Genomic DNA, 72,089 nt, shown 5'->3' with positions numbered 1-72,089 from the left:
TGCAGTTCTAGGTTGAGAGTCTGGTCATGTGCCACAGACTCACCTATTTGGAGCATGAAGTCCAGCAGCTACGTGCTCCAAGTGGCCCATCGGCCGCTTCACAGGTGCAGGTGAAGTACATGAGCACCGAAGTGGCTCAATTAAGGGTCGATCTGAACAAGAGCTCCGAGTTGCTGGAGGCGAAGAGGGGCAAAAGCGCCAAGCAGGCTACACTATTGGCTCGGCTTAATAAACAGGTCACCACCTTCGAGTCCAAGATCCACTCGGCCAACACCAGGAAGCTCCGGGCCATCGAAGACCTGGAAATCAAGAACAAAGAGTTTCGGGTGTTGGCTCAGAACCTGAAGGAGAAGAAGGCCTCGTTGAACGCCGAGCGAGAGGGTAGGTCGACCGATTAGTTTGCAACAAAGGCCCGGCTCGACGCCAAAGATGCAGAGCTAGCCACTTTGAAGGCGGATTTAGAGGCATCTCGGTCAGGACTGGAAGTTTACCAAAGTGCGGAGTCCAACCAGTTCGAGGTACAGAAAAAGGCTTACCTCCGCTCGGACGCCTTTAATGACCAGGTCACCGATCGGTCGCTCTGTCTTTTCAACCTGGCCATCGACGAGACGCTCGACCAACTCAAGGTCAGCGGCTATATCCCGACCAGCCTGACGAGCCAGGTCATCAGCTGAGACAAGATGACTGAGTCACTGCCCGACGATGTACTCGACTACCTCGAGTGAGCCTACTCCTGCGTATCTTGTCTCCTTTTTGTACTGCCCCTTTTGGCCTTGTAAAAACTACTAGTATTAATGAATAGTCACTCATTCGGCGCACCTTTTTATTTGATATCACTCGTTCATGCTGCGTTGTTCGGCACTTTTTTGTTTTATTTTCTGACTTGTTTATCCCTGCGTTGTCGCTCAGGATCGAGTAGGACTATGAACCGCTTACAATTTTGCGAAAGAGAAAAGTGTGGCTCCATGGCCCATCGGTCGGCGTCGTACTACTCGCTTGGATAAGCCATTTTCGTTGGTCTGGGGTTTGTAGCTGCCGTTGGGCAATCAAAGACGCAAACTCAGATTTAAGGTCATTGTCGTTAACAAAGGACAAGGTTTAAGGTTGTCGCTCAACTGTTGATGAAGACCAGGGTTTAAGGTCGTCGCTCGACCGTTTATGAAGATAAGGGTTTAAGGTCGTCGCTCAACCGTTGACGAAGAATAGGGTTTAAGGTCGCCGCTCGACCGTTGATGACGACTTGGGTTTAAGGTCGCCGCTCGACCGCCGACGTAGCCAAGGTTTAAGGTCGCCGCTAGACCACTGACGTAGACCAGGGTTTAAGGTCGCCGCTCGATTGCTGACGTAAACAAGGATTTAAGGTCGTCGCTCAACTATTGGTGAAGACAAGAGTTTAAGGTCGCCGCTCAACCGTTGGTGAAGACAAGAGTTTAAGATCATCGCTCGACCGTTGGTGAAGACAAGGATTTAAGGTCGTCGCTCAACCACTGACATAGACTAGGGTTTAAGGTCATCATTCGACCACTAACGTAGACAAGGGTTTAAGGTCGTCACTCGACCGTTGGTGAAAACAAGGGTTTAAGGTCGCCGCTCGACCGTTAGTGAAGACAAGGGTTTAACGTCATCGCTCGACGGTTGTAATGCGTAGACAAGGGTTTATAGTCGCCGCTTGACTTTTAACTTGGCTGATAGGCTCAACAGTCTGGAAAACTTGTGTTTTTATTCATGTTTGTCTGCATCCAGAAGGCACACATACACATATATAGGTACATCTATATTTACTCATGCACCTCTCACCCAGCCCTGTAGGGTTGGAGATGCTTTGCGCTCCATGGCCACTCGAGTCGTCTTCCATCTTTATCCTCCAAGTAGTACGCTCCCGAGCGGAGTTTCTACACGACCTTATAAGGTCCCACCCATGGCACCTTGAGCTTGGTGACGTCACCGACTAGCTTTATTCTCTTCCACACTAGATTACCGACCTAGAAAGACCTCGAGATCACCCTTCGATTGTAGTTCTGCTTCATTCACTGTCGGTATGCTATCAGCCGAACGATAGCTTTATCCCATGCTTCGTCTACCAAGTCAAGCTCCATTAGCCTCCGCTCAGCGTTCCCCTCGTCGTAGAGTTGTACCCGGTCGGATTCTATTCTAACCTCGACGGGGACCAATGCTTCACCGTCGTACACCAGATGAAATGGTGTTATGCCGGTCGCTTCCTTTGGAGTCATGCGGAGAGCCTATAGAACACTGGGAGCTCGTCGACCCAGCTACCTCCTGCGTGGTCGAGCCGAGCTCGTAGGCCTCTGAGGATCTCCCGATTGGTGACTTCCACTTGGTCGTTGCTTTGGGAGTAGGCCACAGAGGTGAAGGCCTGCTGGATGTCATAGCCTTCGCACCACTCCCTGAGCCTCCGACCAGCGAACTACCTCCCGTTGTCCAAGATGAGCCGGCGGGGATGCCAAACTTGTTGGTTAGTCCTAAGAAAATCGTACCGGTTCCACTGTACAAAAATTTTTGTACAAGTGTCGAACTTTTCTTTAAATAACCTATTGTGTTCTTTAGAAGTTAAATCAGGAATCGCAGACGGAACTTAACATCATTGATTCCAAATTTAACTTATCTGTTCTTAATGGTTTAGATTTGAATCGCAAGCGGAACTTAACACTATTGATTCAAATCTACCTAAGTTATTAATTCCATAAATATTAATTTCCAAAATTAGCTTCCAGGACTGCATGGCGAGGCACATGGCCTTCTTGGATATGAGAGCAACCACCACCGCCTAGGCAAAGCCTTTTAAGAAAAGCTAATATTTATTTTCTTAAATAACTCTAGGTTAACCAAAAGAACAATCGAATCACAAATTCGAAAAAGAAGAAAACACAAACTCAAAAAAAAACTATTTCGAAAACTCTAGAATCATATGCCTCTTGTGTTTGGTATTTCCATAAATAACTATACAAAGAAAACTAGTATGATGCGGAAAACAATTACTAGTTATACCTTTCTTTGTAAGCAAAATAACATCTTGATCTTCTACCGTATTCCTCTTCTAACCTCGGACGTTGTGTGGGCAACGATCTTCCGAGACGAGAACCACCAAGCTCCTTCTTCTCCAAGCTAGATTCGGCCACCAAGAATTCTCCATGAGAAGTAGAGGTCCGGCCACCACCAGCAAGCTCCAAGGGATGCAAGAAACAAAACCTCTTTTCTCTGCTTCTTCTCCTAGCTTAAACACGCCACCATCAAGAGCTCCAAGAGGGGATAAAACCGGCCACCAGAGAAGAAGAGAAGAGGAGAGGGAGAACCTCTAAGGGTCGGCCACACCATTAGGGATGGCAATTTCACCCGAATCCGATGGAGGATCCGACATCCGACCCGAATGGAGGAGGGTATGTAGGGACTATCAATACCCGATACCCGACCCGAATACCCGATTAAATAATATATATACATATATTAAAGAAAATTTCCTTTTTCTAAAATCAACTTACTATTTTTTGTTGATATTAGTAGGCATATATAGATGTTTAATCTATTTTTTTAATTATATATATATTTTTTAATAGGATGTTAATTTTAATATATTTTTGTTGAATGATAATAGCTCGATAGAAAGAAGAAAAATTACACATATAGAATATATCCGGTCCTTTAATGGGTATGGGTATACCCATTGGATATCCTATACCCGATGGGTATGGGTACGGAGGATATAGAATCCGACCCGAACCCGACCCATTGCCATCCCTACACACCAAGGAGAAAAGAGAGGAAGAAAAGAATAGAGTTATTAGCCATGAAGGCACCTCTACCCCCTCATTTATATTCCTTGATTTTGGCAAATAAGGAAATTTTAATAAAAACTTCCTTAATTCCTTTGCCATGAAAAAGAAATTTTAATTGATTTAAAATCAATTCCTTTTTTCAATTTCAATGGCCGGCCACACTAAAAACCTCCAAGCAAATAAAAATTTTAAATACAAATTAAATCTTCCTTATTTGCTTCCGGAAATTTATAAAAATTTCTCCAATAATTTTTCCCTTCATGGTGGATTATAAAAAGGAAATTTTATAAATTAAAATCTTTTTTTTAAAACATGTGGATAATTTCCAAAAAGGAAAGTTATCTTTAAAAAATTAAAATCTTCTTTCAATCTACAAATAAGGAAAGATATCAAATCTTTTCTTAATCTCTTGTATAAACTTATAAAAGAGATATTTAATTTTTAAACTTTCTTTTAAATCATGAACATGGTTAAAAAGGAAAGTTTTCTCAAAAATTAAAATCTCCTTTTAATCTACAAATAAGGAAAGATTTCAAATCTTTTCTTAATCTTTTGTAGAAAGTTATAAAAGGAAAATTTTAAATTTTAAACTCTCTTTTAAAACCATGATATCCACATAAGAAATAATTTTAATAAAAATTCCTTTTAATTTTCTAGTGACCGGCCACCTAAGCTTGGGACCCAAGCTTTGGCCGGCCACCAACTTGACTCATCCACTTGGTCTTGGCCGGCCCTAGCTTGGGTTCCAAGCTAGCTTGGCCAGCCCCATTAGGATGGGTAAGAAGGTGGGTATGTGGTGGGTATAAATCTCTATATATAAGAGGCTACGATAAGGACCAAGAGGAGGAATTGGTTTTGGTCTCCCGATGAAATTAAGCATCCCGTGTTCGCCCCGAGCACATAACTTAATTTCATCAATAATAATTCATTCCAATAAAGAACTATTATTGAACTACCGCACCAATCCCAAATTACATTTTTGGGCTCCTTCTTATTATGAGTGTGTTAGTCTCCCTGTGTTTAAGATGTCGAATGTCCACTAATTAAGTGAGTTACTGACAACTCATTTAATTAATATCTTAGTCCAAGAGTAGTACCACTCAACCTTATCGTCATGTCAGACTAAATCCACCTGCAGGGTTTAACATGACAATCCTTATGAGCTCCTCTTGGGGACATTATCAACCTAGATCACTAGGACAGTTTCTTCTATAATCAACAACACACACTATAAGTGATATCATTTCTCAACTTATCGGACTTATTGATTTATCGAACTAAATATCACCCATTGATAAATTAAAGAAATAAATATCAAATATATGTGATTGTTATTATATTAGGATTAAGAGCGCACACTTCCATAATAACTGAGGTCTTTGTTCCTTTATAAAGTCAGTATAAAAGAAACGACCTCTAATGGTCCTACTTAATACACTCCAAGTGTACTAGTGTAATTATATAGTTAAGATAAACTAACACCTAATTACACTATGATCTTCCAATGGTTTGTTCCTTTCCATCTTGGTCGTGAGCTACTGTTTATAATTTATAAGGTACTGATAACATGATCCTCTGTGTGTGACACCACACACCATGTTATCTACAATATAAATTAATTGAACATCTACATTTGGTATATATAAATGTAGACACTTGACTAATGTGATTCTTATAAATGTATATACAAAAGCTAGGCTTTTAGTATACACTCCCAAAACATAAATTTATCCCGTGCTTCGTCTACCAAGTCAAGCTCCATTAGCCTCCGCTCGGCGTTCCCCTCGTCGTAGAGTTGTACCCGGTTGAATTCTATTCTAACCTCGACGGGGACCAATGCTGCACCGTCGTACACCAGATGAAATGGTGTTATGCCGGTCGCTTCCTTTGGAGTCATGCGGAGAGCCTATAGAACACTGGGAGCTCGTCGACCCAGCTACCTCCTGCGTGGTCGAGCCGAGCTCGTAGGCCTCTGAGGATCTCCCGATTGGTGACTTCCACTTGGTCGTTACTTTGGGGGTAGGCCACAGAGGTGAAGGCCTGCTGGATGTCATAACCTTCGCACCACTCCCTGAGCCTCCGACCAGCGAACTACCTCCCGTTGTCCAAGATGAGCCGGCGGGGATGCCAAACTAACATAGGATGTTCTGTCAGATGAATTTGATAACCATCTGTTAAGTTATTTTAGCAGTGGCTCGGCCTCCACCCACTTTGAGAAGTAATCCACCGCGACGAGTAGGAACCTTCATTGAGCAATCACCATGGGGAACGGCCCAACGATGTTCATGCCCCATTGGTCGAACGGGCAAGACACCGCGAACACCTTCATCTCCTCAGTCGGCCGGTGCGGGATGTTGTGATACTTTTGGCAGGACAGGCAAGTGGCTACTGTCGCGAGGCATCCTCTCTCCCATGGAGAGTGGGGCAACAATATCCGGTCAGGAGAATCTTTCGAGTCAACGAACAGCCGCCCGGATGGCCTCCACAGGAGCATTGGTGCACTTCCTGAAGAATGTATTTTGCGTCCTTTGGTCCAACGCACTTGAGCAGAGGCCTGGAGAAGGCTCTCTTATACAGCTGATCTCCGACCAACGTGAACCATCCAACCCTCTTTTTCAGTATTCGGGCTTCTTCTTGATCAGCAAGTGTAACACCAGATCGAAGGAACTCTATCAGTGTCATCCTCTAGCCGGTCAGAAAAGTTATCTCTTACATTCTATGGATATGCACCACCAATGAGACTTGCTCGATCGGCTGCTTTATTACAATCAACGACAATGAACTGGCTGACTTCGCCAACTCATCCGCAGCCTGATTCTCTGCCCGGGGAATCTTCTGTACAAGGACTTCTTGGAAATTCACTTTCAACTTCTCAAAGACTTGTGTACAACTTGAGTTAGGAGCTGGTTATCTCGAACTTCTCAAATTTTTCTCGAGCAACATGGATAAGCTATTATCACACGGTCGAACGGCTGAGGCGCAGTTTGCTTTGAAAGGCTTGGGCCGAGCGACAGTTATATACCCAGTAGAGTAATGCGAAGCTGAAAGGCAAGGGCATGGGAGCCCTCGAAGATTACTGGTCCAGTCAGTCGGACTTGCAGCCTCCTTCGATTAGACTTGAGGGGGAGACTTGTGATGTGGCGATGGAGGGAGACCTACCTGGTACGAGGTCAATTGCCAGGGTGGAGGTCAAAGTCAAGATGGTCAACGCTCGGGTGCTAAAGGGTCGAGCGGAGGTCAATGGCAATGGCCGATCGGGTAGTCAGGCCCCGATCGGTGGGAGACAAGTCCAAGCAGACCTCCAGTCTAGCTCGGAATGATAAGTAAGATAGCTGACGCTCAATACGGAGCAGTAGGACGTCGAGGGAGACTGGATAACTTGTCCGAACGGAGGAAGGTGGGTGCTACAAAGTCATCGCATAGAGGGTCACCGAGGTCGGCAGAGCAGAGGGGTCCCGGCCGAACGGCTACCCCGCTCGGCCAAGCAGCAGGACCTAGCCATGGACGAAATGGAATCTCGGCCAAGCAGCTGTTGGTGCGGTTAGCACTAACGGTCTAACTCAGGTTTTGATGAATGACAAATCAGGTTAAGTTAGGTTTGTTGTTGTCTGACACTTTTATCAAGTGTGCAGGAAAAGTCCAGCTAGGTCGACGGGCTGACCGGATAGTGGCGAAGTCCAAGCCGGTCGACGGGTGGCCGCCGGACGCTGGCGAGAAGTCCAGCTAGGTCGACGGCCGACCGGATAGTGGCGAGAAGTCCAAGCGGTCGACGGGCTGACCGAACGCTGGCGAGAAGTCCAGACGGGGCGAGCCTCTGGCGGTAAGTGAGGTAAGTCACCGGAGGAGAGTGAGGACGCGTTCCCGGAAGGGACATTAGGCGTCGATCCGGCTTAGATCCATTTCGATATCTAAGTCGAGATCGTGACTAGATTCCGCCCTCGGAAAGACGGAATCTAAGTCATACTCTTTCTTATCCATCTATTGAACTTTAACTGTGCTTTTACAGGATACATATTTGCCTCGGACTAACCCCTGTTTTGCAGAAAAGGAGCTTTCGAACAGGTGGTCCGGCCGAGGATCCGGCTGAGGTCCCGCGCCTGAGGATCCGGCGCCGAAGGCAATTTCATCCACCGAGTCGCCGCCACGTGGAGCATCATGGTTCGTGCGGCTCGTCAGCGCCTTGCCGGGGATCCAGCGCCCGGAGATATAAAAGAAGCCCGGTGTAGGAGCTTCAAAGAGATCAAGTCTGCACCGAAAACTTACTGCTTGCTCTGCTGCTCTACGCTCCTGCGACGCCACGAGGTTATTCCGACAAAGCGCTTTCTTAAAGTCTAACTCTTCTTCTCTTGTCGGTATTTTATTTCTCAATTCTTGTACTTATTTGTAATCTTCATTCGAATTGATAGTGATTGCCAAAGTACTCACGGAGTACGGCCTCGAGTAGGAGTCGCCACAGTTCGAACGAAGTAAAAACACCGTGTCTATTTTAGTCCGCTGCGTTTATACTCATCTTTATCGAATCGATATTCACCCCCTCTATCGAATCCAACGGTCTTACAAGTGGTATCACGCTACGATTTGGTGCAACCACCAATCGGGGGAAAAATTTTTTAATTCCAAACTAATATTATTATCTTTTTGGAAGATTTTTTTCCCGTTGCACTTAAAATCTAAATTGGTACAACACCAACTTAGAGTTTCTATTTTCCCCAAGATCGCTAATCCAAGACGAAGTCTTGGGATTTTCTTTCGTTAATTTAGTGTGTGCAGGATAAGATGTCTCAACAAGAAGGCTTCAGACAATACGTCCTCCCTATTCAACGGGATGATTTTTCGTATTGGAAGAGGAGAATGGAGGTCTACATGAAGACAGACTACGACCAATGGATGAGCGTTACAAAGGCTTACAAATTTCCAGAAGACAACTCCGGGAAAATAGTAGACCACGAAGAATGGACAAATGATTTAAAGAAAAGGCATCAATTGAAAACAAAGCCATCAATACTCTACATGCGGACTAACACGAAGAACTGAACCGGCCTGACCGCATGAAAACGCTTAAGGAGCTTTGGGATAAACCGATTGAAATGCGAAGGAACAAGACGCCAAGGTAACAAAAAGAGATTTCTTGTTAAACAAAATTTTTAATATAAAAATGCAGGAAGGAGAAACGGCAAGTCAGCTCCACGCGAGGGTCAAAGATATCCTCAACGGTCTCCACGCGATAGGCCACCAAATGGAGAACCGAGACTTAATAAGGTACGCGTTAAATGTTTATGAAATAATTGTGGGCATCAATTGTAGATGCCTACAAAATTTCAAAAATTTATCTAAATTAAAATTGGATGAACTCTTCGTGAATTAGAACTTCATGAGCAAACTAACGCCGGTCGAGAAAGGTGTAGCTTTATTTGCAAGTTCCTCTAAAGAAAAGAAGAACAAACCGAATCTAAAGAAGATTCCGATCAAGACTACGAAAGAACACCGGTGAACCCGGTAAGGAAAATGTTCACCAGAAAAAGAGAAGCTTCAGCAAACAGGATCTTGAAGATCAGTTCGCCAACCGACTCAAGAAATGTCACATGTTTCGGATGTAACAAAAAGGGCACTACAAGAATGAATGCCCAAGATTGAAACTTGACAAATCAAAGTCAACAAAGAAGAAAGCCCTCAAAGCAATATGGGACGATTCCTCCTCAGACGAATCGGAAGGAGAAAAGCACCAAAGTCACCTCGCGCTGATGGCTCGCGAAGCTGAAACGGAAGACGAATCGGAAGACGGGTCCGAACCCGAATCAAGCCACGAGTCCACACTCGTTTCGAAGGTTCGAAGAGGTATACCTAAACTTAAATCGTAAATTCTTTAGAATTATCTCGTGTTTAAATAAAAAGTAGTTAAGTTGGAAAATGAAAATAAATCGCTTCTTGAGGAAAATCAAAACCTCAAGGAACAATTAAAAATTCGAATCCAACTCAAGATCGAACACTTGAGGAGGAGAATTTATCATTAAAAATGAAATTAATAAGTTAAAAGAATTGTTGGAAAATTCACAACAAGATCTAAAAATTTAGATTTAATTCTAAATAACCAAAAGGCATGCTATAATAAAACCAGACTTGGATATAAGTCAAACTCAAACAAAACCTTTAAATCATTATTAACCCAACACAAAGCAACTAAACAAGCTTGGGTCCCGAAAGCGTGCTTAACCACGCAAGTAGGACTTAATCAATTCTATATACCTAAAGATAAAATACATTATATAAACTTGAATAAATCAGATCAAAAACTAAAATATAAATTTAACTTAAAATCAAAATTCAAAACTCAACAAAATTTAGATTATCACCAAGTTGATTATAACTATAAAAAGAATCGACACAAACCCAAAATCTAAATTAATTCAGGGGGAGGTTGTTACGGCACCTCCAAAACTAACATACCCGACAGGGTAATCCAAAACAAACTAACCCGACAGGGTAATTAGGATTAGTAAAAAGAGACCAAGTTTAACTTGACTCATGGTACTGGTGAAGTTTTTGGATGATAGTATGTTAGGGAAGCTTGGGCATCGCATGTCTAGAAAGATATAGCTTCGATCTGGTGCATTTGGCCAAGTGGAACTGACCGAAGCTACCCTTAAACGAATCCTAACCAGTTAGACTAAGATTTAGTACTAAGTTCCGTGGATAGGACTATTCGGAAAACTTCGAAAGGTTGGTTACTTCTAATGATGTCCATGAGACTCACCAAGCTTAGAAGTTTATCCGAAGAATGCCTATTTGTGAAAACCAAAGCTAAGTCTGAATCTAACACTAGTTAAACCAAAACTCTATAATCAAACCAATTTCATCTCACAAAATCATAGGTTTCCCTGATTGATAATATAGTTCGGGTGAGATGAATAAGGCTTTAAAAATTAGTTTCAAAAATTTTAAACTTAAAAATTTTTTTTTAACTTAAAAATCATTTTCAAAATTTTAACTTAAAAACTTCAATTTTTAACTTAAAAATTATTTTCAAAATTTTTAAACTTAAAAATTAGTTTCAAAAATTTTAAACTTAAAAATTATTTTCAAAATTTTAAACTTAAAAATCATTTTCAAAATTTTAACTTAAAAATTTCAATTTTTAACTTAAAAATTAATTTCAAAATTTTTAAACTTAAAAATTAGTTTCAAAAATTTTAAACTTAAAAATTATTTTCAAAACTTTAACTTAAAAATTATTTTCAAAATTTTAAACTTAAAAATTATTTTCAAAATTTTAACTTAAAAATTATTTTCAAAATTATTTTCAAAATTTTAAACTTAAAAATTATTTTCAAAATTTTAATTTTAACTTAAAAATTAATTTCAAAATTTTAATCTTAACTTAAAAATTAATTTCAAAATTTTAATTTTAACTTAAAAATTAACTTCAAAATTTTAAACTTAAATTAATTTCAAAATTAAGATTTTTTGTTAATGATTGATTAAAAATTGATAAACTAAGACTAACATAAAAATCCTACTTGTTGTAGGAAACCAAGTGGATTTTGGACAGTGGTTGCTCCAAACATATGACTGGAGATCACACCAAGTTCACTCAATTAACCTACAAAAGCCTAGGAACGGTTGCCTTTGGAAACAACGGTAAACTCAAGGTAATTGGTATAGGTAATATTGAATTAAAAATAGATTTCATAATTACAAATGTTCTACTTGTTGAAAATTTTAAATACAGTCTTCTGAGCATAAGTCAATTATGTGACACTAGGTATAAGGTAAAATTTCTATCTACAGAATGTTTGATCAAACATCTAGATAATCCAACTATAAGCCTAAAAGGCTTTAGAAAAGACAATATTTATGCCATTAACTTAACCACTTCTTCAGTCAAGTGTTATTTAACACAAAAAAAAGAAACCTGGTTATGGCATAGAAGAATGTCACACACACATTTCAGAAACATAACTAAATTAAATGGTCTAGTTAGAGGCTTACCAAAATTACCTAACTTAGATTTAACGATATGTAATGCTTGTCAACAGGGAAAACAAACAAAATCTACCCACAAACCAATGTAAAATTCAAAGAATCCTGTGCATCATTCAAGAACCAAACATATTGAAGTTAGGCATCACTTCATCAGGGATCATGTTACTAAAGGTGATATTGAACTCAAGTACATTGAGTCTAAATCAAATTTAGCTGACATTTTTACAAAACCACTCCCTGAAAGTGAATTTAGCAACTTACGACGACAATTAGGGATGTGCTCAATAGCCTAGGAAATTTCAAAAATCCTTTCAAAAATGATTTTATCAACTTATAGGCTAAACTTGTTTGTTTTCAAAATTTCCATTCTTAGACTTTCAAAAACAGTTTTTGCCTTAGACTAAGTTTACCTCTTTAGAAAGCATGTACCCATAGGACTAGTTTTTGAGCATCTCACCAACACCCTAGGGTTACCTTGCTTGTGTTTGACAAACATAGAAAGGGATGAGATGCATAGGCCAACTGTCTAGACCTAAGATGCTTATTTCAGTGCATCAGCATAAGTCTGGCCGTTAAATACAAATCAGATATTAATCAGATTAAAGTTCATCAGTCAAGTCAAACACTGACTGATTATAATTAACTTAATCTGACTAACCTAGTGAACGCTACTATCTTCTGATAGTTAGTTAGTACCTAATAGGTTAGACAGCTGGTTAGAGATAGGTATCAAATTCAGGGGGAGAAATATAACTATTTAGTTTGCCAAATTGAATTTTAAACTTAATTTTGAAAATCAAAGTTTAAAAACAACTTGTTTAAAAACTGACTCCTTCAAGTATTTTAAATCGCTTTTGAATCTAATGCCTTTTTGAAAATTTGATTTTGGAGAACAAATTTTATAAACACATTCTAAAAATATGTTCTTACTTTTACCAAACTCCTTTGAAAACTAAAAGTAAAGATTTAAACTTAATTTCACTTTGAAAATTGTCCTGAGTCTAGTTCTTAAAAATTTGATTTTACTCAATTTTGACAATTTGATTTGAAGGAAAAATCTTACAAAATTTAGTTTACAAACTAAGCTTCTCAAAATTATTTTTCTTGATTTTGAAAAAAAAAATAGATTTTTTCAAACTTAGTTTTGGAATTTTGGTGTTGAAAACTTATGTTTATATAGCATTTCAAACTTATGTTGAAACTTGTTTTGAAAATTTTTTTTGAAATTTAATCATTATACACTTATGTTTGAAAATTAACCTATCTACACTTAGCATTTTTTCTAAAAACTAAAAGCTCATGCTTTAAACAAGTTTTCAAACTTTAGACTCCCCCAAGTCAATTTGATCTTTTCTTGGATTTAAAAACTCAGTTATTTTTCAAAGTCTTATTGTTTTTAGTAATTCTCACTATGTTTGGTTACCCTCGTTTTTTGATGTATGCCAAAGGAGGAGGGTTAGGTTGGTTAAGTTAGAGCAACTTAATGCAAACTTGAAAAACTAACTTAAACCTTAAAAATCATGCTTGATTCTTGCATATTTTTTTATCACTAACTTAACCAGGTTGTCATTCCATCAAAAAGGGGAAGATTGTTGGTGCGGTTAGCACTAACGGTCTAACTCAGGTTTTGATGAATGACAAATCAGGTTATTGTTATATTGATGACGTTTATCAAATGTGCAGAAAAGTCCTAGGTCGACGGGCCGACCGGATAGTGGCGAGAAGTCCAAGCGGTCGACGGGCTGACCGGCTTGGCGAGAAGTCCACTAGGTCGACGGGCCTGAATAGCTGGCGAGAAGTCCAAGCGTCGACGGGTTGAATTCCTTGGCCATTATCAAAACTGAGGTTCGATCGTCGGACGCTTCCCGCAGGAACATAGGCGAGGATGTGCTCCTTAAAGAGGGAACAGTAGACATCAGTCCGACGTAAAGTTTCGAAAAACTCAAAGTCAGCACCGAACAGTCTAAAACCTATCAAAACTTATCATTCCTTATATATTAGTGCCTCGACTAACCCTATTTTGCAGAAAAAATGACTTGGCAAAAAAGGTGGTCCGGCGCCCGGAGGATGGGCGCCCGGACAAATTTCATCCAGAAGAAGCCCGTGGAGGGTGCTTGTCAGCCCGGAAGGGATCCAGGCGCCCGGGACAGCATATAAAAGAAGCCCCAAGTAGGAGCTTCAAAGAGATCAAGTCTGCACTGAAAACTTACTGCTTGCTCTGCTGCTCTACGCTCCTGCGACGCCACGAGGCTATTCCGACAAAGCGCTTTCTTAAAGTCTAACTCTTCTTCTCTTGTCGGTATTTTATTTCTGTCAATTCTTGTACTTATTTGTAATCTTCATTCGAATTGATAGTGATTGCCCAACGAAAGTACTCACGGAGTACGGGCCTTCGAGTAGGAGTCGTCACAGGCTCCGAACGAAGTAAAAAACACCTGTGTCTATTTTAGTTTTCCGCTGCGTTTATACTCATCTTTATCGAATCGATATTCACCCCCCCCCTCTATCGAATCCAACGGTCTTACAGCAGCTGCTCCGCTCGGCCTAGCAATGGGACCACTGTAGCACCTCTCGACATCCTTTTGGGAGGTAGTGCCGCTGACACGAGTCCTAGTCGACAAGCGGATCATACGGCGGAAGCTTCTACTGTCTGTCAGGGATATGCATGCTCTGTTAAGGTACGGTGGCAAAGGTACTTTCCTGACAAGCCCTTTCGTAGGACACATTAGAGAGAAGCGCGCACGTCACCCACCAGGGCTCTACATAAAGGGGGTCCGTCACCGGCGGAGGTATGAGTTGTCTACTGTTTGCGCATAGTTCTACAGTTGCTCCACTTTTCTCCACATACTAGTGACTAACTTGAGCGTCGAGGGGCCAACGCTAAGGAGGCGTTACTTGTTTTTCAAAATGGAGCGAGGTCTTCAGTCGGTCAACAAAGTCGCCATCTCCCTAGCTTTTCAGCTTCCAGCTTTTGGACAAGAGCAGTTATGCTTAGTTTACTCTAGCGAACCGATAATAAATGGATGAAGGAAAGTCAAGGTTTTAGGCCAAAAAGTAACTGCAAATGATAATCTATCCTTCCTTTTTCAGTAATTTTCACCCTTTAATAATCTATCCTCCGAAGTAAAGTGAGCATTGGTGCTTTTATTCATCCTTTGTTACTAGTGTTTCAGCAACAAATCCATTTCCATTTTGACTTTGATGATAGAATCAATTATAAGATTTGGCTCCTCAATAGATATGGTAATACATTAGTGATTGTTAAAGTGTGTAGGTGGGGTACTTGTGAAATTCTACTCTTGACCTCTTACTCTAATACCATGTTTAAGTTGGCTACTGCCCCCACGGGCGGGATCAGCCGGTTATGACATGGTATTCTTACATCATGAGTCGGGAGGTCGAGGGTCTGCGGCAGCAATTGCGATAACATCAATATCTGTCCGTGCTAAACACCTAAGACCGCCATGTCATAGCTGGGCCCGTATTCACCGTGATTTACTCCCTCTCATACTTGTGGGGCCGGGATGAGGGGGCCGCTGGGTTGGCGGTTCCAACCTTTTACATCATGTTTAAGTTGGCTACTCTTACTCTACTGCCCCCACGGGCGGGATCAGCCGGTTATGACATGGTATTCTTGCATCATGAGTCGGGAGGTCAAAGGTCTGCGGCAGCAATTGCGATAACATCAATATCTGTCCGTGCTAAACACCTAAGACCGCCATGTCATAACTGGGCCCGTATTCACCGTGATTTACTCCCTCTCATACTTGTGGGGCCGGGGTGAGGGGGCCGCTGGGTTGGCGGTTCCAACCTTTTGCATCATGTTTAAGTTGGCTACCGCCCCCGCGGGCTGGATCAACCGGTTAAGGCGTGGCATCCTTGCACAATGAGTTATAGGGTCGAAGGTCCACGGACGCGCACTGGATGAATAATCTAGGCCGACTGTGTTAAATTCCGGAGACACCACGCTTTAACCGGGCCAGCATTCACCGCTGATTTACTTCCTCCTAGGATCCCTGTGGGGCCAGGCCTAGGGGGCCGCTGGGCGGCGGGACCCGCCTTTTTGCACAATGTTTAAGTTGGCTACCGTCGCCTCGGATGGGTCTAGTGGCTAGCGCATGAGGTGTTGCCACCATGAGGTCTGGGGTTCGAATCTCGACAAAGCCGAGGTAAATGCCTCCCTTATGTGCTAGTCACTATTCCAAAGGCTAGTAGCCGCCCGTGATTTACCTCCTCCGTGTTGCCCTTGGGACGGGTTGGCGGAGGTGCTGGGGGCGAGCGTATTCGCCTTTTGCCACCATGTTTAAGTTGACTACCATGTTGGCCCTGGGACGGATTGGTATGGGCGTTGGGGGCAAGCGTATTCGCATTTTGCCATCATGTTTAAGTTGGCTAAGTCTCCTCAGGATGGTATAGTGGCTAGCGCATGAGGTACTGCCACCATGAGGTTTAGGGTTCGAATCTCGGCATAGCCGAGATAAATACCTCCCTCATGCATCAGTCATTATTCCAAAGGCTAGTAGTCATCCGTAATTTACCTCCTCCGTGTGGCCATGTGACAGATTGGCGGTGGCGCTGGGGAAGAACGTAGTCACCTTTTGCCACCATATTTAAGTCGGCTATCTTTGTTGAATCGTCGTTTTCCACATATTTAAGTTGGCTACAAGTTAGGGGAAAAAACATCTCCCATTCCCAAGCCAACTTAGCGGTCGGCTATAAATTCACCTCGTAATTTAGCTCCCTTCACATAACTTGGGACGTGTTGTGAGGGGTGCTTGGCATAATCACCTTGCTACATTGCTACAATGTTTAAGTCAATTGTGTTGGACCCCGTGGTTGTTTTGATGTGATTAATCAAGTTAGATTATGTCATGTTTGGTTTTGATTCCTGTGTCTAAGTGTACAGAAGCTTAGGCGCACAGAAAGTTGAACGGAAGATGCAGCTAGCGAGAAGAATGGCATGGGAAGGGAGCCGACGGGTTGCGGAAGAGTACACCGGTGGACGAGAAGAACGTACGCGATGTTCGAGGGACGAGAAGCCGGAGCGGAAGCCTACTCGAGGAGAAGGCCGAAAATTGAGCTCGGGTGAGCCCTATTCCGGTGGCCGAAATCACCCAGGTGATCGCAGCAGCAAAGGAGAGAAAAGGAGCTGCAAGTGCTACTGGAGGCGCCTTCAAAGGAGAGGCGCCTTCTGTGGAAGGCGCCTTCCATGGCTGGAATGTGCATTTGATAAATAGTGCGAAGGTGTCTTCCAAGGCTATGGAAGGTGCCTTCGGCCAGTCAAACTAGCTGTTTGTAAGTGGATAAAACTTTATCTACTTGCTACGCTGGAGGCGCCTTCCAAGCCCTTTGGAAGCGTCTTCAACCTTCGGATGAGATTTCCCAGGGACTATAAAAAGACACCTGGACCCAGGAAATCAACAACAACTTGAGATCAACTCTAGCTTTCATTTCCTTGTACATTCCTGAGCTTTTTAAGAGTGTAATAGGCTTCTCCGTCTACACGAAGGAGATCTTTCAACGCTTTCTTTTGCCTTGGATTAACAATCACCTAGGTTGTAACCAAGTAATTCCTTTGTGTCTTTTTAATTTATTAGTTGCTTAATTTTATTTATATAAGTTTGCTACTAATCTGAGTTGAAGAACGAGGAATGGTTTTATTTTTCTATTTCAGGCAATTCACCCCTCCCCTCTTGCTGGCCCCGCTGGGCCAACAAATTGGACCTCACGGGCATAGCCGAGTTAGTACTCGGGTGTCAAAATTGTTTCATTGGGCAAGGGTTGATTCCCACAGGGTTCATTCACATAAGGATTAAATGCCCTCCCACCTAGGAGGTCAGTTGGTATCGTGATTTACCTCCCTTCATCTCGCTGTGAAGCCGGCAATGAGAGGCGCTCAGGGTGACAAAATCACCTTTTTGGCTTTGATGTTTAAGTCAATTGGCTAATCAATTCTCCCAAATGCTTGAGATATAGTAAAGGTATTGTTAACACTAATAAACGATAGGCACTTACTCCTTATTCGCAAGTAAATTGTTCCTCCAGCTTGCAATTGTTCGATAGTACTAGTTCCCAATGTTCTCAAGTTCAATGTTGTGCGATTAAGACACACATGAAAACCCAAAAGGATATGGAAATCGCTATATACACAAAAACTTGTTACCAGAATTAAGATGAAGTCATCATATTCATAGCTGTTGTTATTCTGCTCAAACTAGGAACACATAGCTCACGAAACATGTACTCCTTGAGGAAGTCAGAGCTTCTCCTGTATTCATCGTAGCGTTGATCGGGAATACTGCTGAACTGCAGCGCAACCGTAATCAAACACATTAGATCAAAAATGAGTTGATCTATTTTATATGATTAGCTCGATAAAAATCATTATTGTTGATCTATTTTTTATATGATGAGGTTGATAAATTAGAACAGAAATGTCTAACAATGAGGATAACTAAATAGTCAAATGATCATTCTTGCACAAGATAAAAATATTACTAAAAATAATAGTCATTCGGTGAACCTGGAGCACAAATATGCCATCTTCAGCCAGAACTGAATCACAGCAGCTGAAAAACTCATCCATGAATTCATGACCTACTGCTTCAACCATCTATGTCAAGACAAAAAGTTCTGAGTGAACAATACCAAGAGAAGATACGGTCGTATTTGTGATTTTTTGGCAGATGACGATAATCCATCAGCACGAAATTAATGCGATCCTGAAAGTAGGCCACTACTTTGGTAAAGAATATGTATTTGTGCAAACGAATCTATATGCTATAGACTTCTAACAAAGACAGGAATCATTATTGTTTGCCTAAAAGAACATGTTCTGTAATCTTCACATTGTCCTGTAGAGAAAGTCTTCATCATAAATGAATTAGCAAGTTACAACTAAGAATACCAGATTTCGTATTAAAGCAAACACCCATTAGTTCCATAAGATAGCAGTAGAGATGGACCTCTTATGCCATGAATACTTTTCGGTTTATACTTTGGGAATATTGTTGTTGTTTACTTTGGTTTTCATCTTCCTTAAATATATTTACACCTATTGTTCATTTGAGAAGCTTTACTATAAAAATCATATCATCGTGGACTAGTAACTGAACAAAGCATACACTGTAGTACAAATTGATGCTGTGAAACATTTACCATTTTATTGGCTGCCTTTGTGAACCTTAGCTTATCTCATCTCCCTGTTGGTATATAAACTTATTCCAAGAGATAAATTGGCTTCTTCAAATGCAAGAATAATGCCAAGAACAACTTGACTTCATTAATCATGAAAGAGCGTTGTCAAAATCAATTTGACATCATGTGACTCTTCATAAACAAAGTAAAGTTCAATTATCTTATTAAGTTCAATGAAACTCTTTATGACAAGAGTCATTAGTATAGAAAAGAACAAAGTCTAATTGTCTTATATTTAATGATATAATGTATCGATCTAAGTGTATAAATAGGACCTTGTACGATGAAGAATGGCAAGTAGTAACATTTTCTCTTCATAGAGTTTTTTCTCCCATTCTCATACTTTGTTACAAAATCTCTCCTACATTCTTATTTTCTCATCCTAGTTCCAACAAATCTGGTATCAGAGCCATATACATCAATGGCTTCGACGAGTTCCCTCCAAGTGCCAAAGTTAACCAAAGACAACTACAGAATGTGGAGTATACAAATGGAGGCTCTATTAGGTTCCCTTGATGTATGGGACCTTGTGGAGACCGGTTATACTATAGCCGAAACAAGCGATGGGAATGAACAAGCTCTTAAGGCGATGAAGAAAAGAGAGAAGAAGGCTTTATTCACTATCTATCAAGGAGTAGATGAAGCCGCTTTTGAGTTGATTGCTCTAGCAACAACGTCACAAGAGGCTTGGGAGATATTGAAGACAGCATATGATGGAGTAGATAAAGTAAAGAAGATTCGCCTACAAGCCCTACGAGCTCAATTTGAAGCACTACAACAAGAGGCTTCAGAAATAATTTCTGATTATTCCCCCGAGTTATCTCTATTGTTCATCAAATGAGAAGAAATGGCGAGGAACTAAAAGATGTTCGAGTTGTTGAAAAGATCTTAAGGTCTTTAGACTCAAAATTTGATTTCATAGTTGTGGCAATCGAGGAATTAAAAGATTTGGAGGTGATGGCTGTGGAAGAGCTTATGGGATCCCTTCAAGCATATGAACAAAGAATATTGAAGAAAAGTGAAGGAAGAACTTTGGAGCAAGCACTCCAAGCCAAACTATCATTCAAGCATAATGAATCATCCAGAGGAGGTCCTCAACGAGGAAGGGCCTCTACATGGAGAGGAAGAGTTGGTCGTACTTCTAACTCCAATTGGCACACTCAAAATCAGAATGACGGAAATGAAGGATATGGACATGGAAGAGGCCATAGTGGAAGCCGAGGTCATGGTCGTGGACGAGGTAGAAACACTGGATGGAGGTATGATAAAACTAAATCTCAATGTCGTATTTGCAAGAAGTATGGTCATCACTATAATGAATGTTGGTATAACACTAACAACGGAGAAGAACAAGTGAACCTTGTCAATAAGGAGGTGGACAATGAAGGACCAGTATTGTTGATGGCATGAGATGGGCCAGAATCTGTCCAACCTATTGCATGTTTCCTAGACACAGGAGCATTAAACCACATGTGTGGGAGAAAAGAGTTGTTCACAAAGTTTGATGAGAGGCCAATAGGCAATATCACCTTCGGAGATCTATCACAAAGGTCAATTAAAGGAAAAGGTGACATTTTGTTTGTATTGCAAAATGGAAAGAAGGTATGCATCTCAGATGTTTATTATGTTCCTGATATAAAAAAATAATCTTTTGAGCATTGGTCAATTATTGGAGAAAGGATATGATATATAAATGAAGGACTTGACTCTCAGTATTCATCATAAAAATAATAATCTTATTACTCATGTCACAATGACCAAGAACAGATTGTTCCCACTGAAGTTAAGCATCAATGAAGAGAAATGCTTCAAGGCAAGCACTATGGATAGTTCCACTCTTTGGCATCTTCGATATGGGCATCTAAACTTTGAAGCATTAAAGCTACTTTCAAAAAATAACATGGTATTTGGATTGCCAAAGATTGAAAGTTCCAACCATCTATGTGAAATATGTGTTGTAGGAAAGCAACAAAGGAAGCCATTCAAAAAGTACAATTAGAGGCGAGCATCTTCACAACTTGAGCTTGTGCACTCCGATGTTTGTGGACCTATCAAACCTATCTCTTTTGGAGGAAACAAGTATTTCTTGACTTTAATTTCACTGATGATTATAGTGGGAAAATGTGGATATATATGCTGAAAGAGAAAAAAGAAGTTTCACAAAATTTAAGCAATTTAAAATTTTAGTTGAAAAACAAAGTGGTTATCAGATAAAATGTCTGCGAACTGATCGAGGAGGTGAGACACCTCGTTAGAATTTGAAAATTTTTGCAAAGAAAATGGTATTCTTCATCAACTCACAATGCCTCAAACACCACAACAAAATGGTGTTTCAGAAAGAAAAAATCGAACTATTCTAAATATGGTTCGATGTATGTTGAAAGAGAAAAATATCCCAAAAGAATTTTGGGGAGATGCTGTTGCTTGTGCTGTATATTTATTGAGCAGGTTTCCCCTAAAAGAATTGGAGACATCACCCCGGAGGAAGCATGGAGTTTACGTAAACCAAAGGTGGATCATCTTCATATTTTTGGGAGCATAGCATATGTAAAAATACAAGAAGAGAATCGGACAAAACTTGAAGATAAAAGTCAAAAGTGTATTATCTTGGGCTATTGCGAGAATGCTAGTGGGTACAAGTTGTACAATCCCATAACTCAAAAGCTTGTGGTATCAAGAGATGTGGAATTTGATGCAGAACAAACATGGAATTGGAACAATAACAATAATGATGACATGAAGCAAATCTCATTTGAAGAAGATTATAAAGAGAAGGAAGACAAGCAAGGAGAAGAAGTATCATCACCCCAACAAGTTGATACTCAATCAGAAAGTGACGATTCAAACAGTCCAATTGTGAAAAAGATGAAGAGCATCCAAGATATATATGACTCCAGCCAAGCAATTGATGTTGATTTTGCTCTTAATAATTTGTGCTTATTTGCAGGATATGATCCTATAACCTATGAAGAAGCATCCAAGGATATAAAGTGGAGAAAAGCAATGGAAGAAGAAATTCATATTATAAATAAAAATAATACATGGGAGCTCACTTCACTTCCGCAATGACACAAAGTTATTGGAGTCAAATGGGTGTTCAAAACAAAGACAAATGCAAAAGGAGAAATTGAAAGGCATAAAGCAAGGTTGGTTGCCAAAGGATACAAGCAAAAATATGGGATTGACTATGAAGAAGTCTTTGCACCAGTAGTCTGGCTTGAAACAGTAAGACTACTCATCTCTCTTACAGCTCAAAGAAGATGGAAGATATATTAGATGGATATAAAGTCTGCCTTCTTAAATGGAAATCTTGAAGAAGAGGTTTATATTGAGCAACCACTCGATTTTATCATCAAAGGACAAGAAGAAAAAGTATACAAGTTAAAAAAAGCTCTTTACGGACTCAAGCAAGCCCCTAGAGCCTGGAACTCAAGAATTGATAAGCACTTTATAAAGGAAGGCTTCACAAAGTGTCCTTATGAGCATTCTTTATACTTGAAGAAGAATTCATATGGAGATATTCTACTGGTATGTCTTTATGTGAATGATTTAATTTTTACAGGTAATAATATCTTCATGATTAGAGAATTCAAACAATCAATGGAGAAGGAGTTTGAGATGACAGATCTAGGATTGATGAGATACTTCCTTGGCATTGAAGTACAACAAAGAGAAGAGGGGATCTTTGTATCACAAGAAAAATATGCCAAAGAGATTCTGAAGAAATTCTCAATGGAAGATTGATATGCTATGGATACGCCAGTTGAATATGGCATTAGAATGACTAAAGACGGAGAAGGTAAACTTGTGAATCCAACTTATTAGAAGAGTCTTGTGGGTTGCCTCATGTATCTGACATGCACAAGACCTGATATATTATTTGGAGTTGGTTTAGTAAGCAGGTACATGGAAACTCCAAAAACTTCTCACTTATATGCAGTTAAGAGAATTCTTAAATATATCAAAGGGACAATTGATTATGGACTTCTTTACTCATCAACAAAAGATGTGGAGTTTTTTTGGTTTCAGTGATAGTGATTGGGTTGGAAGTTATGATGATCGCAAGAGCACTACTGGATATGTGTTTTATCTTGGTAATACTGCAATCACTTAGTCTTCAAAGAAACAATCAATTGTTGCTCTATCAACTTGTGAAGCTGAATATATTGCTGCAGCCTCTTGTGTTTGTCATGCTATTTGGTTAAACAGATTACTCCAGGACCTTAGATTGCAACAAGAAGCTACAACCAAGATCTATGTGGATAATAAATCTGCAATTGCTTTAGCCAAAAACCTAGTTCATCATGAAAGATCCAAGCATATCGATACTCGCTTTCATTTCATAAGGGAGTATGTTAAGTCAAAAGAAATAGAATTGCTCTATGTGAAGTCAAGTGATCAAGTAGCTGATATATTAACAAAGCCTCTAAAAGTAGAAGCCTTCCAATACCTAAGGAATTCGCTGGGAGTTCAAGGAAGAACAAGTTTAAGGGGGGCAGATGTTGGTATATAAACTTATTCCAAGAGATAAATTGGCTTCTTCAAATGCAAGAATAATGCCAAGAACAACTTGACTTCATCAATCATGCAAGAGAGTTGTCAAAATCAATTTGACATCATGTGACTCTTCATAAACAAAGTAAAGTTCAATTATCTTATTAAGTTCAATGAAACTCTTTATGACAAGAGTCATTAGTATAGAAAAGAACAAAGTCTAATTGTCTTGTATTTAATGATAATATGTATCAATCTAAGTGTATAAATAGGACCTTGTATGATGAAGAATGGCAAGTAGTAACATTTTCTCTTCATAGAGTTTTTTCGCCCATTCTCATACTTTGTTACAAAATCACTCCTACATTCTTATTTTCTCATCCGAGTTCCACCAAAATTCCAACACTCCCAAGTAGAATGCCATGATACCCCCAATATGAATCTTGTGTTGAATATTTATAAGTTCTAGGATGAAGAATACAAACCTCGAGCCTTCATCTTTAGCTCTTTTCTTTGCAAACTCTAGTTGCTTCATAGATAAGTTAATTCCTGTGTATCTGCAGCCAGTTTGCTTAACAACCTTGATTGCAAAACCTCCCCAACAACAACCAATCTCCAAAACTTCATGTGTTCCATCAATTTGAGCCTTGATGTTAAAGTAGAACGATAAGAATTGAGCTAACAATGAAATGAGACACCAAAGTGCTCCAACAACATTCTCACCTTTTTAATTAAAAGAGAGATTTTGTGTAGCTGTGCTGTTTTCAGGTCCTCATTCAGTGTCTGAAAAATTGTTTGGGAAGGAATTTTAGATTCTAATAAATGAACCACGACTTGTATGGAATGTTAGAAAGAATAATGCAAAGTAAACCAAGCAAAATAGAAGTTCAGAACCTTGAAAATGGCACAGGAGTAGCTCATTGTCTCATCCAAAATCAGAGAAAAGAAATCATTACTCTGTCATGAGATGAAGTTAATTACCAGATTAAACCAAAAAGAGATTCCAATTAATATAGATTTTCATTTCAATTATTAAAGTTACAATAATGAAAAATTTTACAATGAGTTTGCACAGCAGCTGAAGTCTAACCAGATCATAATGATTGCAGATGTTCTGAATGGCTTGTTTTATAGTGTTTTGTCTCCACATACACTTAAAAAAGTATCTTGCTGATGCAAATCCTGCTGTTGCAAACGTTGGTGTCCACCAACCTCTGGTTAACTTCTCAGAAAATTTGTAGCAGTAGAAACAAGTTTCATATTTGTGCATAGTATCAGTAATGCATTCAGCAAAACAAAAAAAAAATCAAGGAAAGGAGACACCTAAAATACCTTCCAAAATATTTCCTCAGTTCACTGTTAGCGATAAGGATCTACCAAAAAATATGGAAAACATTAATTAAATTTGCAAGTTGAGTGACAGTAACTGGCATCTAATCTTTCAGCTTGTGCACTTGTTAAGTTACCAAAAGAAGATCCAGAAGGCCTTTTTCTTTATCAACAAATGAAAAGTACCCATTTATATATGCATCTGCAAGACCTAAATCAGCTTCAGTGGCAATCTGTCAAGATTGATATGATGGGTAAGTTTTTGGCCTGATGTACTTGTGATTGATATTCAAACTAGGACTGTTCGTAAAAGGCAAACAAATGGACCTTCCAATAGAACAAAGGATTATGAACTATAAGAATAGCCTTTTTTGTGTTTTGCTATCTCATTCCCTTGAACTCGTATATATTGCCACCTTCTTCTAGCAATCTGCAATTATGATGTAGCATGGATTCAAAGGAATGTTGCATGCAAAGCCTAAAATTGCAGACATTGGATAGTTTCTAGAGAGCCTAATGCTTGACAGATATCCATCTCAATTGCTTGCTCTCAGGTTATATTAAACCATGTATTAGTTAATTCCTGAAAAAAATGATGTTCTAACTTGTAAGTATATTGGTAATTGTGTGATTTATACCCTTTCTTTTAATTTTGATATCTATAATGTACTCCACATTGTCACCACTGTACTATGATCACAACTTACAGTCTTACAAGCACCAATAAGCAAATGACCTTTTCCATGGTGAATCTAAATATGCAAGCAAATCAATGCACTTACGTTAAGTAACCAGTTGAGATATAACTCTCAAGAAATCTAATCACAAAATGTCTTGCTCCACGTTCCATTAATGATGGTACCATATGTATTGGGTTTCTCAATAGAATAGTATCTTTTCCAAGCACACTGTTAGCAGCCATAATGCCTGCCTGTAAAAGAATTGTGATTTGCACATCAAGCATTTCATTTCGTTGATGTTTAATGATTGTAAAGCATTCTATGTTTAAATCCAAATGCAAGAAGTAGTTCTATCACCTTCAGTTCATCCTAATGGGAGCCATAACCTGTGAATCACCATCCAAATAAGTGAGAATTTCAATTTCGATTTGAAGTTTGATTCTATTCGAAATTTAGCCCTTTCAGTTAAATTTTTCTCAACTTGGCTTTGTCAATTCATGTTTTTTGGTTTCAGTTAGCCCTTTTCGTGCAACACTCACTAAAATGTTGGAATGAAATGGTACCAGAAGAAGACTCTCAATTTGACACCTAACTCTTGATTGCTACAACTTCCACAGCTTACCTTGGTACGCTCCAGAAAACCATATGGCTCTTTTCCCCTGTATGACTTCTAGCTCTAAGGCAGCTTTTGAGGCTGCAACAGATGGAAAAGAATGGCTGGTGCACCATTTAAGCAAGGTGTGTTTTGGAACACGCAGAGGTTTCAGAGTTACAAGAAATGGTAGCTTGGTTGAACCTAGATTCTGCAGACATATTTGCACCATAAGCTTTTTCACCAACTGTTTGTAATCTTTCAAGAGAAACTCTTCTAACAAACCAAATTCAAAGAATGCATGATGTTAAACCAATGATATGTGCTTAAAAACAAAAAGTCAAAGCAAACCTGCAACACATTTAGCCAATATGTGACACACACTCCATCATGTGTTGCCCCAAGATAATTATAAGCACTCCATGCTGCTGGATTTTTAAGCATCAAACTTTGTCATGATTAAGATAAATATCACTGTTCACAGAAACACACTATACTTCAGTTGGTGAGGGAATGAGAAAATATAAAGTAATATTATAATGGCATGTATATGTGAGCTTTCCTCAAGTTAATATTTGAATTGAATTTGATAACATTAATATCCAAGAAGACCATATTCATGAAAAACCAAAGAAAAGGTTGTTTCATGTTCAAGAAGTTTTACACTCCAGCTCAATATAGACCTCATTTTCTTACAACTTAGTGATAAATTAAAGATCTACTTCAGCTGCAATTTCTATATACAAGAAGTATTATGTAGAGATAAGCCTGATTTAATGACTCTTGAGCATATAATCAAATGTGACATCTATGAATTGGTTAGATGCATTTAAATTTATCAACTACTTAATGACTCTTTTGCCTATGGTCGTCTAGGTTACAGTCTGTCTGACTTCAACAAATGAGGTATGAGTGAGAACCGGATATTCTTTTATCAACAGAATGGGCCTCCCGAGAAATCGTCTTCTCTTTCTTAGCAATTCGGATAACCCAAGTAATCAAAAGCCATAATTGAAATCATAATTAGTAAAAACTAATAACTATCAGCTATATGTACTAATCTATTAAACTAAGAGATAGAGTTTAATATTTTCTTTCTCACTTGTTACACCCAACATTGATAAAGGTGAGGAACTACCTTTAATATCATGTTAAAGTCATCGTCGAAGTCCAATCCAACCCAAAATGCCAAGGCACTTCAATGAGAGACATCTTGGTATTTAAATACGATTAATAAGTCTCACTTAACAATGAAAGACTAAAAGGTGGAGTTTCATGTCTCCATCTTACTTCCTACTCTGTTTAGCATGTCTGTTTTCAACAACATTAACATACCTATATACATATTGGAAGGCACCAAGTATCCTTGCCTCCTTGAAGGTTGCTTGTTCTCCTAAAAGTTTCAAAGCATCCGGGGCATGGGCGCTAATTATGCATTGATCATACATCTCTTTCGAGCAATCTGCTCCTACCACACAGCATCCTGCCAAAAAGCCATATCATTGTATTTAACCAAAGATGATCATAAAACAATCTTGATCTGTGAGTTTATCAAAATAAATTTGATCAAGAGGATCCAATTGATACCTCTGGTCAATGATCAGCAATCATTTAGAAGAAAGCACTTTACCTCCATCAGTATTAAAAACTGATTGCACAGCATATCCTGTTCTAATTGTACATGATCTTCTCTCCCGTTCTTCTCTTACCTGCTTGTAATAAGCATCGAGTTAAAGATATAGCTCTGACCAAATTTTTAGATACACAAGTTTACAAGGTTACCCTGCCAATATAGCTCTGTGAATGTGACTTTGACAGAATGCCACTGTGGGCCACCAGATAGACGACATGTGTTTGAAAGCATCATAAAGATCAAGAAGATAAACATGTGGTATGGAGTGAAAATTGTTAACTTAATACTAAAGAGGCTTGTAGAGCACTAGTTAGAATGAATAACAAGATGGATGATCACAAACAAAGTAGAAATAACAGCAAAGTTAAGGCAGAAGAATATTAACCTGAAGAAGGTGACTATTACGGAAAAAGGAAAGGACATAATAAGCTGGGAAATGCAGTACTGCATCGGGAGGGCATGACCAGAAAGTGGCACAAATTGGAATCTGTAACCTCGCAAAATTGTTTGTACAAACCAAACATCAGTTACTACAATAACATCGAAAAAGAATATAGGTTCTAGTGATTAATCTCACAAGATGACCCTTCTGGAACAACTCAGAATAGCCATGAGATTTGATGAAGTGCTCCAGCGTCTCATTGCGGTCTACATCTGGATCGCCTTCCAGCTTCTCGAGGTACCTTTCAGAATTAATGGTTGGTTTTCTCCAAACATATCGAGAACAATATTAAGGGTCTAGCGAAATTAAGCTTACTTGAGGACATCTCCCTTGAATTTGACAAGTTCTTGAATCATTCGCCAAAAGTATGGATTGAGTAGATTGGCCTTTTGCGAAAATAAGCTAGAGAAGTCATTCCGGCTTCCCCATTCATATCCTTTGCCGTCATCCAAGCTTATAGCAAACGACATGTCTGAAACCTCCGTCTCCACGCCAAGGCTCTCGAAAACTCCATCATATTGGGATACGTCACCTGTAACACGCATCATTCGTATCAAAAGAGCGAACACTTTCGCCTACTACCAACAAGTAATGCCTTTGATATTTCTTTTTGTGTTATGGGGGCTTTACTTACTCGATTGAAGACCATGAAACCGAAGTCAAGGAGAATGCCATCAAAAGAGACCGTCTTAGCATGGCCGCCCAAGTAACCTTCATTCTCCTAGATCACTACCTCCGCACCGGCCTTCGCCAATGTGTAGGCCGCAGCCAGCCCAGTGATCCCCGCACCCACCACTGCTACCCGCATAGCGACCGGAATGTTGCCTCGGGCGGCTGCCGCCGATCGACGTGAGAGCCCCTGACTGGAATGGAGAAGGGAGCAAAGAGCCCGAGCAAAGCAACAAATGAACTTTGGGGAGGAGAGGGCTAAAAAATGGACTTTGGCCTGAGGAGTGGATAAAATATATATGAGCTCGTTTTTCTTTTCTTTTTTTTTTTTTAGCAAAAAAAAAACGAGCTCGTATATATTTTTTTTCTTTTTTTTCGTGTTTCCTCTGGAGCAATTATTTTGAACTGTTTATATTCTCTAATGTAGTAGTAGTAGCAGCTGATTAGATTGGAGGAGCGTCTGGTACCGTCAAATTAATAATTAGTAAATTTTCAAAAAAACAATAATAATTTTAAACTCGAGACCAATCTTGCTTAATTATGAATCGTTGAACGAAAATAATAATAATAATAATAATAATAGTAATAATAAATAGAAGAAGATGGAGACGAAGGAGGAGAGTAGAGACAAACATGAATAGCATCAGTCATACGAATTTGCTCAATTGCTCATTAGAAATTGATAATACTAGGAAGACATTCCTCGCAGCATATTTATATATATTATATAAATTGATAACCCATCATCAAATATTTAGAGGAGTCATCGTACTTAAAGAAAATCTTAAATGAGATAACACCGAATCTAGGACGTCGATTCGACACATGAAAGTTTTCCACCTGTAATAAGGAAGTGTTCATCACGGATGATCCAGAAGTTTATCATTGTATATCTCATTTAGAAGAAAAAATCTTATAAATGTGTCATAGCTGGGATTGAATATCTAAATGACAATTTAATATCCATCATACCTTAAAAGCAAACTAATCGTACTTAAAAAGCAGAACCGCTATCTTAGCAGACCCCCTACAGCCGGTCATACGGGTATAGTGAGAGATAAATATAGGTACACAGACGTTAGACGTATACTAAAATGAATATCAGATCATCAGTTGTAAGGACTTGACTCCAATATCTCTTAATTATACATCCTATTTAGAAATAAATCTCTATAAATAACGATAACTAAATTATGAATATTTAAATGACAATTTAATATCTACTGTAGCCCCAAGGCAGAGTAATCATACTTATACTTGATGACGAGTTTAATCATGTGAGTCACAAGACTTGCCTCACTTATATGCTAGTCATTATTTCAAAGACTAATAGCCGTCTGTAATTTACCTCCTCCATATTAACCCTGAGATAGATTGACGGGGATACTGAGGACGAGCGTATTCGTCTTTTACCACCATGTAAATCTTCAAAAGCTTAAATAACGCAGGAAATGGAGGAACAAAACAAAAACTTTAAATTGGGCCGTTGTCTATAGGCCGGCCCATGGGACAAGCCCTCATCAGTTACTCGTCTCGCTCTTATCCTTTTATCCATCAATTCCATTCATTCCATTCCATCGTCTCCTCCCTCCTCCACTCGCCTCTCCTCGGGATTCCTACGCCGGGGCAACCGCAACCAATGGCAGCGCCTTCGACGGCGCTTTGCATCGCCAGGGCGCACCGGCACTCCGCCTCCAAGCTTAGGGTTTCCTCCGGAAGCTTCTCTCCCGCCGCGACTTTTTCCGCTGGAGCACTAGGTTTCGGGAGGTCCCGGTTGGTCGGCTTCCCTGTCATCTTCACCACCAGTCTCCCTTCACTTCGAGTTCCTCACAAGCTTCCAATTGCCCCCGTTGTTGCTCGTAATGACTCCCCTCTTCCGATTAGTTGTAGTTTTATTTGGGCGATTCGTTTCGAATTCCTAACATTATAGATATCCATGGAGAAAAGACGAACATTTGATGAAAACGTGAAGCTTGTGGCATGCCATTTAATAGGCTACGTCCTCGAGAGCCAACTTAGGAGTTGAAGTAGCATCCTGTTTCAGATTTATATAAGATTTGTCTGATTGAATCGCTTTTTGCTTTCCCTCTCTGTTTAGTATGCAACGTCAAACCAAACGTTGGCTTTGTTTTCAACGCCTATAAGCAACATCTTAGTCGATTCATGAGCAAATATTTGCAAATGGTGACTGTTTTTATTCCCAAATTAATTGTTGAATTTTCTATCTCTTTGATCACATTGTTCTTAAGGTATTCAGATAGCATTGCATCTTTCTTTACTCTTCTTAATCTTGAATACTTCAACATATCTAATGCTTAAGATAGAGAGTGATGATGGTTGAAGTTTTGTATGCATTGCTTCGATCCTTCTTTGAAGGTCTGATGGGATTGTATTTGCCTCCAAGCTTGCACTTGAAAGAGACAAAAAAAAGGGATGTCCAGAATTGCCCAGCAGGGTCACACTCCAACAATCAAGTTAGATGGGAGGAAACAATTGTATGAGAAAGGATTAGATTAGCTTACATTGTTCTGAAATGGGAGGTGGTGTTTACTTTGGATGGAAATTTGGCTTGAGTGATTAATAGATGTGTCCATTCTTGTCACATGCTACGTGCATGAGTTTGATCGATCATCGCATTCAATGATCCATAACTATAGGCCACTCTTGGATCCTTTTTAGGTCTTTTTTCACAAGTGACTTCCACGGTCAGTCAGTATCTTAAATAATTGAATAGACTTTCATCATGTTTCGACCACATCTGCTACTAACTAATCTACTAATTATGTTGTCGGGAAGAGACTCACTGACAAAGTTTGTGGGAATACCATTGTCTTATCCGATGTGTTTCGCTAGATTCAGATCAATACAGTCAGTCTCAAGCCATTCCAAGAGCTCTGATCAGATCCCTATCTGGGAAGGCGATTTACTTTGAAGTTGTTAGTTTGTTGGTTTATTCGAACAAAAAATGTTGTCTGGATAATTATATTCTGCTATCATTTACATATTGGTTATATAAGCACATTTCTTTCAAATTCATCTTTTAATCTATCCCATGTGATTTATTTAAGACAATTACAAACTAATACCAGTGCGAGTTATTAATTTCCTGTATTTAACACTGCAATTGAAGTCATTTCCTCGAGCCAAAAGTGAATTACAAAAGCCAAGTGTTATTGTGGTACCTTAACCTGGCATCCCTCGCAGATAATTTAGCCCTACATTTCATATGACTAATGAATCTTCCTCGTGCTTTCAGGCCGGGTTTGCCCTTTTACCGGGAAGAAGGCTAATAGAGCAAATAAAGTTTCCTTCTCGAACCACAAGACCAAGAAGCTGCAGTTTGTCAATTTGCAGTATAAGAGGATCTGGTGGGAAGCAGGGAAACGATACGTAAAGCTACGCTTGTCAACAAAGGCACTGAAGACCATTGAGAAGAATGGTCTGGATGCTGTTGCTAAGAAGGCAGGAATTGACCTCCGAAAAGAATGAACCTGAACTACCCAACGGCCATGCCTTTACTCCTTTTTATCGCTTAGTAAAATCGTCGAGGTGATTTTGGCTCTGTTGCCACTTAGTTCATTGTCTGTTGTCATTTCTACTTCCAACTGGCTGTAAATTTACCAGGACAAAATATTTCAAGATGCTTTGTGTGATGCATGTCTTACTAACTAGGATAGACATTTTCTCTCCAGAGATTGTCCACACATGTACAAATAGTCTAATTCAGATTCAGCTACTGAAACATGTCTGGAATAAATTTGTAGAAGCAAGTTTTACATTGTAGTTCAAATGACATCACTGTACAAGGATGAGTTCAGTGCTGCTTGGTTTGTGTAGGGTATGTTTCTTGGCAACTAAATAAAACATCAAAATAGATTTTTTTTTATGTTTTCTTTTATTGTTGTTGTATTTGTTGATATTGTTGTTGTAGGAGTATAGTTATTGGTGTATTTATTTCTGCGTGTTTTTATATTCAATAGGTCTGATATCCATCAAAATCATGGAAACAGATCTTGTACACTTGGAGTATTTATCTGTGGAGCTAGATACGTTAAAGGAAAAATCTCAATGAAACGTTCAAGGATAGACATATAAATTTATGGTCTATTATTTCACTTTTTGTGAGCCTCATCATATAAATTTATGGTCTATTATTTCACTTTTTTGAACCTCATCATTTTATGTATCTATACTTAGCAATTTATTGAGATTCATTTTTTTTGAACATATCATTTTTCTTCTATGTGTGTCTTTAATATTTGTTTGACTAATACTGATTAAGTTATGATTTATCAAAATATATTATTTAATATTGAAAAATTATATTAAAAGTTTCTAAATAACTATAAAATTAATTATCTCAATTTTGATTTTTAATTTTCTAAATAACCATAATGGTAACAAATGAATCCTTCAATTTTTGATATTATACAAACCGTCTTCCTGCAATTTCATTTCAGTCCTAGTTTACCATTTTCATAACGCTTTCCAAGTTCCATTATTATCAAAATATATATACCTTTGTCCAAGTTGTCTCGTGCTTAGTGCTATGGTACAGTGATAGGGTATTTAATTTATCATCCAGATATCTAGTTGTCCAAGTTTGATTCCTATCTATAATGTATTTATAAGATTTTTTTTTTCTAAATAGACATGCAATTAAAGGATGCTGGGCTTTAGGACTGCCCACCATGAGTACTTCCTGATTTATCTTAGTGGTTGATAGAAAAATTTTATAAGATCAAGTCGATCACCTCAGAACTAGTCAATGAAGTTAACTAGATTTATCTTTTTTTTCTAAGTTGTCTCATCTGTACCGGATCTGAAGTATGATGTAATATTGCAGCAATCTGAAGTATGATGTAATCTGAAGTATGATGTAATATGAAGTTTATATTGTTGGGTTCAGATACTTCTATTGAGAATGTTGATGATCGATATCTAGAAAATCTAATCAATAATTGATTATTTCTATTTTGTACACAAGTGATGTTATTGATTTTAAAGTAATGTTTGGATTATTTAAATTGATATTCTATTTTAAGTCTGCCAATGTTTCAGAATTATATTCTCTTGACTTGAGAAAGTGGATTCTTAAAAGGCTTCAATCGTATCATTTACTGAGATCTTGAAATGGTTATGTATATAATTCATAGTTTTTTCTAAAAAAAAAATAATATCAAGTTGGATATTGTCTCCCTGAAATTGTCCATAATCTTATGCCTAAATGTGAAATTTAATGTGTTTTCAAAGTCTGATATAGTCATTTTGAAATTGAGACAAAAATAAGTGAACCTAAATTGATATTCATGTCTACTTCAATAAATCTAATAATGACTCTTTTCATTATCAGAAACTTTGGTATCATATAAAACTAAGAGTACTTTACCTCCTAACCTAGCTTTCGTAAGTACTTGAAGTCCAAATACAATTAATCTTAAATGGATATAATTGTATTTTTGGAGATACAGTATTTTCACTGTTTCCTCTGTCATAAGACTAAGTCATACTTTGCCTCCATCAGGAAGGTGAAATGCTTTTGTCTATAATGATGATAAACGATGTAGAAAAGTTTAAAATTTCTTGACTATAAAGTCTTTTAGGATTTGAAGTAGCCCCCAAGGTGTAACGTAGATAATAGGTACATGATATCTCTGGCGTAATAGCCAGATGTCGATTTTCAAGAATTGATGACCTGGGGTTTACCCTACCATACACCTAACGCCTATATACTTGCATTTACCTTCATCCATATTAGTGGAGTCGGCACTAAGGGAGTCGTTAATGTAACATATCTACATTTTTTTTTTAGAATTTAAAGTATTTAATTGTTCGTTAAAGAAAATATTCAAGTCTTTCTCTAAATCAATTATTTCTTTCAGTCGGTGAGAACCAATAGTGGAAAAGTTATTCCTTCTAATTAGGGTATCTAACCAGGAAGTAGTATTTGTAGATTTATGCTAAGTCAATTAGAGGATAATGAATAGCCTTGTTAATTAAATTAGTATCTTCTCTTGCTTTTGAACTTAGTAAGGACACACAGATTAAATAAGAAATAATAACATAAAGAAATGCATAAAATGATAAGGGGATAGGATTTACGTGATTACAATGTAAGAGGTTGTTAATCCAAGACAGTTGAAAGCTCACTAAAAGAATGTTCCTTCTTCAACAATAGTCGGAGGCGAAGAAACCCCTTACAGTAGTTAACACACAGATTAGATAAGAAATAATAACATAAAGAAATGCATAAAATGATAAGAGGATAGGATTTACGTGATTACAATGTAGGAGGTTGTTAATCCAAAACAGTTGAAAGCTCACTAAAAGAATGCTCCTTCTTCAACAATAGTCGGAGGCGAAGAAGCCCCCTACAGTAGTTAAAAGCTTAACAATTAAGTACAGAAAATGATTTTCAATGTATTGTTTGAACTCCTAGCTCTATGGTGTTATTTATAGTCTTTTGGAGAAAGTTACCATTTGTTGACGTGGTACTAGAGGCCTCTCCAAAGACATCTGAGGCACCCTCAATGGATAAACCTTTATCCACTCAATAATGGTCACTTAACGGTTTTGTCGCGTTGGAGACACCTTCAATGTGCTTGGACGTGCCTCGACACTATTCATCTGAGGTGCCCTCTGTAGGACCGTTGGGCCGGCTAGAAGGGTTGATAAATAACCTGTCAATTAAAAACAAACAACCCTTCCTCGAACGATTAAGCTAACACTTGTAAAATGAATTAAGCAGATAAATAAAAGCATAAAAGAAAAGACGAGGCACCAGATGTTTACTTGGTTACAACCGATGTGGTTGTTAATCCAAGGAAGATTAAGCTCAAAAACTCCTTCAGGCGGAGAAGCCTCTTACAGCGTTTAGGCACAGAGAAACAGAAGCTTAACTACAACTAAAGCATACAAGTGTTTGGAAATAGAATGATCGTGATTGATTGAAAAGCTTCTGGACCAAGGCTATATTTATAGCCTTGGTCGGGGCGTCTGGAAGGGTTCCGGGCGCCCTGGGGGGGATAAAATTTATCCCCCAACGGTTGGATCGAGTCAAAGCTCGATCCTGTGAAAAAGTCACTTCCGGGCGCCCCGGACAGCTCCGGGAGCCCCGGACAGTTACGGGCGCCCCGGAGCCAAAAGTCAACCCAGTTGACTTTTGGTCCATGCTCTCTTCTCCGGTTTAGCTTGCCTCTGGTCCGGGTCTTTCTGCTCCGGCTCCGCTTGCTTGGGTGATCTCTGACATCCGGAATAGGGCTCACCCGAACCCATCTTCCGGTCTTCTCGAGCGTGCTTCCCTTCGGCTTCTCGTCCCTCGGAATTGCCGCGTGTCCCTTCTCGTCCACCAACGTACTCATCCGCAGACTTCGTCCCTCGGTCGCACCCCGTGCCGACCTTCGCGCTAGCTGCGTCTCTTGCTCCCCGAGCAATCTTCCGCTCTGGCTTTCGTACCTCGGAACCATCGCGCGCACTTCCTTCTCGTCCGCCGGTGTACTCTTCCGCAGCACCTCGTCCCTCGGACGCACAGCGTGCCATCCTTCTAGCTAGCTACGTCTTCCGCTCGAGTACCTGTGCTCCTAAGCTCCTGCACACTTAGACACAAGGTTAGAAACAACGCAGGACCTAACTTAACTTGTTGATTACACCAAAACAACCTTGGGGTTCCAACAATCTCCCCCTTTTTGGTGTGATCAACCCAAGTTAAGCTAGGGTCAACAATAGATATGAAATTAAACAGTTTATTGCAATAACATGCAACATGATAGAAAAAATTAAATTTCAAACATTCCAAATTTTAATTTTCAATTTTCTACCTCCCCCTAGACTTATACTTTCCTTCTCCCCCTTTGATCACAATAAAAATGGGGAACAACCAAAATCTAAGGGTTGACAAAAAAAATTTGAAAATATATTTCAATAATTTTCAGGGAAATATTTCTAAGTTAAGACAAATTTCTAAGTCAAGAAATAACTGTTTTTTTTTTAAAAAAAAAATTTCAAGTATTCGTCATCAATAATTAAAAACTTTCTAAGCCGAAAAATTTATGCAAGAAAATTTTAAGAGAATTGATAACATTAAAAGAAATTTTCTATGCATTTATTTATTTATATATTCTAATGCTTTTATCAGAAAATTTTAAATTTCCATTTTAATTTATCATAATTTCTTAACTTTGAAACAAGAAATTTTGAGCATGTAGAAATTTGTGCAAATTGTAACATGTCATTTTGAATTTCTAATTTGCAAAGATATTTCGATAATATAAACTTGATAAAATTTTTCGACAATACTTCTGATTTGCAAACTTCGTTCGAGAAAATATTTTATAATTTGCAAAAGTATTTTGACAACATAAATTTGCAACAATCTGTGGATAATAGATTTACTACTCCGAAAAACTCTTTCGATAATATCTCTAATTTGCAAACTTTGTTTAAAAAAATGTTTCGTAATTTGCAAGATTCTTTTGTCAAATCATTTTGCGATTCGAAAAACTCTTTCAACGAGATAATTTGTACTTCGGAAAAATTTTTAGATCCGGAAAAAGTTTTCGAAAAATTACTTTGTGATTTGCAAGAATCTTTCGTCAAAACACTTTGTAATTCGAACAAATTTTTAGATCCGGAAAAAGTTTTCGATAATATTTCTGAGTTGCATAATTCTTTCGTAAAAATATTTTGTAATTTGCAACAATTATTCGACTGAAGATTTTCTAATCCGAAAAGTTCTTTCGATAATTCAAATTTTGGTTCGCAAAAATCTTCAGGTAATTTGATTAATTGAACCAGTTGTTCAGAGGGTAGAGGCCATACCTTTCTTACCTCGTCGGTCGTTGGTTCTCCCCCTGTTGAATTAATTTCTTCCGAAGATTCTCCCCCTTCATCGATCTCAGGATGTACTTCGGCTGTTGGGGCTGTCTTGGTAATTTCTTCCATCTCGGATTCTTTTGATGACGGCTCGATGTCTATTGAGAAGACGACTTCAACCGGTTCTTCATAGAGCATTAAGAACTTTTCCCAAAGTTCTTTCGCGCTTTTGTACTCTCCGACTCTGTCGAAATCTTTAGTTGGTATTGCGCTTAGAATGTGAAACTCTGCCCGAGCATTTGCCATGGACTCTTCACGTTGCTTCTCGTTCCAGAGGCGTATGCCGATTTTCTCTCCGTTCGTGTCTTTCGATGCTTCATAACCTGTTTTCATTATTAGAGAAATACCAATATCAGAGTTAAGGAATACCTTCATTTGTTGCTTCCATGAAGAAAGCTCCCCCTCGAATGCTGGTGGGTAGTCGCTAGCTCCGGCCATTGTTGCTTCAGACGGCGGTTAGTCCTTCTGAGGCGTCTCGGCTCTGATACCACTTATAAGACCGTTAGGCCGGCTAGAAGGGTTGGTAAATAACCTGTCAATTAAAAACAAACAACCCTTCCTCAAACGATTAAGCTAACACTTGTAAAATGAATTAAGCAGATAAATAAAAGCATAAAAGAAAAGACGAGGCACCAGATGTTTACTTGGTTACAACCGATGTGGTTGTTAATCCAAGGAAGATTAAGCTCAAAAACTCCTTCAGACGGAGAAGCCTCTTACAGCGTTTAGGCACAAAAAACAGAAGCTTAACTACAACTAAAGCATACAAGTGTTTGGAAATAGAATGATCGTGATTGATTGAAAAGCTTCTGGACCAAGGCTATATTTATAGCCTTGGTCGGGGCGCTTGGAAGGGTTCCGGGCGCCCTGGGGGGGATAAAATTTATCCCCCAACGGTTGTATCGAGTCAAAGCTCGATCCTGTGAAAAAGTCACTTCCGGGCGCCCCGGACAGCTCCGGGCGCCCCGGAGCCAAAAGTCAACCCAGTTGACTTTTGGTCCGTGCTCTCTTCTCCGGTTCAGCTCGCCTCTGGTCCGGGTCTTTCTGCTCCGGCTCCGCTTGCTTGGGTGATCTCTGACATCCGGAATAGGGCTCACCCGAACCCATCTTCCAGTCTTCTCGAGCGTGCTTCCTTCCGGCTTCTAGTCCCTCGGAATTGCCGCGTGTCCCTTCTTGTCCACCAGCGTACTCATCCGCAGACTTCGTCCCTCGGTCGCACCCCGTGCCGACCTTCGCGCTAGATGCGTCTCTTGCTCCCCGAGCAATCTTCCGCTCTGGCTTTCGTACCTCGGAACCACCGCGCGCACTTCCTTCTCGTCCGCCGGTGTACTCTTCCGCAGCACCTCGTCCCTCGGACGCACAGCGTGCCGTCCTTCTCGCTAGCTGCGTCTTCCGCTCGAGTACCTGTGCTCCTAAGCTCCTGCACACTTAGACACAAGGTTAGAAACAACGCAGGACCTAACTTAACTTGTTGATTACACCAAAACAACCTTGAGGTTCCAACACCCTCAAGCATAATGGAGGTGCCTCGGGTCCCGAATGCAATAGGTTCACTGTCGAAGCTCGAGGCGCCTCCAATGGCTTTGGAGGTGCCTCGAGCACTATGCATCTGAATGGTCAATTGCCATATTGACCCTTCTTTTCTCCGTGCTCTCGCTTGGGTGATGTTCCGACTGTTTAGAATTGAGCTCATCTGAACTCTAGTCTTCTCCTTGAAGAGGCTTCCTCCTCGGCTTCTTATCCCTCGGATGTGTTGCGCGCTTCCTTCTCATTCTCCGGTATATTATTTCACAGTACCTCGTTCCTCAGATGCACCAAGATCATCGACTTACTTCCCATGTCATCCTTATCATTAGTTGTGTATTTCGCTCAGCTTGTTATGTTTGCAAGAGTATGCTCGTTTATAATTCGGTCGAACAACATGAGAGTCTGGGATGCTTAGCGCGAGATCATGCTCGATTATAACTTGGCCGAATAATGCGATAGTCTGGGATACTTAGCGTGAGAGTTAAGCTCGCTTATAACTTAATCGAATAGCGTGAGAGTTTTAATACCTAATTATTTTTCACTTAAACATTCCTACATTCATGGAACAATAATTTTTACAGTTTACATAAATCTAACGTAAACTAACTATTCAGCCCGATAGGGATAAAGATGATTTGCGCTCCATGGTTGGTCCAGATTTCTTCCATTTTCGTCCATCTTAACTTTCCTCTCGGAGCTCAGATCGGCTGCGATGAATGTGGTGGCCTCCGAGTGGCTAGAATGGACTTGGACTTCCTCCTTTTCTTCATAAGCCAAAGTGGGAGGCACCTTCTGAATTCCATTGACCTCTAGTCGTTGAGCCTTTTGGATGGCTTGAGACTCGGACCTTACAATCTGCACGTAGCATCTTCATGTCACAAGCTGATCACCCTTAACCTCACCGACCGCGTCGTCCATAGGAAACTTGATCTTCTAGCAGAACATTGAGATCATCGCTCAGAATTCATTCAGCATCAGTTGATCGAGTATCACATTGTAGGCCGAAGGCGCGTCCACCTCTATCAAATTTGTACTACGAGTCGTCATGAGCGGCTCCTCCTCGAGAGATATGGCCAACCGAACTAGGCCAATCGGCAACACCTCGTTGCCAGTGAAACCATATAATGAAGGCGTTATGAGCTAGAGCTCACTTTTTTCTATTTAGAGTTGATCGAACGCCTTCTTGAATATTATGTTGACTAAGCTTCCTATGTCAATAAAGTTTGATGAATATTATAGTTAGCAATTACTGTCTTAATAATTAAGAAATCATCATGAGGGATTTCAACTCCCTCAAAATCTCCAGGACCAAAACTGATTTCTGGTCCTTATATCTTCTCCGCGCTACACCCAACCACATGGATCTCCAACCTCCGTGCGTGTGATTTCCTAGCACAGTTAGAGTCACCATTAGTCAGACCACTTCTATCATGCTGATGTCGCCTCGGGTGGCATTACTGTGATTTTCTTCCTCCCGATCCGACCGACATGCTAGTCGCTCTGACGATGCCCAGGCGAGCCTTTGATTGCCCCTTTGCTGGGGTTGTTATGGGATATGCTCGGCTAGTGTGTTGTCTTGACCTTGTGCTCGGCGATGAGGTTAATAAGTTAGAGAGGGAGATCGTCGGCGGTATCCTTGAGGGGTCGGTTAGCGCGACCTCGGACTAAAGTGGTAGCCATCCTTTGTATTATGAGTTGTCGAACGGTGGTAAGAGAAGAACATCAGGGTCCGCTGTTAGGGTCAGGGAATCTCGTTCGCTTAGTTTCCACATGTTGGACCACATGCAGTCGAGACTATTAGAATTTGAGAGATGTCCTAAGGAAAATCGTCTTATGGTTTTACCATTTATTGGATAAATATAGATTCACTATTTGAGTACATAGTATATGTTTGAAGGTCTTAAGCTTATTTACTGAATGCCCACAATACAATTTATAGCATGAGAAAAGTTGTGATTGAATCACAACTAGTGATTATCTCTACATGTGTAATTATAAACGTATTGAAATTTCCCTAGTCGTCGAATTGATGTATTCATGCATCATTAATTCTGTAAGACTAGTACAGGTTATACTTCTTGGTTCACCCAAGCAGCTGTTTTCTCACTAGCTAGAGACATTAGAATGTCGAGAGTTAAAAATGGATACTAGTTATAATAACTAGTCAATTGGAGTGACTCGCTATAAGACTTCATATGATTATTTACATATATGTTTGTGAAGTTCTTACTGCAGCTCAAGTGCAAGTTTCCTTCGACTTGAGGTATACAAGTCATCTTGGTTATAGAGACTTATACTTTGACATCTTAAGCAAGCATCTCATCGAGGTGTGAATCAAAGATGATTGGGTATAAGTCGAAGTGTCCGAAGGTATTTGGATAGCCTATAGAGGATTCATCGCTCCTTGCGAGGAGACGTATAGCCTATGGCCACTCGTTATATTATTACTCAAAGTCTTTGGCCAAAGCATCACATGTAAAGAGTGTGAGACTCTTGAACACATGTACGAGTAATTTGAATCTACAGAACGAGAAAGTATTACTTGGGCTAGGTGTGACGTAGTCAATCTAGTGGGGACAGACACATAGATCATGTCCTGAACTAAGTGGATATAAGACGAGTGAAAGGAACGAGACACGACTCCCTGTAGCTGCTGAAGGGTTTAGAAGTAATTCTAAAATCAACTATGATTTTCTGGCTATTTGAGGATCATGATGTACTACTAGGTGTCACTCATGATCGTTCCATAATTAAGTAGTTAATTATGGGCAGCCAAGATAAACCGGGAACATATTGGGTCACACGCACAACGAGCCTCTAAAAGACGTAAAACAAGTTAAAGAATAAGATTCTTAGATCAAGAGATAAATGTTTGGTTGAACCATACATAAGACAAATATGGAAATATTTGTCGGAGTGAAAATGTGGATGGGCCACATCACTAATAGAAGAGTTAGACCAATTAGATTAGTCATGAACCAACTTGGTTTAGTTGTGAACGAAATCAAGGGGTCAATGGGCTAATTTTTGATTAAGGGATAATAGATTGGATTTGGGCTTTTTAATCCAACTCATTAATGAGAGCTATATAAAGATATGGTTAGAAGAGAAAATAACACATGAGATCATTATTGGTTTGTAAAGATTTTTGGAAACCCTTAACCCAATTTTCTTCTCTCCTCTCTCCCCTCTCTCTCTCTCTCTCCCGCCGCCAACAAGGAGAGGCTTCTCCTTGTTGTTGTGAGCCACCAAAACAAGGAAACACTTCCTTGTTTTGCTTCCACTTCTTCCTCTTGATCCCTCTTCTTCACTCATGGCTAGTAACTTCCGAAGGAGAGAATTGTACTCAAGGAGTTATCTTGAAGAGCTCGGCGTGGATACAAATAGATGCGAGGTTCGACAACGTTGCTACGGTTGATGCCCTTCTAGTTACGGGTCATCCGTAAGGTATACTTAGAATAATTGTTATTTCTTTTCGTTTTGTTTTATGATCTTGTCTATGTGATTGTATCATGCATGTGTGTGGTGTGTGTGCTGTAATAAATTAGATTTATTTATGTTTAATCTTCCGTTGTGCATATTTACGAAACATGTTTTAGCACACATTGCATCGAGCATATCCCTTCAGAGACTTCTGTTGTTGTTGTTGAAGGCTCGCTTGGGGCCCTTTGGGGGTATATTACTATGGTGAGCCATCTAGCGCCCTCCATCTTCACACCTTGGATGCAGGTGAGATTCCCAGAGACGATTCCAAATATGATCTTGTCTGAAATCGATGAAAGCAGTGAATTGGGACGTGGCTCTACTGTTGACTTGATGAAGACTCTACACTGTCCTACAACACAGGGAGCATTAGTATCAGACCAAGGAAAAGGTCCCCGATATTGGTCCTCCGACGCTCAAGTTAGTAATCGGTTTAGGAGTAGAAAGTAGTGAACTGTAGCAAAGAGCATGTGCAAATAAGAAACATCGCATACCTTCTCATGTAGATAGAGATGCCTTTTATAGCATCCCTATTATGTTATGCACGTATCTCAAAACATTAGTATATTTTCCCAAGTTTTCCTAAGAAATGATGGGTCATAAAGTGCTCCTGACACCTTTCCTTAAACAGACACACAAATTTCTATGATTTGACAGGCTGGAAGTTTGACAATTTACCGACGGGATATTCTCTGTCTCTGACAAAAACTTCCAAAAGAACACAATATGAAGTATATGTAGGTCCCGCTGTAGACTGACCTGTCGCCACTCGGCTGGGATATCGCCAGTTCGACCGTATAGAATGTAGCAACCGACTTGTTCTTCACTTGGCCATTCATGTTCTGAGAGAGGCGCACTGTGTCCGATCGACCCTTAGGTTCGATCGGCTAGGACTGTGACCTGGGTAAATTAGTACTTAGCTCTAAAGTTCATCTGCAAGTTGCGGAGGATGGTCATTTGAACAATTTGGTTGGTCTTTCATGTCCGACCAACGAGGTCCGCTGTAAGGCTTGAACGACCAACCTTCCCTAGTCAGTAGTTTCCAGATTTACCCGACTCTGTAACTTTAATCGTTTGACTTTGACCTCTATGTCAGCCGATCCTTCCTGCTTTTATCCATTTTTTGGGAGGGGAATCTTTATCACCGTATCAATATCAATGAGGTGATAAAAGTGAATCTATCTGTTAATCTCAAATCCTCAGCAATTGAAGATTTGCCTACTATGTTATTGTTGGAAAACTACAGACAGATAAACAAATTAACTTAGAAGAGTAATTCATTAGAACTTGTATTCCATGATGTCAACATTGAATCATTTTCATATCAATAATGTGACAAAATGGATCTATCTTTTAAGCACAAATCCCCCGCAGTTGAAGATCTACCTACTATAGTTATTGATGGAAAACTACCAGCATATAAACAAATAACCTAGAAGAATAATCCACTAGCACTTTTATTTCATGATGTCAACGTAACTACGATCTCTTTATTTCTTTCAATTCACGTAACTGTTTTGAGTGCAAATTTATGCAACTTATTTGATTTTTGGATGCATGTTTTTCATTTGCTACAATTCAATATCAACCTAAATATCTTATTGCCGTTTTTATTTGAATATTCTCATTATTAATCAATATAATAAACGTATCATTTCTGTTTGAGTGTTCGGTCGATCGATCCAGACATTTAATCGATCGATTAAGATCGAATCTAACCCAGAAAAAATATTAATCTCCTACAAAATAGAATTAGATAAATAGAAAATAATGAAGCAATATGAAAGAATAATTTTTAACAGCCTCCAGACTATCCGGTTCTAACTTTCAAATTTCCTCCGAAAATCCTAGGTTGAACCGACACCTACTGTTCTCTCAACGGGAACACATCCTCACCTACTCCTCTCAAGAAAAGTTGCCTCTTGCCAGACCGATCCTCCAGACCGACTGAACTTTTGTTCAGTGTTTGAGACTTCAGGTTTTCATGCTGAACATCTGCTCCACGACTCATTCAGACTTTAACTTGATCTGCGACCACCAAGATTTTCACCTAGAATCCTCGATTTTATATTTCGCCCAAAGTGCTCGACCAGCCAAGACTTTCCACCTAGAGTTGCCACCCCCTATGACCTAGGGTTACCTTCCCCTAAATTTGTTAGAGTGTATACTAAAAGCCTAGCTTTTTGTATAAACATTTATTTAGAAATAAGAATCACATTGATCAAATTACTACATTTATATGCTAAGTGTAGTTGTTCAATTAATTTATATTGTAGATAACATGGTGTGTGGTGTCACATGCAGAAGATCATGTTATCAATTCCTTATAAATTATAAACAATAGCTCACGACTAAAATGGAAAGGAACAAAATATTAGAATAGTCGTAGTGTAATTTGGTATTAGTTTATCTTAACTATAAAATTATACTAGTACACTCTGAGTGTATTGAGCAGGACCATTTAAGGTAAGTTCTTTTTATGCTGACTTAATAAAAGAATAAGACCTTAGTTATTATGGAAGTGTGTGTTCTTAATCCTAATATAATAACAAGCACATATATTTAGTATTTATTTCTTTGATTTATCAAAGGGTGAGATTTAACTCGATAAATCAATAGGCCCGATAAGTTGGGAAATGATATTACTTATAGTGTGTGTTGTTGATTATAGAAGGAAACTGTGTTCTAGTAATCTAGGTTGATGATGTCCCCAAGAGGAGCTCATAAGGATTGTCATGTTTAACTCTGCAGGTGGACTTAGTCCGACACGACAATAAGGCTGAGTGGTACTACTCTTGGACTAAGATATTAATTAAAGTGAGTTGTCAGTAACTCAATTAATTAGTGGGCATCCGACATCTTAAACACAGAGAGATTAACACACTCATGATAAGAAGGAGCTCATAATGTAATTTGGGATTGGTGCAGTAATGCAATAATAACTCTCTAGTGAAATGAGTTATTATTGATGAACTTGAGTTGTGTGTTCGGGGCGAACATGGGATACTCGAGCTCGTCGGGAGGCCAAAACCAATTTCTCCTCTAGGTCCCTGTCGGAGCCTCATTAATGTCTCATATCCACTCATGAAAAGTCCATCTTGGTGTCCAAGAGGGGCCTGACCCATGGCTTGGTGACCAAGCCATGGGGCCGACCACTTCCTCCTCAAAGGGGCCGGCCTCTTGCTTGGTGCCCAAGCAAGAAGGGGGCCGACCACATAATTTAAAGTATGAGGGGTGTTTTGAATTTTTAAAATTTTCTCTTTGTAGATATCTACAAGTTTTAAAAGAGAGATTTTAAAATTATAAAATTTTCCTTATTTGAATTAGGTCACATGGTTTAAAAGAAAGTTTTAAAAGTTTTAAAACTTTCCTTTTTGACTATCCACCTGGTTTTTAAAAAGAGAATTTTAAATTTAAAACTTTCCTTTTTATAACCATGTTAAAAAAAGAAATTTTAAATGAGAAGTTTTAAATCTTAAAACTTGTTTTAAAATTTTTCTTTTTTAAAATATCCACATTAGGAAATTAAAAGAGAGCTTGTAAAATTTTATAAGAGCTTTCCTTCTTTGCTTATAAAATTTTTACAAGATATATTTTTCTTCTTTTAAGGGTTGGTCACCCTTGCTTGGTGCACAAGCAAGGGGCCGACCATTCAATCAATTAAGAGGAGAAAAAGAAATTAAAAAGGAGGAAAGGAAACAAGAGAAAGATTTTAATTTTTTAAAAATCTTTCCTTATTTGCCTTGGACAAGTATTATAAAAGAAGGGGAGGAGAGACCTCATGATAATCAATTCTTATTCTCTTACTTGTGCTCTCTCTTGTGGTCGGCCCTCTCCCCTTTCCTTTCCCCTTGCTCTCTTTTGTTCCTTGGTGGTGATTGTGGCCGAAACTTAGAGAAGGAGGAGGAGCTTTTGGGTGGTGTTTATCTTGGAGGTTCGTCACCCACACGACGTCCAAGAGGAGGCAAGGAATACGGCAGAAGATCAAGAGCTTGTTGCATACAAAGAAAGGTATAACTAGTAATTATTTTCCGTATCATGCTAGTTTTTCTTTGTATGAATTCCAAACACAAGAGGCATATAATTCTAGAGTTTCGAATTTGTGATTCGAGTTTGTGTTTTTTTTTTTGTTTTTCGAATTTGTGATTCGATTGTTCCTTTTGGTTAAACCTAGAGTTATATAAGGAAATTAAATATTAGATTTCTTTAAAATGCTTTGTCTAGGCGGTGGTGGATATTCTCATACCCAAGAAGGATTAGTGCCTCGCCATGCAGTCCAGGAAGCTAATTTTAGAAATTAATATTTAATTAAATTTATAACATAGGTGGATTTGGATCAATCATGTTAAGCATCGTTTGTGATCTAAATCTAAACCATTAAGAACATATAAGTTAAATTTGGAATCAATAATGTTAAGTTCCGTTTGCGATTTCTAATTTAATTTCTAAAGAACACAATATGTTGTTTAGGAAAGGTTCGACACTTGTACAAAAATTTTTTTACAGTGGAACCGGTATGATCTTCCTAGGACCAACCAATAGAGTTTTCATCTGTCTAATATCTACTAGGACTTTTGCCTAAGAACACTTAGGACTTTCCTGTAAGCTCAATCACACTTGTTAGATAATAAGACAACTTAACTTTGAACTCTTTGTCATTACCAAAACACAAGTTCGATCGTATGGTATTTCCTACACCAACAAATTATGCTTTAGTTATGTACATGTTTGTATTTTAGTTATGCTTATCTATATGCTTTAGTTAGGTTTAAGAATTATGCTTTAATTATGCGTATAATTATACTCTAACATCTTCATGTTTATACTTTAATTATGTAATTAATTATGTTGGGTAAAAAGTATGTTCACAATAATGCTGGACAAAAAGTATGTTTGCCTACGCATTCTAATTATGTTTATGCAAGGTATGTAGCTAAGAGTTAAAGTGAATTAGTATAATTTTTTTTTTTGTTAGAACACATGGTTATAAAAATTAATTAATATATATTATAATTTAAACATGCTAAGCCTTTAGATTCATAACGCTAATGGTTGTAGATGACGAAACATATGAGACAGGAGATTTAGACCGATGACCAGGCTCGGGACCGAAACAATATAATTCGAAAACCTTCTAAACAGTATAATTAGAAAACCTTCTAAACAGTATAATTCGAAAACCTTCTAACTAAGTTATATATTATTTGGATTTTTTTTTAGGAAATATAAACGGTAGAATTTGGTGAACAGTGTTTAATGTTTACAAGTGAATACTATTTTTGAAAACTATTTGAATATTTTAGATAAATTTAAAATTTATGTATAAATCCAAGTGCTTTCTATATTCAGAAAGAATAATATGACTTATTTAAGATAACTAATGGGATGTTTAAGTAATAGTTATAAATAATAGATTGATAAAATTTATTTAAAACCTAAGAATACTATTAGTATAGTATTCTATTATTTTATATTAAAATAATTTAAGGAGAACAGTTGCCCCTAGGGGAGCCGTCCTGACTCCAAAATCCTAATCCGCCAAATTGATTTGGCGTGCACAGGTTGTATTTGAAGATATTATTTTTTAAAATAATATTTTTGACTTTTAGACACAAAATTATTGTACGCATTAATTTTATTTTTTTAAGAAAAAATGTCTTCTTGACTTAATTAGCATAACCCATCACTTGCAACCTTTGTACTTGGCATGAACTCGTGTTAGATTAGAACTTGTCATGACTCAATTCAATGACATGCTCAACTTGACATTGGTTGAATTCGGATCAAAGGAGGAATATTATAAAAAATTAACTTAAATTCGATCTGAATTCGAATTCAATCCGAAAATTTTAAATCTGAAACTGAACTTGAATAATCCCACCAATCTGAACAATTTGTCTGATTTGATTTTTTTTTCATATAAATTTTTATTTTTATCTCAATAATTTATCATTATTATATAAACATTCACCTTGATTTTTAAACAAAATTTAATTTAATTAAAAAATTCTTAAATCTTAAATTCGAATCAATTCGAGTCAATCCAAATCTTACCCAAACTTAAACCAACATAACAAATTTTAATCTGAACCGAAACCTTCCAATCCTAATTCGATGTTTTTCGGATTGATTTGGATTACCGGATGGATTCATTTTTTGGCATTCATAGGTTTAGTTGTGTTTGGTACTTATTTATCTTACTATTTTATTAAGAATTTGAACTTTTATTAACTAATTTTGGTAAGTTTAAAATAAAATTATATTAATGTTCTTTTTTCTTTTCATACTAAAAATAATTTTAAAGCTTATTAGTAATTTTTTTTAGTTATATAAAAATTATACATTGTCATGGTTCTCTTTAGACCCACGTCTTAGGATTGACAACATCGGGAGTCAAGAACCTTCTATAAATACCTTGGGTCGACAACATTAGAAAACATACATTTCTCGGCCTTTTGATTAAGATCAAGTATAGTATCTGTTCTTATCAGTTTAAAATTTGATATAAAAAATTAAATTAATTTCTTATGAGAAAACGTTTGTTATAGTAGCTTGTTGCATGGGTCATGGGCCTAACACACTTTTACCAAGTCCAATTTATGGGTCTATGGCACCAATTTATGTGTATTCATGCATTATATTATACATGCAACTCTTGTGTTACACTACTGCATGAGTCTGATGTGTAAGTACTCCGCGTGAGTTTTGATGTAATCAATCAGGTTAAGTTAGGTTTTGCATTTTTGATGCTTTGTGTTTAAGCATGTAGGGACTTGAAACACAAGAAATTGAGCAGAAAACACAGCAGATAAGAAAGATGGTATGGGAAGTAAGTTAACGAGCTCAATGCATCTAAAGGACAATGAGCCGTGGAAAAGTACATTGATGGAGCGAGAAGGATGCGTGCGACACTTACGAGGGACAAGAAGTCAAAGTGGAAGATTGTTCGAGGAGAATGCCGGAGTTAAATCAGTATGTTTACCATTTTTTAGCAGATGAATAAAAGAGCACGCAAGAAGGACGAGTACAACGCTTCCGAGGGATCAGTCGGGGCGCCCGGACTATCTGGTACCGAACAGGCATCTGTTTGTCCGTTGCGATGAGGATAACTCTAGGAGTCCATGTTAGCAACACTCCAGGTGGTCGGGTGAGAATAAAATTTTATCCTAAAGTCGTTCAAGAGTCATTGCGTAGAAGATAGAGTGCATCGTTGAGGCGTCTGAACCCACCTTAGGCAACCCAAAGCTACCACGTCAGCTAACAATAAAATTAGACTAGAGGGCTATAGAAGGCGAGCTTGTTCTCTTGTTTGAATACAATACTTTCTGTACTTCAATTTCATTTTGTTTTTCTTATTTACTAGTTGTACTTTCAAACGTTGAACGAGGCTTCTCCGCCTCTGAATTTTCTCGAAGAAGAAGATTTTGCTAGTGCTCACATTACTTTAGATTAATAATCTTTTTGGTTGTAAATCAAATAACTCTATGTAATCTTGTATTCATTTATTAGTAGTTTCTTTTTATTTATTAAGTGTTTGTCTAACTTAAGTCGAAAGAATAAGAATGATATAATCGTAACTTCAATGTAATTCATCCTCTCTTACTTGCCGCACCGGGACTAACATAACGCACTCTTACCAAGTCCAATTTATAGGCATGGTATATTAATTTATGTATATTCATATATTATATTACGCATGTAATTCATACTATCAAATAGATTAGTTATTTATGAGTATATATGAATATTTAAATGGGTTTAAATATTCATGGTCGCCCAAAAACATAATAAATATTAAAATTATAATAATAGAATAATAAGGGTGATAGTTTATAATAATAGTATAATAATTTATAAATGCCAAATTAACTCATTTCTAATAATAAAGATATGCAATATTTTAAGATATATAATTAAATATTTTAATTTTATTAACTTGACACAATTGGGGTGGTGGCGCAGTTGGTTCCCGCGGAGGTCTTATTGCTTAATTTGAATAATCCTGAGGTCGAGAGTGCGAGTATCTCTCATCCAATCAATTTTTGTACTTCATGCTCACTGCTTTAATACTGTTGGTTTTGGCAATCAAATTTCATTTATCTTGATAATTTTTCTATTTGGCAAAGCCGAGGTGTCGGATTGACACAGACTCTATGTGATCTATCCATTAGCATAAGTAACAAAAAAGAGACAATGTAAGATGAATGGTAGAGTCCTTGTCCTAAGATCTCTTTTCGGCTTTCTCTATGTTTTTCTTTCTCAATGATGATTCCCATCAATCCCATGTAAGCAATCAATAGACAAAATCAATTTCATAGTGGATCAAAATTACTCGGCTAATACGATTAATTCAATCGGAAATTAAATTAATCGGTATTTTATTAGTTGATTTATTCAATTTTTATCAAAAAATTCTATTGATTTAATTTTTTTGAAAAAAAATGATTTATTCAGGTTAAGTCTATTTAATTCAGTTCAATTTTAATTGAATACTTACTATTTTGATTCGGCTAAGATTAGAAATGATTCAGGTGAGTTGGACACAGGTTTAGGTCATGTGTACTAAGTCAACTACAAGATGAGTGATTTCAAGCATGTGGACGATCAAAGAACTTCCAGGCTCTCGGCGAGAATTAGCTTGACTTTGACAGAGACCAATGATGATGGTGCTAGTTTTTGGTGATAATGAGTGGTCTGAGAGTATCCATTAGAAAGAGGGTCAAGGAGGTTAGGCCTCAATGATCATAAAGGAATAGTCAAGAAGACGAATAGACAAAGTATATAAAATATATTGTTTGTCTATCTCCGCCGGTGAGAGCGAGCATCTCTTTATACAATTTGAGTTGAGTGGGAAATGACTTGATTGGGCATCTCACACATATCCCGTGCTCATCCTACATGTCTTCGGATCGTGTTTATGTCACATCTAATTCATCTAACCACATTCTCTTATATCTTGAAGAGATACTTATGGGTATTGAGTAGACGGTAGACGCATGATATCTCTGACGTAATATTCATGAGTCGATTCTTAGGAACCGACAGCACCTAAGGTTTACCACATCATGAGCCTAACGTATGTGTACATGTATTTATCTCCTTCATATCCGTAAAGTCGACATTAAAAAAGATCGTTAAGATAATAGATCAATTTTTTTTTTAAGAGATATCTGCCACATTTGCTCACGTCTGCCTTCCTTTGAGCTCAATCGGCGCCAACTAGTTTGGCACAAGTTCTACCACGAGTTGAATTCGCTGACTTGAACTCAGAATATGAGTTGCTTGAGTCCTTATTCAAGTCCTAGGATTGCTACGTGGCGTTTGTCGTTCCCACCTATCGTCATGTATCACAATTTTAGTATTTGGCACAAGTTTTGCTACAATGGATCCTAATTTTAGAGATTTTAAGTTTATGTCTAATAATCATGCTTGACATTCCGATTGCATCTCAAATTCTAGTTTGTACAAATCTAAAATCTTTGACGAGGGTCACTTTCTTTTGGTAAAAAATTATTAATGATGTTGTAGGCCTCAAAATAATAAAATTTAAAATATAAACAAACTCAGAAAGATGATCATGGTGCGTACAAATGCAATAATGCTCGTTTAATAAACCCGACTCTAGCTGTGCTTATATCAGCCAATATGGTAATATCGTATCGGCGAAACCGTTACGGGTTATTGCTATATATACAGCACGGGGGTCGCCTCTTTAGCGTTTGTTCGATCCCGCAGCGGAGGTCCCTCTCCCCTTCTCGAGGGTTTCAAATTTTCTCTCCCCCTCCGGTCAGCGAGCGATCGCGGAACCCACCTTCAAGTCGAGGTCGGACGGCGATATGGAGGACGACTATGCAATGATGGACAACGACGATGACGACGACATCACCCAGGAGGACGCCTGGGCGGTGATCAGCGCCTACTTCGAGGAGAAGGGTCTTGTGCGGCAGCAGCTGGACTCCTTCGACGAGTTCATCCAGAACACTATGCAGGAGATCGTGGATGAGTCCTCGGACATTGAGATCCGCCCCGAGTCCCAGCATAACCCGGGCCGCCAGTCTGACTTCGTCGAGGTCTACCCTCGTTTCGCCGTTCGATTGCTTCTTGGCTCGTCTAAGTAGCTCAATTAACAGGATAAGTGGGTGTAGTAGCTGATCGATATCAGGGTTCAAGAAGTAAACATGTGGTTGGATTAAAGATCTGGTGTTCTTAGAGGCCTTCAGAATTGGATTGAATATTAGCAGAGGGAGTTGAGTAGAAGAATCCTAACTAACGTTCTATTAGAATATCATTGCATTTTTTTTTTTTCAAACAGTGAGAGGGTGCTTTGAGATAGAAAAAGCTCTTAGTTTTCAGGGTTGCCTTAGCATACAGAAATTGCATTAGTTGGTTATGCTTGCATATATAAGCTACAAAACCAATTAGTCCACTGCCTAATGTAGTGCCATGATTATGATTTTGCATGCACACCAAGTGCACTCTTGTTTGGCAATCATCATCAAGGCATGTTTGTCCCAAGTAATTAGGGTTGTGTATGTAGACCATATCCGTCCATTGGATTTTACCACTATTAGTATTCAAATTAAACAAATCATCCTTGTGACATTAACTAAAAGTTTTCTCTAGTCTATCTCTACCTTTTATACTTTCAACTCTAATCGATTATACTCTTTTAATTATAGAACCTATTGGCAGCCTCTAAACGTATTCATACCACTTAAATGAGCCCTCTCTTATTTAACCACACATTGGTGCTAAATCTAATTTCTCTTGGACATCAATATTTTTTGTTTCATCCTTGCACGCTCATCTTGAAATTCTCATCTTTATTTGTTTAAAAAAATTGTTTTATTTATATATGTGTGTATATGTTTCTATCTAGGACAACTTCCATTCTATAAAGTCTGACATGCCACATCACAATCACCTAAATTTTCCTTTTAGGCACAAGACACAACAAGCTCCTTCCATTTCAACCACCTACCTTAATTTTCCTAATGACAGTGTCATCAATATCTTCTTATCAAATAATATTTTCTAGGATATCTCGAACTCTTACTGAGAAGAATTTCATGTTCATTCATCATAAGTATTCTCAGAATTATTTTTGTATGATTGGAAATACATTTCTGATATATTCAGTTTTAGTTCTACTAAATTGAAATCTTTACTATTTGAAAGCTTCTCTACAATTCAAGCATTGAATTTGATCTATTTATTCTCATCAAATTATACAATATCATGAGCAGATAACATGCACTAATGAGATTTATCTTGAATATGATTTAGATAGCATCTCGGTTCAAAATCATACATGACTAAGTTGCTTTAAGCAAACTGCAATTGGATATATCTCTTCTGGTTGTTATCTTCTGGATTATTAGTCTATCTCTGGAAATTAGTGAGTTCTTAGGCCTTTTTCAATTTGCTGAACTATGTTATGTTTTTTTTTGCAGACTATTTATAAGATAAGCTTCGGGCAGATATATTTGAGCAGGCCTATGATGACAGAGTCTGATGGTGAAACTGCTACATTATTCCCGAAAGCAGCAAGATTGAGGAACTTGACTTATTCTGCTCCATTGTATGTTGACGTCACTAAAAGAATTATAAAGAAGGGTCATGATTGTGAAGAAGTGACAGAGACTCAAGAGTTTGCAAAAGTGTTTATCGGAAAGGTAAAAGATATTCATTGATCAAAACATTTTGTTTCATATTTTTTTCCATGGGCATTGATTATTTTATTCCTCTTGTCTATTATTTTTCTTGCAGGTGCCTATAATGCTCCGGTCCAGTTATTGCACTTTGTATCAGAACTCTGAGAAGGATCTCACTGAACTTGGGGAGTGCCCTTATGATCAAGGAGGATATTTCATCATCAATGGAAGTGAAAAGGTGCTTATTGCACAGGAAAAGATGAGCACCAATCATGTATATGTATTTAAGAAAAGGCAGCCAAACAAGTTTGCTTATGTAGCTGAAGTTAGGTCTATGGCTGAGAACCAAAACAGGCCAGCAAGCAGCATGTTTGTCCGCATGCTTTCTCGTGCAAGTGCAAAAGGGGTAACTCTTTTACATTTATTTCTTTTTTTTTCCTGCATTTGTATTTTTTTTTTTTCATTTTACTTATTTTCTGCATGTTGATTCTTATGTTTTGTCCAACAGGGTTCATCTGGACAATACATTCGAGCTACTCTCCCCTATATCCGAGCTGATATCCCTATAATAATTATCTTCCGGGCATTAGGTTTTGTTGCTGATAAGGATATACTTGAACACATATGCTATGAATTTTCTGATTCTCAAATGATGGAATTGCTGAGACCCTCTCTCGAGGAAGCATTTGTTATTCAGAACCAACAGGTAATTTGTCAAGTTCCAGTCTCTTTTTGTTTGTTTTGGTAATTGATTTTTTGTCCCTGCTTTATTAGATTAATGCTAGTTTTTTTTATCCATGTATATGCTAACGTTTGGTATTTGGTTACAAATGAAGGGCTCAGCTAATTCTGAAGGATATATTTATTTCTTTTGCTGGCATCATACTCTTGCGTAGTAGATGCAATTATACTTTTACAGTGGAAAGAAAGTTCTTTTACCAACAAAAATTTTCTGGATTTTCTTGGCACATGATGCTTTAAATTGCTTATTATTGTCTCACCAAGAAATGAGGGGCTGATGTGAAAGTTGGCTCTTTCTTAGCTGAACTGAACAGGTTCACATGTATGTAACATTATCAGACTGGTGGACAAACCATCAAAGCACCTTGTATTTTGCGAGTTTAGGATCAGTATTTCTGCGTTTGTCTGCTCGTGTAATGTAATTCTGTAGGGTGCAATTTAAGAGTTTCACTTCCTTTGTCTAGGTGGCACTGGACTATATTGGTAAAAGAGGAGCAACAGTTGGTGTCACCAGGGACAAGCGGATCAAGTAATATATGTTAGTTTCTTGGTTCTTTTTGGTTGTGCTTCTCTAAATATGTGATTCACGTGTTGTAGGTATGCCAAAGAAATTCTTCAAAAAGAAATGTTGCCTCATGTTGGTGTTGGTGAATACTGTGAAACAAAAAAGGCCTATTACTTTGGGTGGGGTTTCTTACCTTTGTTCTTGTTAGCAATTGTGATAAAATAGGGATATTGATACTTTCTCTTTCTTATAGATATATCATTCATCGTCTATTGTTGTGCGCCCTTGGACGAAGACCAGAAGATGATAGGGATCACTATGGCAACAAAAGGCTAGATCTTGCTGGTCCTCTGCTTGGTGGCTTGTTCCGAATGGTTTGTCTCAGTATATTCTATATCAGTTGATTTTTTATTGACTTGAGATGTTGAATTGTTTCTTTTGTTTCCATGTGTAGCTCTTTAGAAAATTGACAAGGGATGTGAGATCCTATGTTCAAAAGGTTATAATCCTCCATATCTCGTCCTTGATCCTTCTATAATTGTCTGATTTCTGACTTGGTTGTGTTTTTGATGTGTTAGTGTGTTGACAATGGAAAGGATGTGAACTTGCAATTTGCAATCAAAGCTAAGACTATTACTAGTGGTCTAAAGTACTCCCTTGCAACTGGAAATTGGGGACAGGCTAATCAAGCTGGTACTAGGGCAGGGGTTTCACAGGTCCCATCTCTTCATTCATTCCCATATAAATTCGCTGCCTTTAGGTATTAGCTTTGCTCTATTTGTTGGTATAACAGTATTGTATCAATGTTTCAACTATCAGGTGCTGAATCGATTGACATATGCATCCACATTATCTCACCTACGGAGGTTAAATTCTCCCATAGGACGTGAAGGTGATTCCTATTACCATATTATAACTTTAGGATCCTTCAAAGTTATTTTACTTGCCTATTCTTTTTGCTATATTAATACTGATATTTTTTTGTTATCAGGGAAACTAGCAAAGCCTCGTCAGTTGCATAATTCTCACTGGGGCATGATGTGTCCTGCTGAAACACCTGAAGGACAGGTTGTTTCTTTAAATGTGCAAACAGCTAATTAAGAGTTGCCTTATAATTTATTATATGACATGCTATATTGTCTTGTGATTGATTGTCCATGTTCCTTTTTTGACACTTATTTTCAGCATTAACTTATTTATTCTGGTCATTCTGGTCATCACAGGCTTGTGGCCTTGTCAAGAATCTAGCATTAATGGTGTACATAACAGTAGGATCTGCTGCAAATCCAATATTGGAGTTTTTAGATGAGTGGAGTACTGAGAACTTTGAGGTAAGTTCTACTTGTTACAGAAAATATGAAGATATTGTCAATTTCAGGTCTAACATTCTAGGGGCTGCTATAATACACTAATTTGCTTTGACTTTTTTATTTGACTTCCTCCAGGAAATCTCTCCGGCTGTTATTCCACAGTCAACAAAAATTTTTGTCAATGGCTGTTGGGTTGGGATTCACAGAAACCCAGAGATGTTGGTTAAAACCTTAAGACAATTGAGGAGACAGGTATTATAGCTTTTTTGTCCTTTCCCAACAATGTCATAGATCATTTGGCCATGCATATAAATTTCATCTGTAGCTGTTGGTGCTTTCAACTATGGTTCTTTTAACATATATCATGGTTTTGAAATTTTTTACTTTGAGGTAGAAAATAATTCTTTTTCACTTGTCTTTTTTTTTTTGAGGCCTTTATATGTGGGTTTAAAAAAAAGAAGGTAGGACCATAAGTAAGTTCTGTTTGTGTTCCCCAAGGTGTTAAAAACACTAGAATTTTCTAAATATATAATTAGGTCTAAGTGCATCTACATGAGTGTAAGAGTAAAGAAAAGGGAGGAGGGGTAAGGAAGGAGAGGGCTTTTCTTTGTTATGTCTACTTTTAGAAAAGAATACTAAATGAGAAAAAACTGCCAAACTACCTTTTTGATTTTTCCATTCCCAAGATATGCATAGTTAAATCAGTATGTTCGTCATTTTTTAACGGATGAATAAAGGAGCTCCAAATTGCTCCCTTTCTCCCCTTTGCCTTTTCTTCTTGGTTTCTTCTGAGTATTTTATAATGATCACATGCAATTTTTTCTTTCAACATTATGTTTTACTCGATGCTATTGATGCTTTCTCTTATGAAGCTTGATGCCTTTAATATGTGCATTCTCACAGATTGATGTCAACACTGAGGTGGGAGTCATACGGGACATTCCGCTGAAAGAATTGCGCCTTTATACTGACTATGGTCGCTGCAGTCGTCCACTTTTTATTGTTGAAAAGCAAAGGCTTTTGATCAAGAAAAAGGACATTCGAGCACTGCAACAGAGGGTAATATTATTCCGATGAAAAAATATCAAACATTTTTGGTTTCTATTCATTTTGTTAACTATTATATGCATCTCACTTTACAGGAAACTCCTGAGGAAGGTTGGCATGACCTTGTTGCTAAAGGATTCATTGAATACATAGATACTGAGGAAGAAGAAACTACCATGATTTCAATGACAATCAATGTAAGTACCCAGATAGTTTGTAAAGTGTCTTTTTATGACACAAGTTCATTTTTTTTTGTTGAAGAGCTAAGACATTAGGCCTATTGGCCACAAATATTGATTATACCATGTTAGCTAATGCCAATTGATAATAGTGCACGACCTTTTCTATGTGAGACAGTAATATTTAAAAAAACTTGTTCGCCTTTTCGTTTGTTGGAGTGCTTAGAGGATTGTTAATTGTTCTGTTTAAACATTGTCATGATAGTTATATAAATATCTCAACTAAAAGTTGACATTTACTAGGGTTTCTTCTGGAGTTGTAAATGCTTGTGTGAAGTTTCTATTTACTGGTATTGCTGTTGCTTCAGGATCTTGTGAATGCAAGGCAGAATCCCGAGGAGGCTTATTGTGATACTTACACTCATTGTGAGATCCATCCTTCGTTGATATTGGGTGTTTGTGCATCTATCATTCCCTTTCCCGACCACAATCAAGTAAGTTGTCTGTATTGATTGACGTCGTGGTAATTTGATGACATATTTCTATTGGTCTGCCAATTGATGGGAACTAGCTCTCCCTTCAATAGGAACATGACCAGAGGAGCTCAATTAAACATATCTTATTTTTAATTTTCTGGTAATTGTTTCAGTCTCCTCGTAATACATATCAATCAGCAATGGGTAAACAAGCCATGGGAATATACGTCACAAATTATCAATTAAGAATGGTTGGCATATTTCAAATCTTATACTTTTCTCCAAATCACAGAATTATGTGTAGGTGCATATGGTAATTTGTTGGGGTTTGTGTGCAGGATACACTAGCTTATGTTCTGTACTATCCTCAGAAGCCACTCGTTACAACTCGTGCTATGGAACATTTACACTTTAGACAACTCCCAGCTGGCATTGTAAGAATTATTCGTGTCATCTGAAAGAGGCATGCTCTTATCTTTGAGTATTGAGTATTGGTTTCATATTTGTCATCCTTGTTTAGAATGCTATTGTCGCCATTTCGTGTTATTCTGGGTATAACCAAGAAGATTCTGTCATCATGAACCAATCTTCAATAGATCGTGGGTTCTTCAGATCCTTATTCTTCCGTTCCTACAGGTTTGTTATAATTAAACTTGATACATCAAACTTTTGAATGCTTATTACGTAGAACAGTATGTTGCTGACCTTTTTCCTGTCATAGAGATGAGGAAAAGAAAATGGGAACTCTCGTTAAGGAGGATTTTGGGCAGCCAAATAGGGATAACACTATGGTTAGTAGTTCACATTTTCCTTGCCATGGTCAAGAATTTGCATCTGAGATGGTGTTCTCTCTTAATTTCAGGGCATGCGTCATGGTTCCTATGAAAAATTGGATGATGATGGTCTTGCACCTCCTGTAAGTATGGTATTCCAGTGAATCTGGAAGGGTGCCCATTTACAGTTTACAGTTTAAGTCTTACCCACTTCATTACCTCCACTGCCTTCAAATTTGTTTGTATGAATTTATGCCAGGGTACAAGGGTCTCAGGTGAAGATGTTATAATTGGGAAGACAAGCCCTATTGCTCAAGACGATTCACAAGGACAAGCTTCAAGATACACCCGGCGAGACCATAGTACTAGTTTACGGCACAGTGAGAGTGGGATGGTGGATCAGGTAATTTGAAGACTTATATGCCAGCGATGGATTATCTCTTACAATTCACAAGCCTTTGTACTTCAAGCAGTCTTGTTGTGGTAATTTAAGCATGTCTCATCTTGCAGGTTTTGTTAACTACAAATGCGGATGGGTTGAGGTTTGTGAAAGTGAGGGTGCGATCTGTGCGGATACCACAAATTGGTGACAAATTTAGTAGCAGACATGGTCAGAAGGGAACTGTTGGTATGACATACACGCAGGAAGATATGCCATGGACAGTTGAAGGCATTACCCCTGACATTATTGTGAACCCGCATGCTATACCTTCTCGAATGACCATTGGTCAGCTGATTGAATGTATCATGGGTAAAGTTGCTGCTCATATGGGAAAGGAGGGTGATGCTACGCCATTCACTGATGTCACTGTAAGAGAAAATCTATTGACATGTTCCTATAAATAAGATTTGCCATCCCTTTCGACTAATACATCTTTTTTGTTTGTATGTTTGTTTCTTTTTAGGTTGACAATATCAGCAAGGCTCTTCACAAGTGTGGTTATCAAATGCGTGGTTTTGAAACCATGTATAATGGTCATACAGGACGAAGGCTGCCTGCCATGATATTCCTTGGTCCTACCTATTACCAGAGATTGAAACACATGGTCGACGACAAGATCCATTCTCGAGGGCGTGGACCCGTGCAAATTCTGACAAGGCAGCCTGCGGAAGGACGCTCTCGAGATGGTGGCCTCAGGTTCGGAGAGATGGAGCGAGACTGCATGATTGCCCATGGCGCTGCACACTTCCTCAAGGAACGACTATTTGACCAAAGTGATGCATACAGGGTTCATGTGTGTGAGAAATGTGGGCTCGTAGCCATTGCCAATCTCAAGAAGAGTTCCTTTGAATGCAGAGGGTGTAAGAACAAAACCGACATTGTTCAAGTAAGTTCCTCTGTTCCTCTCTTTTATTGTGTATCTACAAATGTTGGTTCATTTTCTTCCCATGTTTCTTCTACCGTCGGTGAGATTTTCATTTTGCTCCCTGAGCTTTACATTTTTTCAATATGAAGATGGTAAACTGTGTGACGTTGAAATGGAAAACTTTCCTTTCTTGTTAACGTGGAAGATTAACATGCTATTTCTTGAAACAATATAGTCATCTTTTTTTAAGTGATACATTTTGATCTGCTATTGCCAACATACAGGTACACATACCATATGCGTGCAAGCTTCTGTTCCAAGAACTGATGGCCATGGCTATCGCACCAAGGATGCTCACCAAAGAACAGCTGCTAGCTAAAGATCAAAAGAAGAAATGAAAATCATCGGGTGCTCTGGATGTTCGGTTAAAGAACCTCCATACTTTGGATAATCAAGCCGTTACCAAGCTCTATGCGTCTGATTGCGTGGACGATTAGTTATCGCAGAATGACAGGGACCCCTGTGACTTTTAGCTTCTGCTTATCTGCAACGAGAAAATAGTTTTCTTCTCTTGAGTCAAGTTTGTGCACGTGCTTGGAGAAAGACAGTTTTCGACCATGGAACTGGTAGAGTTATGTTGTAAGTGTACATAATATTGAACCCGGATGATTCATTGTACTCGTACAATGTTAAGACGAAACAAACTTGTAGGCTATTTGGAAAATTCTAGCAAGTTTTTAATGTGATGGTTGTATTTTAATTAATATCAGAAGACATTTGATACCCTAATTTGAATAATTTATTGAAATTCATCCATTTCTATAAATAGACTTTCTTGTTTGAAATTAACAGGAGTTATCAAAGGCGAATCCAATGGAGGGGCCCTCGGTTTGATAGCCATCAGCTAATTTTTAGCCGTTGATTGTTAATCTATCAAACGGCTAAAATTACATCTGCCCAATCAGACAAGACTATTAAAGGACCCTCACGACCAAGCACATGATCGACGATAAGTTTGGGGGTCTTAAACTCAGTCTTCATAACAGTTGGTACGCAATTATAATTGCTCAAACTATGTCTCACCATCTCGACATAGCAGCTGATGAGCATTCGTGTCCATGGCAGCACGATGCAAACTTGTTTGGCTGCCTTTTCTTAAATACATGTACATGATTGGTGCTCATCTTTTCCTGTGCAATAAGCACCTTTTCACTTCCATTGATGATGAAATCTCCTCCTTGATCATAAGGGCACTGCCCAAGTTCAGTGAGATCCTTCTCAGAGTTCTGATACAAAGTGCAATAACTGGACCGGAGCAGTATAGACACCTGCAAGAAAAATAATAGACAAGATGAATAAAATAATCAACACCCATGGAAAAAAATATGAAACAAAATGTAAGGATCAATGACTATCCTTTACCTTTCCTATAAACACTTTTGCAAACTCTTGAGTCTCTGTCACATCTTCACAATCATACCCCTTCTTTATAATTCTTTTAGGCTCGGTTTACGTGCAAGAGTAGAGGATGGATGAATAAAAAAAATATAAGGACATGTTAAGAAAATAAAAAGAGAAAGATTTTTTCCTCTGCATCCATGTTTATTTTGATTGAGAAAGATAAATACATATAGTATAATTTTTATAACTAAAAAAAGGATATATGCATCATTTTTTTAGATATATGGTAAATCTTGTGAGTTAAAAAGGACACATGTATTATTTTTTTATATATATATGGTGTAATTTTATATATGACAAGGGATACATGCATCATTTTTTTTCTATTAGTTGTTTTTCGTCCTATTTTGAGATGATAGATTTTGACTCTAAAATCACCCATTGATGAATTGTGTTTTTCTTTCTTTTAAAATTTTGGACAATACTAAATGACTACAATCTGACGTGCTAAAATGAATTTTATTCCTAATTTTTAGGATCATTATGAAGGATGTCTATGTAATATCATATTTTAGGAGTCCATAATATCAAAGGAAAAGTATTTGATTATTCATATTTTATGAGTCCATAATATCAAGAGAAAAGCATTGATTATTCATTTTTTTAGCTGGTCATTATAATTTATCATAAAATTTTAATAAAATAAACTATACTGATAGAAAACTTTTTCTTAATTTTACTTTTCACTCTCTAAGTAAATATCGGATTAGTGACGTAACATAAACATAATAAGTCGAGTTCCTGGATCTTGCTGCTTTTGAGAATAATGTGGCAGTTTCTCCATCAGACTCTGTCATCATAGGCCTGCTCAAATAAATCTGCCCGAAGCTTATCTTATAAATACTCTGCAAAAAAACATAAGAACATTGCTCAGCAAATTGGAAAAGACCTAAGAACTCACTAATTTCCAGAGATAGACTAATAATCCAGAGATAACACCAGAAGAGATATATCCAATTGCAGTTTGCTTAAAGCAACTTAGTCATGCATGATTTTGAACCGAGATGCTATCTAAATCATATTCAAGATATAAATCTCATTAGTGCATGTTATCTGCTCATGATATTGTATAATTTGATGAGAATAAATAGATCAAATTCAATGCTTGAATTGTAGAGACGCTTTCAAAAAGTAATGATTTCAAGTTAGTAGAACTAAAACTGAATATATCAGAAATGTATTTCCAATCATACAAAAATAATTCTGAGAATACTTATGATGAACGAACATGAAATTCTTCTCAGTAAGAGTTCGAGATATCCTAGAAAATATTATTTGATAAGAAGATATTTATGCCACTGTCATTAAGAAAATTAAGGTAGGTGGTTGAAATGGAAGGAGCTTGTTGAGTCTTGTGCCTAAAAGGAAAATTTAGGCGATTGTGAAATGGCTTGTCCTACTTTATAGAATGGAAGTATTGATCCCCGGATAGCTTCTGGAGTATGCAAACTGATCGTCGAAGCTAGTGCTCGACACTATCTCCGTAAACGATATTGCTCCGCTACGGTGCTTAACGGATTGTTGCAATTCGTTCCCAAGATACAACGACGACGAACGTCTCGGAATCGTAGCACTCCGACTTCTGAGACCAGCGAACCTTCTAGTAGACTTCTTGGACTCTTGAATTCACAAGATGAGATGAATGCTTGAGGAAGAGAAGAGAGGATTGAGTGATTGAGTAAATTTTCCATCATCTAGAGGGTTCTATTTATACTGAGTGAAGATGTCACGTCCCAGGTAGTCCTTGTCCGAAGAAATTTCGGCAGCATCTCCCCTGTACGGGTGACAATATGAATCTCAGTATACATATATCAATACCTCGGCCACACTCGGCCGGAACAATACAGACAAATAGTAAAACAATCCACGCAGTTATATTCAATATTTCTACACAGATATAATATGAACAACCCACGCAGTTATATACAGAAAAGATGATATAGAAATCAACGAAGATATACGTACACATCCTACTCCACTACAACGAAGAAACGAAATCCACGAAGTAATGAAATATTCGCAGCGGAAAACAAAAGTAGTAAACCCAATGTGCGTCATAAAGTCCACAATACAAAATCCATATCACGAGTATATAAGATGCAAAAACAAAACAGATCCCGACAACAGGCAAATCCTCGCGATAAAGGGGCTAGCGACTGGAATATCTCCCGACGGCCTCAACCTGAAAAATAGTAACAACGGGGTGAGTTCAAAGAACTCAGCAGGTAATCCAATAGATATGTACAGCAACATATAACTACTAGCAACATCCTATGGTACAGTACACTAAACCATAGAGCCTACAGTATAGTCTCCTAACAGTACAACCTACGGTACGGTCTCCTAATAGTATAACAGATATGCATAGCTGAAATAAACTGTAATAACCAGCAAAAGGCATAAAGTACAGTCTATAGCAAGAATGATAAGAAAATGCATAACTGAAATAAACTGTGCTCACCTGCGAGGCTTGGGCAACTGACTGTCAACATACAGAGATAAAAGTAGTCAGAGCAAAAGCATGTATCCTGTATGCATGTCAATCATATGCAATCACCAAAATGCATCAATCATAACGAATGCAATCCGTGCATATGATGCAATATGACATGGTCACCCCTGTCAACCAGTCAGCCATCTCACACACAATGGTGAGACCGAGTGGGTAGGGCTGTGACACCGTGCACTCTGCCATCACTGCCCCTGAAGAGTGACCGAGTGGACGGGATGCTGTCGGAGTACACCTATCCTCCTACCTCAAACATAGTGAGGGAGCGCAATGCTCTCAACTCCCGATACGATGACGGGGAGGGATCCCGGCTGCAACCCCGCTGTATCGTGCTACCCATGAGCACCCCAGCGGTGCACCACCGAGCAACCTGCCATACACACCCTGAGTGCTGTGCCACTACCCATGCAGTGAAACACGTTGTGTGCAGGCCTATGTAGCCGGCCGACGAGCTCAACAATAATGGAGTCGTCAATCGCCCAGCATGCAATCATGCAGGATGGTGCATGATGCTACAGTATGTCATACCTGAACATAGCCTCCTCCATATATGTGTGTGCCCAAAAGGTAAACGCACACATATAACCATGATATAAACAGCATAAATCCAAAGACATCACATATAACAATGATGTACGTATCATGAATCCAAGAGCATGTATCACACATGTAAAGTAACTAATCCAGTAGAGTAGAGCACTATAGATATGCATCTCTATGAACATATATACACATGGCAAGAGATAAAATATCCAATCCTGAAGTAAAGCAACTAGCAGATGAAGCATGTGATAGGTATCAACTAGCTAAGACCAAGAGAAAGAATAATCTACTATCTACCACTAGTAAGTATATATAAGCTAAACATATCATAAGACATTATCAAAAGATAAGTCAAAGGGTACCCGCCTCCAATAGAAGGTACAGTCAATCCAAATCCGAAGCCGAGACACCCGTCTCGAATCAGAGTCCTGTGTCAAACAATATATATATGTTTTATTTAGCTAAATCCAAATGAAATAGCTAAATAAAATTCCTAAAACTAAATTAGGGCAAAACCCTAATCAACACAACCTCAACTTACCAATTTAAATCTAATGGTCGATTAGGGTTAGTTACCTAATCCCTAATCACCAATTAGATTATAAGTCCAACGGTTGACTAGGGTTAATTACCCTAACCCTAACCATTCCATTAGATTTATTCTACACAATTAAATCTACATAATTTAACAACTAATTACAACATGTATCAACTAATGATATACTAACATATCATCTCCAATTTATTCCTACACATAAATGGCTAATCAATCACACTTAACCTAATCCATCTAGAACAAGATCATCAAACTAATATTCAAATTCGAAACATGATCTACAACAAGATCAATTATCCTATTCCTTACCTCAAATCCAAGGTGATCACCAATAGATCACAATCAAAGGTGTTGCTGCCGGAAGGAGAGGTTGCTGGTTTGTAGGTTCTGCCGAAACCAATGAAGTTGCTGGAAGCCAAGATCGCCTTCACAAATCCTCACTGGATCGGATCAGTCGGATCAAGCAATGAATCAAGCAAGAAGATCACAGATCCAAACACCAACCGAATTAACAACCTAACCTTACCTCAATCGGTTGTCTCCAAAAGAAATTGCCCAATCCGTGACCTAAATCAACCTCAAGAAGAGGAGGATCAAGAACAGAGGAGGATCAGTCTATAGAGAAGAAGGTCTAAGCCCTAAAACAGCTGTATGATGTTTCCTCTAATCCAACAAGAAGAATCAATGAAGAACATCACCCAATCGATCGAAATCTTGTAACACCTTACCTTAAGGATCGTTGCTAGGGCACGGCCCTGTTGCCGCAACGTCTGATCGGAGCCAACCGAAGAGACCTAGGGCACAGTTGCACAAGGAGAAAGGGCTCGGGTGAAGCCAGCCCCTCTCTCGAACCTCCGGAAGAAAACCCTCACCGGCGATCGGGTGGATCTCGCTCGATCCAGTGGCGTCGGCAGGTAGGCGTGAGAAGACGCGATGTTGTGAAGTGGCCCAGAGAGGAAGACACCGGTCGGACCTGAGCTCAATGGGCGTCGATGCCGGTGGAGAAAGATCGCCGGAGCTGGAGCCTGGCTTCCGTCGGCGTTGCTTGTCCGCGAGAGAACAGAGAGAGGAAGAGGGGAGATCGGGGAAGTGAGGAGGAAGCTCGGGTTCGGGATCGGCGTTTTAAGGGAAAAGAAATAAAAAAAAGGAAAGTATTTATATTTAAAACTTTTCCTCACTTAAACAGGTATCCCAAACAGGCTTTATCCGGACCCGTAGTTGATCCCCTCAAACCCCGTCTTACGAGCTCCGAAAAATTCCCAGAAAATTTCTAAAAATTCCGAAAAAATATTATAAGGCTATTTATGAAATAACCCTATTTATTTAAATTTTCCGAGATCTCACATCCTCCCCTATTAATAAAAATTTGGTCCCCAAATTTCGCTATAACCAATAGCAAACACTGAAATACAACCATGTAGTATAAATGCTGAAGAAACTATAACCCACATACCTCAAGTAAAAAGATGGGGGTATTGAGCTCGGATAGTATCCTCCAGCTCCCACGTAGCCTCCTCGTCAGAATGATGCTGCCATCTGACTTTAAGCAGTCGGACCGTCTTGTTCCGCAGCTGACGCTCTCTACGGTCCAGAATCCGTACCGGAACCTCCTCATAAGTAACGTCCGCCTGAATAGGAACAGATATATCTGACAGAACATGTGCCGGATCGGATACGTATCTCCTCAGCATAGATACATGGAATACGTCGTGAATGCCAGCTAGAGATGGTGGTAGCGCCAGACGGTAAGCTACTGCTCCAATCCTCTCCAAGATCTGGAATGACCCAATATATCGTGGAGCTAGCTTACCTCGAAGACCAAATCTCTTCACCCCTTTCGTGGGTGAAACTCTAAGAAATACATGATCACCAATGGAGAACTCCAGGGGTCTCCGTCTCTGATCAGCATAACTCTTCTGACGGTCCTGAGCCTCTGACATCCTCCGTCTGATAGTGCGAACTAACTCTGCATCCTGCTGAGCTCTCTGAGGTCCTACCAACTGAGCCTCCCCAACCTCTTCCCAGAGGATGGGTGCCCGACAAGGCCTACCATACAACGCCTCAAACGGTCCCATCTGGATAGTCGAATGATAGCTGTTGTTGTAGGCGAACTCCACTAATGGCAGGTGGTCCTCCCAACTGCCTCCGAAGTCCATGACGCAAGACCTCAGCAAGTCCCCCAATGTTTGAATAGTCCGCTCTGACTGGCCATCTGTCTGCGGATGGAATGCCGTACTGAAACGAAGTTGTGTGCCCAAAGCCTGCTGCAGACTCTGCCAGAATCGGGACGTGAACCGTGGGTCTCTATCAGATATAATGCTCAACGGAACTCCATGTAATCTAATAATCTCACAACAGTATAACTCAGCTAATCGGTCCAGAGAATCAGTCTTCCGGATCACTAAAAAGTGTGCGGATTTGGTTAATCGGTCAACGATTACCCAAATCGCATCATGGCCTCGACGAGTCCTAGGCAAACCAACCACGAAATCCATAGTAATGTGCTCCCACTTCCACTCGGGAATAGCGATCCTCTGAAGTAATCCAGCAGGTCTCTGGTGCTCAGCCTTCACCTGCTGACAGACAAGACATCTGGCTACAAACTCCGCGATGTCTTTCTTCATACCGTTCCACCAATAGGAACTCCTCAAATCACGATACATACGGGTCCCACCTGGGTGGATAGCAAATCTAGAACGATGAGCCTCCTGAAGTAACTCCTCCATGACCGGGTGAGACTGAGGTACACATAATCTGCCTCGGAAATAAACAATACCCTCGTCACCTCGTGTAAACTCGGTCTGCTGTCCGGAAGCTATCTGGCTGCTAATGAACTGGCTGATCTCCGGCCTGGGCCTCTCGAATCCTCATCACGATCGACGATGAGCAACCATGGTAACAAGAATACCTGCTCGTCTGTCCCTGCTCCTCAAGGCCCAACTCGGCGAATCCCTGAATCAAGTTCGTGACTGTAACTCGATGACAAGCTAAAGTCCCTCCGGACTTCCTGCTCAGTGCATCAGCAACCACATTAGCTTTACCCGGATGGTAGCTAATAGTACAATCATAATCCTTCAGGAGCTCCATCCATCTCCTTTGTCGGAGATTGAGTTCCTTCTGGGTGAAAATATATTTGAGACTCTTATGATCAGTAAGAATCTCAAAAGTAATACCATAAAGATGATGTCGCCAAATCTTCAAAGCAAAGATAATAGCGACTAGCTCTAAATCATGTACTGGGTAGTTCTTCTCATGCTCCTTCAACTGACGAGAAACATAGGAGACTACCCTACCGTGCTGCATCAAAACAGCGTCCAAGCCCTGAAGAGATGCGTCTGTGTAAAGTACGAATCCGTCATCACCAGAAGGTAAAACCAAAACTGGTGCTGATACTAATCTCCGCTTCAGCTCCTGGAAGCTGGTCTCACAAGCCTCTGACCACGTGAACTTCACGCCTTTCCTAGTCAGACGTGTCAATGGCATAGTAATGCTGGAGAAACCCTCAACGAATCGTCGGTAATATCCAGCCAAGCCCAAGAAACTACGGATCTCCTGGACTGACTTCGGCTGCTCCCAGCTAGTGATAGCCTCGATCTTCTGAGGATCTACTGAAATACCTCGGCTAGACACCACATGTCCCAGAAAACCAACTGAGGATAGCCAAAATGCACATTTGCTGAACTTCGCATACAGATGATGTCGTCGAAGAGTCTCCAAGACTATGCGAAGGTGCTGCGCATGTTCCTCCTCGGAACGTGAATAGATCAATATGTCATCGATAAACACAATCACAAACTGATCTAAATACTCCAAAAAGATACGGTTCATCAAATCCATAAATACTGCAGGAGCATTGGTAAGCCCAAATGGCATTACCAAAAACTCGTAATGTCCGTATCTGGTGCGGAATGCTGTCTTCTGAATATCAGAATCTCTGACTCTCAGCTGATGATATCCAGACCGCAGATCAATCTTGGAATACACTGATGTATCTCTAAGCTGATCAAATAAATCCTCAATCCGTGGCAAGGGGTACTTATTTCTGATAGTCACTGCATTCAGCTGCCTGTAATCGATGCACAACCTCAGAGTACCATCCTTTTTCTTGACGAATAGTACTGGAGACCCCCACGGAGATACACTAGGGCGAATAAATCCCCTATCTAATAACTCCTGGAGTTGGACTTTTAGTTCGTCCAACTCTTTCGGTGCCATACGATAAGGAGCTTTCGATGTTGGTGCAGTCCCTGGAATCAGCTCAATAGCAAACTCCACTTGCCTTCGGGGCGGCAAACCTGGTAACTCGTCTGGAAAAACGTCTGGGTACTCTCGGACCACCGGAATGTCTGAGAGCTGAGGACTACTGCTGTCGTCAGTACTAATCAATGATAATAGAAATCCCTGACATCCATGTGATAGCAGTTTCTGCGCCTGTATCGCAGAAATGGTCGATATCCCATCGTCTCTGATGCCAGTGAAATCCCAAGAGGGTTGGTTCGGAGGTTGGAAAGTAACCACCCTCTTCTGGCAATCAACCGTGGCATGACAAGCAGACAGCCAATCCATACCCAGGATAATATCGAACTCGACCATCTCCAGTACTAATAAATCTACTGTGAGTATAATGCTACCAAAATCTAACGGACAACCTTTGACCTCCTGGGTGACATCCAAGGTATCACCAGATGGTAAGGAGACGGTCAGTCGTCGAGATCTATGAGAATGTAGTCTACCAATCTCTCTCATAAATGCACAAGATATAAAAGAATGTGAACTACCTGTATCAATTAGCATATCAGCAGAAAATGCATAAAGTAAAACCGTACCGCGGAAAACGGATCCGTCGGCCCGCTGTGCATCCTCTCGGGTGACCGCGTGAACTCGTCCAGTATCTGACGGTGGTAGAGGCGGTAGCACTGCCAAAGGCTGCTGTGTCGGAGTCGGAGCCTGCCACTGAGTCGGTACTGGATACTGAGTCAGAGCTGGGGCTATGGGCTGCAGTATGTACTGAACTGGTGGCTGGGGCTGTAACTGATACTGCGCCGATGGCTGAGTCAGATACTGAGGTCCAGAAATAGAACCCTGGGACTCCATCAGAACGCTGGAATGCTCCTGACCGTGCATGCCATATGCAGCGGTCGCAGGGGGAGCTGTCCCCTGCTGACGGTGTGAAGATTGGGCTTTCGGCCCGCCTTGCTGGGTCCCGGACTGACCAAACCGTCCTCCCGCAACAGAAACTCCGGAAGCTACATGCTGAGTCTTTAGCGAATAGTCTCGGATGACGTGGCCAGGCAGTTTGCAATAATAGCAAACTGACTGCCCCAAGGAGCAAGCAGAAACCATGTGATCTCGGGATCCACATCGGGTACAATGAGGATCACCGGTAGACTGTTTCCGGTTCCGCTGAGTAGACCGGGAACGTCCAGATGAAGATCATCCTGACTTCTGGGGTCGGCCCGATGCCCCAGAAGTACCCTGACCCGTCTGAGTGTGACTGCTCTGCTGCTGTCCAGTAGTCTGTGGCTGCTGGCTCTGTCCGGAAGTCCGATCAGTCTGCTTCCTCTTCTTATCTGCATTCACTCTCCGATGAGTAGACTCAATCATGAGAGCTCTATCCAGTGTCTCGGTGTATGATGAAGTACTAAAGCCAGAAATCTTCAGCTGAAGATGCCCGTCCAGTCCCTGGACAAACTGAAGCATACGAGATCTGTCATCGGCAACTAACTCAGGACAGAATTTGGCCAACCGATTAAATTCAGCATTATATTCCATCACTGAGCGGTTATTCTGCCGCAGACTAAGAAAATCCTGCCGTAGAGTCATCTGATATGCTCGGGGAAAATACTGACTCTCGAATGCCTCCCTAAATCTCGTCCAGGTAATATGCTGATCGCCTATGATGGAGCGCTGTGTGTCCCACCAGATCTCTGCCCCATCTCGCAGGTGGTAAGCAGCTAGCTCGGCCTTCTCCCACTCGGAGCAGGCCATGTAAAAGAATGTCCGCTCCATAGTCTCAATCCAGGACTGAGCTATGCTCGGATCAGTCTCCCCGCGGAATAATGTGAATCGACTCTTCATCGACTCGGCTAAGGCTGGGATCCGTGCTCGTGCCGCAACTATACCAGTAGGGATCGCTGCGGAACTAGGTAGAGCCACTGGAGCTGATCCTATGGGTGGTACTGAGGGATAGGCCGGAAGAGGTACCACTGGTGCTGTCGTATAACCTGGAATGGGTACTGCTGGTGGAACTGCTGAGTAGGCATAAGTAGGGGCGACTGGAGGTACGGTGGGCGGTACCGGATAAGGAGTAACCGGTACTGCTGGTGCGGGTGCCGGGTGT

General features: G+C 39.2%; 3 protein-coding genes, 1 long non-coding RNA gene and 2 pseudogenes across 4 annotated transcripts; 3 read left to right on the top strand and 3 right to left on the bottom strand.

Annotated features, from left to right (window-relative positions):
- Positions 1 to 17,887: 17,887 nt before the first annotated feature.
- On the bottom strand, positions 17,888 to 18,435 carry LOC121995860. Its single transcript, XR_006115925.1, has 2 exons — positions 18,295 to 18,435; positions 17,888 to 18,077 (listed from the first exon to the last, which is right to left on the bottom strand). It is a non-coding gene; the product is annotated as an uncharacterized LOC121995860 (long non-coding RNA).
- Positions 18,436 to 18,499: 64 nt separating this feature from the next.
- Positions 18,500 to 29,057, bottom strand: LOC121994624 (annotated as a pseudogene).
- Positions 29,058 to 30,311: 1,254 nt separating this feature from the next.
- Positions 30,312 to 32,590, top strand: LOC121994623 (50S ribosomal protein L28, chloroplastic-like). Its single transcript, XM_042548596.1, has 2 exons — positions 30,312 to 30,666; positions 32,064 to 32,590. The coding sequence occupies exons 1-2, from the start codon at positions 30,312 to 30,314 to the stop codon at positions 32,294 to 32,296; spliced, it is 588 nt and encodes a 195-aa protein (XP_042404530.1). The 3' UTR covers positions 32,297 to 32,590.
- A 16,536-nt stretch (positions 32,591 to 49,126) lies between these two features.
- LOC121999010 lies at positions 49,127 to 49,307 on the top strand (annotated as a pseudogene).
- Positions 49,308 to 52,408: 3,101 nt separating this feature from the next.
- On the top strand, positions 52,409 to 61,395 carry LOC121995858 (DNA-directed RNA polymerase II subunit RPB2-like). The gene is made up of 25 exons (XM_042549631.1): positions 52,409 to 52,758; positions 54,142 to 54,363; positions 54,458 to 54,748; positions 54,851 to 55,048; positions 55,548 to 55,612; positions 55,681 to 55,767; positions 55,842 to 55,962; positions 56,043 to 56,087; positions 56,167 to 56,304; positions 56,408 to 56,480; positions 56,580 to 56,656; positions 56,812 to 56,919; positions 57,034 to 57,150; positions 57,802 to 57,957; positions 58,041 to 58,142; positions 58,493 to 58,618; positions 58,774 to 58,851; positions 58,939 to 59,034; positions 59,121 to 59,236; positions 59,322 to 59,391; positions 59,463 to 59,516; positions 59,633 to 59,776; positions 59,884 to 60,183; positions 60,279 to 60,701; positions 60,965 to 61,395. The coding sequence occupies exons 1-25, from the start codon at positions 52,525 to 52,527 to the stop codon at positions 61,076 to 61,078; spliced, it is 3,555 nt and encodes a 1,184-aa protein (XP_042405565.1). The 5' UTR covers positions 52,409 to 52,524; the 3' UTR covers positions 61,079 to 61,395.
- Positions 61,396 to 61,759: 364 nt separating this feature from the next.
- On the bottom strand, positions 61,760 to 71,092 carry LOC121994622. The gene is made up of 6 exons (XM_042548595.1): positions 70,667 to 71,092; positions 69,892 to 70,150; positions 68,780 to 69,687; positions 67,909 to 68,010; positions 62,867 to 62,986; positions 61,760 to 62,008 (listed from the first exon to the last, which is right to left on the bottom strand). The coding sequence occupies exons 1-6, from the start codon at positions 71,090 to 71,092 to the stop codon at positions 61,760 to 61,762; spliced, it is 2,064 nt and encodes a 687-aa protein (XP_042404529.1).
- Between the last annotated feature and the right edge of the window lie 997 nt (positions 71,093 to 72,089).

Source organism: Zingiber officinale, chromosome 6A (genome assembly GCF_018446385.1).
Source record: "Zingiber officinale cultivar Zhangliang chromosome 6A, Zo_v1.1, whole genome shotgun sequence".
Taxonomy (NCBI): domain Eukaryota; kingdom Viridiplantae; phylum Streptophyta; class Magnoliopsida; order Zingiberales; family Zingiberaceae; genus Zingiber; species Zingiber officinale.
This window is presented reverse-complemented; position numbering and strand designations above follow the sequence as displayed.

Excerpts from the sequence above, each read along its gene's own strand:
- LOC121994623 (XM_042548596.1), top strand. The coding sequence starts at position 30,312 with ATGGGACAAGCCCTCATCAGTTACTCGTCTCGCTCTTATCCTTTTATC. Across the intron at positions 30,667-32,063 it reads AATTGCCCCCGTTGTTGCTC|GCCGGGTTTGCCCTTTTACC; the intron begins GTAATGACTCCC and ends TCGTGCTTTCAG.
- LOC121995858 (XM_042549631.1), top strand. The coding sequence starts at position 52,525 with ATGGAGGACGACTATGCAATGATGGACAACGACGATGACGACGACATC. Across the intron at positions 56,088-56,166 it reads TGAGATCCTATGTTCAAAAG|TGTGTTGACAATGGAAAGGA; the intron begins GTTATAATCCTC and ends TTGATGTGTTAG. Across the intron at positions 56,657-56,811 it reads CTGAAACACCTGAAGGACAG|GCTTGTGGCCTTGTCAAGAA; the intron begins GTTGTTTCTTTA and ends TGGTCATCACAG.
- LOC121994622 (XM_042548595.1), bottom strand. The coding sequence starts at position 71,092 with ATGGTTTCTGCTTGCTCCTTGGGGCAGTCAGTTTGCTATTATTGCAAA. Across the intron at positions 69,688-69,891 it reads TAGGGGATTTATTCGCCCTA|TCAGAGATTCTGATATTCAG; the intron begins GTGTATCTCCGT and ends ATCAGCTGAGAG. Across the intron at positions 62,009-62,866 it reads CCAGGAACTCGACTTATTAT|GTGTCTATACTGCTCCGGTC; the intron begins GTTTATGTTACG and ends TTTTTCTTGCAG.